General features: G+C 55.0%; 3 protein-coding genes across 6 annotated transcripts; all 3 read right to left on the bottom strand.

The window, feature by feature from the left end:
• Nucleotides 1–4470: 4470 nt before the first annotated feature.
• Nucleotides 4471–8451, bottom strand: LOC119846450 (probable transmembrane reductase CYB561D1). 2 transcript variants are annotated; one of them, XM_038380128.2, is made up of 3 exons: nucleotides 8258–8451; nucleotides 6480–6517; nucleotides 4471–5045 (listed from the first exon to the last, which is right to left on the bottom strand). In XM_038380128.2, exons 1-3 carry the CDS (start codon nucleotides 8379–8381, stop codon nucleotides 4542–4544), a joined length of 666 nt encoding a protein of 221 aa, XP_038236056.1. In that variant the 5' UTR covers nucleotides 8382–8451; the 3' UTR covers nucleotides 4471–4541. The 2 variants fall into 2 exon arrangements, with proteins under 2 accessions (XP_038236056.1, XP_038236057.1); XM_038380129.2 differs by lacking the exon at nucleotides 8258–8451 and adding an exon at nucleotides 7842–7942.
• Nucleotides 8452–11928: 3477 nt separating this feature from the next.
• Nucleotides 11929–30503, bottom strand: ATXN7L2 (ataxin 7 like 2). Of its 2 annotated transcripts, none has more exons than XM_038380374.2 (11): nucleotides 30306–30503; nucleotides 25817–25888; nucleotides 24400–24504; nucleotides 22557–22737; nucleotides 21221–21531; nucleotides 18634–18716; nucleotides 17715–17959; nucleotides 17233–17425; nucleotides 16764–16885; nucleotides 13893–14739; nucleotides 11929–12300 (listed from the first exon to the last, which is right to left on the bottom strand). In XM_038380374.2, exons 1-11 carry the CDS (start codon nucleotides 30436–30438, stop codon nucleotides 12286–12288), a joined length of 2307 nt encoding a protein of 768 aa, XP_038236302.1. In that variant the 5' UTR covers nucleotides 30439–30503; the 3' UTR covers nucleotides 11929–12285. The 2 variants fall into 2 exon arrangements, with proteins under 2 accessions (XP_038236302.1, XP_038236303.1); XM_038380375.2 differs by having other exon boundaries at nucleotides 25817–25885; nucleotides 30306–30482.
• Nucleotides 30504–38691: 8188 nt separating this feature from the next.
• Nucleotides 38692–54389, bottom strand: SYPL2 (synaptophysin like 2). 2 transcript variants are annotated; one of them, XM_038380291.2, is made up of 6 exons: nucleotides 53711–54271; nucleotides 53539–53610; nucleotides 48499–48623; nucleotides 43984–44185; nucleotides 42883–43074; nucleotides 38692–42053 (listed from the first exon to the last, which is right to left on the bottom strand). In XM_038380291.2, exons 1-6 carry the CDS (start codon nucleotides 53756–53758, stop codon nucleotides 41925–41927), a joined length of 768 nt encoding a protein of 255 aa, XP_038236219.1. In that variant the 5' UTR covers nucleotides 53759–54271; the 3' UTR covers nucleotides 38692–41924. The 2 variants fall into 2 exon arrangements, with proteins under 2 accessions (XP_038236219.1, XP_038236218.1); XM_038380290.1 differs by lacking the exons at nucleotides 48499–48623; nucleotides 53711–54271 and adding an exon at nucleotides 54337–54389.
• Nucleotides 54390–60948: the final 6559 nt, after the last annotated feature.

Below are 60948 nucleotides of genomic sequence, written 5' to 3'. Positions count from 1 at the left end.
GGATTTGGGATAGAGGTTGACAGCTCGCGACCTCCCATGTAATAACCTCCCAACCCCCAGTTTCTGCTCTAGATGCTCAGTGCCACCCACGCTGGGCTCTCTCTTCCCTTCCATCTCAGGCCCAGCCCAGTGGTTTGGGCAGCAGGACTGAAGTCAGGCAATCTGGGTTAGCTGTGGGACCTTAGGCAAGTGTTGTTCCCTTTCTGTATCTCAATTTGCCCAGCTGTAAAATGGTAATAAAAATAACCGGGGGGCGGTCATGAGAATTAAGTGATTAGCAGCTGTGACATGCTTGAGAGCCTCTGATGACAGGTGCCATACAAGGCACAGTACTGCTCACTCTTCACTCAGACCCACGGGCTTTGCGGCAGCTGCATGGACACTCCTGCCCCGGAGAAATGAACAATGCCAGACCACTTCCTGACAACACTCTGCCCGTCTCGAGCCCACCCCTGCCAGCGTTCAGATCGCCATGGGCGTTAGCAGTTCAGTTAGCCCCCCACCAGCCTTGCGAGTCAGGGTGGTGTTCCCCACATTTTACAGATGGGAAACTCCAGCACACAAGGGTTTGCCCATGGTCACGTGTCAGCAGCAGAGTGGGGAAAGGAGCCGGATCTGACTTTCAGGCCTTGGCTTAAGACATTATCTTGTCTCATCCTATATGCCCCACCTCACAGGTAACACACAAATGGCTGAGCTTCAAGCTCACAGCACCAGTCATGGCACCCCAGTATCACCTTGCCAGCAATGCCACATGCCATCCATGTGTGCCGCAAACAGAGCACACAGCGGGCACGGCTGGGATTGACTGAGGTTTCATTGTTACACACAATTACATTCCATGACTGGGCCCCAATTACTGCAGGGCTGTGTATTCAACACTCAACACAGGCTAAGAGCACATACAAACGCACCAACCACACAGATGCCAAACACTTCTTACCCATTACAATGCTATTTGAAAGGCAGAGGAGAGACAACGACAGCAATAGCAGGGTGACGAGGCCCCTGCTACAGCATGATCTAAAGGAACCTGGAGACTGAGATGATGGAAAATGAACCATTTGTGCCCTATCTACCTGTGACCCTCTTCCACTGGAGTTATTGCGTTTCAAACACAATCCAAATCCTGCTCACGGTCTCTCCCTCCCACCCCATGCTGCTGATGAATTTCTCTGTGCCTTTTAGACACCTCTAATTAGATGAACTTTTTCTCTTACCCATCCCCAGAGCCACCTCCTTTCTCCCCTCCCCCCCGAAGCTGGCAATCACAAGGGCAGAATGCTGGCTTGCTCAGCAAGCTGGAATCAAAGTTTGAACAGCAAAACCCAGCAGGTGTGGGATGTGATCAGAGACCCAGAGAGCCTTCACTCCATCTGCACCCCTCCCAATCCGTCTGCTCTAGCAACCTTCAGTCCAACACAGCCACTCATCTGTCTGCTCTCCCTTTCCCCCAGCTGCAGCGCTTCTGGTTTATTTCCACTCCTGCTATGATCTATAACAAGATGTGCCACAAGCAGGTCTATGGAGTGAGACATCGTGAGGCTTGCTGCATGCAATGGTGAGCCAGACAATGTGCGACTGTACAAACCCCAACCCTACCTGCCGGTCTCTGCGGACAGCAGCTGCTGATGGAAACTGTCAGAACAAGGTCCTGGACTGCAGCTCTCCCAAGAAGTAATCTCAGAGAAAGCAGCTGCTTTGTATATTGCCTAGAGGCCCTCCCTGAGGTCAGCACCCCATTGTGTGAGGTGCTACAGACATGTAGGGCACAATTCTGGTGCTTGGCTCTGCCCTAAGGAAAAGCTCAGTCTGGATTCTGACCAGTGCTGCAGGGAGACAGCCAGGTGAGGGTCTCCAGCTCCCATGAGGTGGCGAGTTCCCTCCAATGGCTCTCAGCTGGAGTGCAGCTGTACATACATGTTTTGCATCCCCAGCACTCAAAGCCTGAGCTCACGGGGCGGGGTAGGGTGGCCGTGGCTGTCCCACGGCACGCCGGAAAGCACCCAGATGTGGAAGGCTCTGTATAACCAGACAGGAATGTGGCTGTCAGCATTTAGGATTGCACTTCATTAGCTCCCTGAGATGAAAGACATTCCCAAAGCCAATGCCTTTAGCTCGCAGGGCATGGACTTGGCCCGGCTTTTTGGACCCATAACACAACAGAGAGAGGGGATTCAGTTGGGTTAAGTGAGCCGGAGCCACTCAGAATGCAGCTAAAAGAAGGAATGTACTGAGCTTGGGAGATGCAAATATTGCTCCTGCCTGTTGCTGCCCACGCTGGCTTCGCAGGGCTAATCCAGAGTGACCCTGCAGGTGGGGTTTCAGAAAGGGGAGTGAGTCCTTGGGGAGGGGAAGGATAGCTGGCAACCAAACCCTAAGCGCACAAAAGAATTGCACACACTTCCATTTCAGCAGCATGTCCACAGCAAGAGCCATCAAAGGGCATCACAGCCCTTCCATGGGTCTCCGCCCCTGCTAGCACATCTGCCTTGCCCCTGCTGCCACCCCCATCCATGCAGTGACAGTCTGCCCACTGCATGTGTACCCCACTAGCATAGTGGCTGATCCTCAGGAAGGACAGCAGCCTAGCAGAGCTACTCTTTAGCAAGGGCTGCGGTGCCAAGGGTCACAGGTGAAAACCCCACTGGTGACACATACGGGGAGGTGTGGGGGGCATGACATTGGACATTCTGTTGGTGCAGTGCCAGCACCCCAGAAAGGGAAATGCAATGCAAGCCAGTGAAGCACCTTCCCCGAGATATTGGGGACAGATGCCCCCTGCAAGTCCTGCCACTGAAATGGTTAAATATGAGAATAGTGAAAGTCAATCAGCTCCCACCCCAAACATGGCCCTAGGAGCTTTGCTGCTGACTAAGGCTACGTCTGCACTATGGGGACTATAGCGACACAGCTCGATCGACACAGCAATGCCAGCACACACCCGCAGCGTCAACGTAGCCTACAGCTGGAAGGGGTTTTTCCATCAGCGTAGGAACACCACCTACCCGGGTGATGGTAGCTAGACTGATGAAAAACTGTTTCCGTCACCCAAGCTGTGTCAACACCGAGGGTGTGATCAGCATAGCCGTGGCCCTCGCGAGCTCCAGAACTATGCTGACCTACATTTTCAGTGGAGCCCAGGTCCAAAGCCCAAGTCATTGAGAGTTATGAAGCCTGCACAGCTAGTAAACCTGCCCCCGGGCCACACCTGCAAAGCCATCCCCAGCCCATGAAAACCCCAGGGACACTGCAAACTTGGTGCTTTCCCATTACAACCCACTGAGCTAACCCACGGCCTCTGCCCCAAAGCGACACGCAGATATAGACCTGCCACTGCAGTGGAGAACAAACAAGCAGTAGTCAAGTGCCTCAACTGGCCTCTGAAACAGCGGCTTCTCAGGACGTGGAGGGTGCCAAGCAACCACCTCCCCGGGACCCCCCCCCACACGTCCTTAGCTAAAGTGAACTCAGTGCTTGTCAAAGGGGCTGTGCTGATGACCATGCAGAGCCAAGACCTTTGCTTACGCACTGGATGGGTCTAGCTTGGGCAGCAATAGTGCAAGTTTCCACGCCCAATGCCACCTGTCTATGGCGCTAACCTCACCATAGGATCTAGGTGCTTCCCTGTAGGCCTCAGGCACAGCTAGATCACCAACTCGTCTCACACAGGCCCATTTCACACCCCACCCTGGCGAGAATCCAGGCAAAAGGCCCCATATCCTTCCAACTGCTCCCTCAGCCTGCTGGGCCCTTGGGGGGTCCAACTACCACAAAATCCAACCCTCCCGCCTCGGAAAAGCCTGAGGTTCTGCAAGGGCCTGCATGGGTCGGGGCCGGGGGGCGTCACAGGGGGAGAGGGCAATGGGAAGCCCAGAGTAACATTATGAACAATAATTAATCCAGTTTGAAGAGAACCTGGGGCCTATTGGGACACTGCCAGCAGCCAGATGCACCCAGGCGCTCTTCTGCCTCATTTACAATCCCAGCAGCCCCAGGGATTGAATGACAAGCAGCGATGGCAGTGGAGTTCTGCCTGCAAAGATGGGGCCAGGCTTTGCACCCGAAAGCAAAGGGACTCATCCGGGGCAGGACCAGCTAAGCTGCAGTGCTAAGGGGCAGGGACTCCAGTGTGAGCCAGGAGCTCAAAACCGAGCCCCGGGTCCAAAACCTGAACAAAAATACATGAAGTGTCCATCTTAGCTGTGATCTGACAGTTCAGGATCTATGCCCACAGGGCAGGTCTGCTAAACACACAAGGGGAAATGCTCGTTAGTACAGAGAGAGAAGGAATGTTCCCCTAATGAACATGTGCATTGTGGAACGAAGGTAGAAGGGCAGGTGGGAGCTCAGACCCGGTGGGCGGAGGGAGGGAAGAAGAGAGGGGGATGGGCAGGCTGGAGCTCAGAGGGGTGGTGGGGGAGAAGAGAGGGGTATGGGCAGGTCAGAGCTGGGGTGGGGGAGGGAGAAGAGGGGGGATGGGCAGGCCGAAGCTCAGACCTGGGATGGGAAGAGGCGCAAGGAGAAGGGGAGGCCGGAGCTCAGACATGCATCCTTTTCTTTGGTAGGTGAACGTCAGTGATCTGGTTCATGATCACCAGGGCAGGGTAGAAGGGCAATGCCAGGCAGAAATACCAAGCTACCCCTTTGACCTGTGCCTGGAACCAATCAGAGCAAATCCCGAGGACTACAGTGAAGGTGGCCAGCAGACACACAACCAGGCCACACGTGACATGGTACAGCCTTAGCTGTGCCACAGCAGCGATCCTCAGCAGCTGGGGCAAGTGCAGGCTAAGCCCGCACAGAGCCTGCCCACAGGTGGCAGCCAGAGTCAGGATGCCCAGGAGGCTGTGCCAGGAAACCAAGTGCGGGAGCTCACTCCGATTCTTGCTGGAGACGATGAAGCCTAGGCCCAGTGTGGCAGACACGACCACCAGCGTCTGCGCGGTCCAGTGCAGCCCCACTTTCACCTGACGGGAGCAGAAGCAGAACGGGGAGTTCTCGGGCGAGAAGAGCAGGATGGCTTCGGGCAGGCAGAGGCAGAACTGGGGACACAGGAGACCATTAGCAACACGATGCCTGGTTGCCCCCCATCCTGCCTGGCGGGAACATTGGCCAAGGACCCTGCGTGGGGCAGCACATTAGCCCAGAGACAGAAGAGTGCAAGGGGCCTTTAGGGGAAGAAGGAAAAGTTCATGCTTCCAAACCTGAGCTACTCCCGTGGGTAGAGCCATGAGATGGCCACCACCAGTGACAAGAGTGTCCTGCCAGCTGAGGGCACAACGTACATAAAGGGGAACTGGGAAACTCAGCCTTATCCCTGTGAGTTAGTTCAATCCTAGCAAATCATGCACACTCCTGCTCCCATCATTAGCATCAGGGCTTTGCAGGGCAGGTAGACGCTGCCGCAGCATTAGCATGTCACCTGCGGACACTGCACCCACCACCAACCTCTTTCCAGGAGTTGTTTTGAATCTAAAAAGCCCCCTATTGCATGTTCCTGGGGACTTTCAAGACCCTCCTCTCACTCCAGTGGAGCTCAGCTGGGATACGCTCATGCAGCCCCCATGTTTCTATTCTGCGGGGTGGAGAGAGATAATGGTCAGAAGCAGGGCATTCCGGGCTCGAATACATGTCCCACTTTTTATTATTATTTTTAAACCTTCAGGGCATGTTGCAGGATCTAGCTATTCCCTAAGGCCTGTCATGGGAAGAGGGTTTTCTGGGGGGGCAGAATTTGCCATTTCGTTGTTTTCATTGAGCTATGCTTTTAAACTAGTGTAAATGTGTTTGGAAAACGGTAACAGGCAGCCAGTTTATCAATCAAAATAAATAATTCTCATCTATTTCATATGTAGAGGAAACCATCTTTAACTCCTGGCAGTGTAAGAGGGTCTGCCTCCCACTGTCTATTCAGAATTCCCAGATACACATACTTCTCTTACTGATGTTACAGAGTCCCACTCTGATCCAGACGAAAACCCTTCACCCCTGAACCCTCGCTCTCAGCCATTAGCCCAGCAGCTTTCACTCCAAACTGACACTGAACCACATCTGGAATCAGCATCTGCTCAGGGCTAAGAACTACCGTTTGGGGGCATCTTGCCAATCAGGAGAGCACCTACTTTAAAGATGTGGGTAATAAATTCATTGTTGACACTAGATCAGATGCTATCGTCTGCGCTTCCCTCCAACCACCACATCCACCCACTGAAACACTGGAAATCAGACCTCAGGAGTGAACGGAAGCCAGCTAGGACACACAAGTCCTCAGGAAGATAACACTTGCTGCAATGAATCACGGACAAATGAGTGCATGCTGCTAAGGGTGGCTCCATCTGCACCAGTGGGGCCCAGGGGGAGGGAAGCCAGAGCTACATGCTAACATCTCCAAAAGCAAACCAAAGTGGCTATAAACCTGGGGACATTTCTAGTAGATAAACAGGGAAAAAACAAAACAAAACAAAACAAAAACTTACCGCTATAGACATGAAGACTGGGTGCCAAGAAAACAGACCTGGGAAGGAAAGAGTCAACACTTCCAGTTGCGGCAACACTAAACAGGAAATGATGCTTCATTCACCCATTCTGTACCCATTTCTTATCATGATTATAGTTCCTCTCCCCGGCTGTGGAGCCCGATGGGGACAATCAAGTATGGAGGGTTCACGGAACTGTCTGGTGCTCTGGTCTGAATCCTGTTTTCCTGATGGATTTGGGAAGGCGCATGGAATACAGGGTTTCAGTCCCTTTCTCCTCACCGTTGGCAATGTTTATTTCTATCCTTTGGAGATAATATCCCTTCTCAGAGTTAATCAGTGGTTCTTAAAAAGTACTGTGTGTTCAAACTGAGCAGAAACCAAGATGAGTGCAGCCTTTTAAACAATGTTACATTGGCCTGAGTCTGCACTGCAACTCTTCCCAGATGCATCCCATTTCAGGCACAGCTTCTGCCCTCCCCCACCCCCCACATGGACCTTCTCTAACTGCAATAAGCTGACCCAAACACAGGGAATGCTGAAACTGACGTGCTGGGAAACTTCATAGATGCTGAAAAACTAAGTGGTCCATAATTTCACATCCCTCCCTCTCCTCCTGCGGAAGAGAAGAGTGAGGGGGGATTTGATCGCTGCTTTCAACTACCTGACAGGGGGTTCCAAAGAGGATGGATCTAGGCTGTTCTCAGTGGTGGCAGATGACAGAACAAGGAGCAATGGTCTCAAGTTGCAGTGGGGGAGGTTTAGGTTGGATATTAGGAAAAACTTTTTCACTAGGAGGGTGGTGAAGCACTGGAATGGAGGGAGCACCTAGGGAGGTGGTGGAATCTTCTTCCCGTGAAGTTTTTAAGGTCAGGCTTGACAAAGCCCTGGCTGGGATGATTTAGTTGGGGTTGGTCCTGCTTTGAGCAGGGGGTTGGGCTAGATACCTCCTGAGGTCCCTTCCAACCCTGATATTCTATGATTCCTCCCAGTCTCTGCTAGGTCCCCCCACACTTTAAAAGCCAGCGTCACCCATCTTAGGGAGGAGGAGCGACTGACAACCCAGTGGAGAACAAGGAATAAAACTGCTGGCTCCTGCTCTCCAGCCCTTGGCTCCCTCTCCCAGAGGCAAGAGGAGACATACACATGAGTAATGCTGGGACAGACAGGCTCTGGCCAGCCCTGGGGAGAAGACACCCCATTTCAGAGACCCAGGACAGGGAGAATGTGGAAGAGAGGTCCGGAAGGGCGTTGGGAACTGACTCAGTACAGAGCCTAATGCCCCAACACGGGGGCCCTGTGCTATAGGGAGCAGGGTAGAGGCTTAGGAGGGGGAGCTCAGGGGTTCTGCAGGCCACTTACCAGTAATTACTAAGAGGGGTCCCCTGACTCTGGCCCCACGTTCCCGTCCTCAGCCTGCTGCATCCCTACAGCCCCATCACTTCCTCTGCCGCTGCTCCGCCTCTGGGCTCCTGCACCCTCCATTGGCCCCCAGGGGCCAGGCCCCTCATCCAGCTTCACCCCAACCCTCACCTGGACCCACCCAGCCCCCGGCCCAGTCCATGCCTCCCCTACCCTGCCCCCCCCACAAACCCCCAGATCATGCCTCCCCTACCCCAGCCCTCCGCACTGACCACCCTCAGCCCCCGGCCCAGTCCATGCCTCCCTCCCCCGGCCCCCCAGTCTCCACCCCGCCCCTCCCCTACCCCGGCCCCCCATCCTTTCCCGCCCCAGCACCCACTGACCCCTCGGCCCCTCCTGTGGCCTGCCCCACTCACTGGTGCCGGGCCGGGAGAGCAGCAGCAGGCAGAGGGTGAGGCCCAGCGCCGCCAGGTGCGCCAGGAGGCCGGTGCCCCGCCGCAGCCAGCGGGAGACGCGGCACCGCGGGGGCCCGGCCTGCATAGCGGGCCTGGGGGCGCCCCCAGCACCGGCCTGCGGGGCCGAGCGCGTGAGGCGGGGCCGGGGGAAAGCGAGGGGCGGAGGGGAGGGGAGGGGTTCAAGGCGCCAGAGAGGAGGAGGGGAGGGGAAGGGGGTGGAGCCGGAGGGGGAGGGGCCAGAGGGGTGGGGGGGGTTCAAGGGGCCAGAGGGGAGAGGAAGGGGTGGAGCTAGAGGGATCCAGGGGGAGGGGCCAGAGGGGTGGGGGGGGGTTCAAGGGGCCAGAGGGGAGAGGAAGGGGTGGAGCTAGAGGGATCCAGGGGGAGGGGCCAGAGGGGTGGGGGGGGTTCAAGGGGCCAGAGGGGAGAGGAAGGGGTGGAGCTAGAGGGATCCAGGGGGAGGGGCCAGAGGGGTGGGGGGAGGGGTTCAAGGGGCCAGAGGGGAGAGGAAGGGGTGGAGCTAGAGGGATCCAGGGGGAGGGGCCAGAGGGGTGGGGGGAGGGGTTCAAGGGGCCAGAGGGGAGAGGAAGGGGTGGAGCTAGAGGGATCCAGGGGGAGGGGCCAGAGGGGTGGGGGGGGGTTCAAGGGGCCAGAGGGGAGAGGAAGGGGTGGAGCTAGAGGGATCCAGGGGGAGGGGCCAGAGGGGTGGGGGGAGGGGTTCAAGGGGCCAGAGGGGAGAGGAAGGGGTGGAGCTAGAGGGATCCAGGGGGAGGGGCCAGAGGGGTGGGGGGAGGGGTTCAAGGGGCCAGAGGGGAGAGGAAGGGGTGGAGCTAGAGGGATCCAGGGGGAGGGGTTCAAGGGGCCACTGGGGAGAGGGAGGGTCTGGAGGACTGAAGTCCTAGTGGAGGAGCAGGGGTCATGGTACTTTTCCTGCTTTGAGCAGGGGGTTGGACTAGATGACCTTCTGGGGTCCCTTCCAACCCTGATATTCTATGATTCTATGATTCTCTCCCCCCACCCCCAAGCCGCTCTACTTTCTCCCAGGACCCTTGACCACCCCCCTTTGGGTTCACAGGGCACAGCCCCTGTGCAGCTCGTCTTCTAGGAGGGCAATCAGCCTGGGGGGCCAAAGCCCCATCGCCCCTTTCGTCTGGCGTCTCTCTGGGGCCGGTTCCCTGCTGTGCCGGCTGGCAGCCAACATAGGCCAGGACGCCAAAGGGGGCAGCTCTATGGGCGTTTGAGACCCAGGCCCACGCCCCAGCAGCATGAATTCAGCCTTCCCACACGGGGACGTCGCCCAGGGCTCCTGGACCTGCCCCGTGTACACTGGGCGCGCTCTGCAGCCCCATGGCGAGCAGAATGAGGCTGGGGAAACTCCACGAAGAGGGATCTGGTGACAGACACCCCTCCACCTGGAGGAATGGATGTTGAGGGCTTTTTCTAAAACACTGCCCTGCCTGTCCAGTCCTGGGCCAGGATCAGCTGACGGCTCCTAGGGCTCCCTCCAGGCCTGCTCCAGAAGAGCTGCCATTCTCATGTGCAGGGCTGGCAGCGCCGCCTACCATTCAGGTTGTCAGACATTTCCCATTTTAAAAGCCTATTTTCAGTTGCTTATAACTTTGCCAAACTTTCACCAACTGGGCTGAAATTTTCCATGCTCCAAGCTGATTTTCAGGGGGGATTTCACACAAAACAGTTCAACTGCTTCTGAGAAGGCTAGTGAAAAATACCTTGTTTTTCCCCATGTTAAAAAATTCTGGTCCCCTTCTCTTTGGAAAGCTCTAGCGCCTCCCTGCTTTGGGACAGGGACCTGAAGTTTGACAGGGTGTTAGAGATGAGCCTTTTGCCATCCCTGGAGAAATCTGCCCATATTTGGCCAAGTTATGAGCATCTGAAAAATTCGGTTTGCACATGCTCAGCTGAGACTTTGATTTTTGCAGCTCAGTTCTCCAAAGATTCTGTCTGCACTGGGTCCATTCCGGGCTGGGCCTCACAAGCACTTTCCCTGCAAGTGCAGTTCTGGGTTGCTGTGGGTCATGCCGAGGCCCAGCCAGGGTGCCCGAACTGAGAGCAAGGAGCCTGTCTCTCCTTGTGCTGTCAGTGCCCCTCCCCCAGCTGGGGCCAGGCAGCTTGGAGGAGGAAGCTGCCTGATGTGAATGCAGAGGGAACGAGAGCTAGAACTGTGAACTGGGGCTGGGGAGAGCAGATTGAGGGTATGTCTACCCTGCACACCAGTGTTGGCAGCGTGTAGGGGACGTGTAGCAACACTGCAGTGAAAAGTAGGCTGCATCCACACTGCAGTGTGTAGCTAAACATGTCAATGAAAGGCTGGTGGGGCAGGCAGTGGGGGAAGGCTCCAGTAGCTGGGAGACAGCAGGACATGACATGGCTAAAAACAGCAGTACAGACTGGGAGGCACAGCTTGGGCCAAATAGAGAGACATGTATTACCATAGTGCCTAGTAGCCCTTGTTATGGACCATTGTGCTAGGCGCTGTACAAACATTAGCCTGGGGCACCTAAGTCACCACTCCCAGGTACCCAGTCGCAGCCTGTTTAAAGAACAGCTATAAGCCGAAAAGGATCTCTATCCAAACTGCCTGTCTGGGCTCTCCGTGGAAAGCCAGCTGAAAGGAGCCAGCCGTGCAGCCTTTCCCCAGGATCTCACCATCCAGTTACAGATCCGACACTAACAAGCTTTCTTGGAAGAGGGGAAAAAAAGGCAACTGGATTAAGGACCTGGACTGTGGGTCAGGAGCCTTGGGTGTATTCCCAGCTTTGCCACTTGGCTGCTGGATGACCTTGGGCAAGTCACTTTTACCCTCTCTGCACCTGTTTTCCTTCCCACCCTTTGTCTAGTTGAATTGGGGCAGGGACTGTCTCCAATGATGGATTTGTACAATGCCCAGCCCATCGGGGCCTCGAACTGTTAGCCCAATACAACAAATAATTCTTAATAATACACTGTGGGGAGTTGGACCAGCACAGCATTGGCCAAGCAGCAGCTACAATCCTCAGCCACACCATGACTGGCTTAAGCCACCCTTCTGGTCCTAAGGACATACAAGTGCAAGGTACTAATCTTCTCAAACGAAGACATGGGCTGGAGGAGAGTTACACAAGAACATGGGTGCCGGTTCAGAGCTGTCCCGTCGGGGTGAGGTATTCCTGTCTGTCACACAACCACTCCACTGGGTGCCAGTCGCTGCCCAGGGTTAGAACAGGAAGGGGGCACTGAGGCAGAGATTGGGCCAGGCACAATAAGCAGCAGAGGGAATCAGAAAAAACAGAGGCCTCATGAAGTAGCCAAGACATTGCACTAAGGGACTGGTGTGGACCTTGCAAGATCCTGACATAAGCTCCATTCCGGAGGAAAACGCTTGCGCCACCAGACACAGCTTTGGGAGAAGAGAAGTGCCTACACGTCAGGGGACTGCCAGCAGGGGGAGCCACCCATGCGCCAGGCATATGTCAGGCACTAGCAGCAATGGGCGATGACGTGCAACGGAAACGCACATCAGGGCATAGCCTGCAGGGGGATCCACCCCAACTGTAGCTGGCTGGAACATCTGCTTCCCAGCCCTGCCAGGAGGGGGCGCTTGCCCCCCATGCTGAAAGCCACAGGCCAAACCACCCTTTCAATACTGATTTTTCTTTTTTAAAAAAAGAAACGAAAACAGCAATAATAATTCTTATAAATATCCCAGCCCGGCAGTGTGGCTGCCTCCTCGGTCCAGTCCATCCGCTTCCAACCTCCTCCCAGTGTGGATCGGGTTTGCGTCTGGATTTTTTTCCCCCTTGGGATTTTGTTCGTTCGGGTTTTTTTAGCAGCAACAGAACAGGGAAGAGTCTTGAGGTATTTTTATAGAGTTTTTTTTTCTTTTAAAAAAAATAATATAAAGTTATAAAAAGCAGGTGGCCTCTGAATCCGACCCAGGGCCTCCCAGTCCTCACGGCCGATGGCTCCGTCTGCATTGCACAGGCACTTGCTTGTTAATGCGCTTTCGACTGCAAGGAGACAAGAGGACAGGGGGTCAGCACAGAGGAACAAAGGAGCAGAACACATGAGCGCAGAGGGCCAGTGTTTCTCTGCCGCAGGGGCTCAGGGACTAGGGCAACTTGTCAGAAGCCCAAGGGCTGTGTCTAATTGGCGTCTACTTATAATAAAAGCGTACCCTTGTGTTTGCATCTGAATAGCTGAATAAGAGCTCTCAGTGCCAGAGCCCTTCTGAGAAGTGCAGCATGCCCTGTGCTGCTGGAAATGGCATCGCGTGGCCCTTGTTAAGATCTGCGACTTCCCAGCGAATGTGCCCCCTCCCATAAAAAGGTGATTCCCTCCCCCACAAACTTCCCTGGGAGACCTGAGAATCCAGCTGGTCTCTGTCTTTGTTGCACATCGTCAGTAATAAAGGTTCGACAGGCCAAGTTAAGTGACCCCAATGGGTTTCCACAGAGGTCACTGACTGATTCTATTGATGCACAAAAAGGAAGAGACTCTTTCCGGCGGTCAGGCCGGCCTCACAGGGCTTACAGGAATAGACTCTGCCCTGCAGGGCTAATGGGAGTCACAAGCAGTAGAAACGTAATGACACCAAGAAGCCAGCAGCTGTGACAGACACAGCCAGAAAGCAGGTCGGCTGAGTACAGGGGGGATGTTTTTCACCTTTCAGAGCAGAACAGCACATCATAGCTCACAGCCCCTGAGAAGCAGGTCAAGATCATTCTCCCCATTTTACAGATGGGGAAACTGAGGCCCAGAGAGGGGAAGCAATTCACCCGGCGAGTCTGGGGCAGAGGTGGGAACAGGAACTGTTTCTTGGCAGAGTTCAGCAGCTGATCAGCCCTATTCTCACCCCATGGTCCCACAGACCTGGGGGTACCGATCATGTACCCAACGCATACCAGCCGTGACCTGCATGCCTCCTGTTAGGAGAGGCCACAATCCTTCCCAACAGCCAGCCCCAGTCCAGGACCATTCCCTGCAGTGCTGTGAGCTCCCGCAAGGCAAAGCCCCTGCCTCAGTCCCACAGCACCTCCGACTGGGAAAAGCATGTCCTCCTGGCTGTCCTTAGCCTGAGCCCCTGCTGGGAGGGAGCACTGTGGGCACCCCCCAGCCAACTCCCAAAAGCGCCACCCGCTGGGGACGTGACATCTCCGAAGAGTGTTTGGAATACAGACCACTTTACACATAACCACGGTCCTATTAACCCGTCTTATGCTGGGGATCTGTACTGTCTGTGGCCAAGGGATGAGCTGCCAGCCAGCTGGGCTTCAAGGAGCCTGTTTGCCAGGCACTGCCCCAGAGCAGAGGCTCCCATCCTGTGGCAGCCACTCCCTGGGGCTGCTCTGCTCAGACCCCTGCAGCCTGATCCAGCCCCCCAGAGCTCAGAGGGACCCCATGAACCATGAGGTCCATCTGGGAAGGCTCCGCAGGTCCAGGACGCAGCCAAGGAGGACGGGGAGGAGAAGAAGTGCTGTGGGGTGGATGACAGAGCAGCAGGGGGAGATCCAGAGCCCACTGCATTGTTGGTAGACAGGGTAGGAAGATCAGCCTGCTGTGGGGATGCACAGCAGCGGGGGGTTGGGGGGCAGACATGTACCTTCAGTGCGTTCCGCTTCTCCTCGAAGCCCAGCGAGGCAACGGCCTTCTTCCTCCGCACAGCGCAGCCAGAGTCGGAGGTGGCGGCGGGGTGCTTGGCCTTCACCGGCCTGCAGTAGGTGGCCGTGTTCTTGCGCTTCTTGGCCTCCTCGTCCGAGAGGCAGTTGGCCTGCAGCGCTTTCGGCCCATTCAGGGGGGAGCCCCGGTTCTCCAGCTGGGAGGCTTTGACTTGAGGGTGGCCGGGAGCCCTGCAGTCCAGGTGGCCAGCCCGCTTGACTCTGGAGCCTGGCGAGATGGCGCCGTTGAGGGAGGCGGCGGAGGGGGAGCCCAGGGAGGGTTTGGTCTTTGCAGGCGGGTGGGGGACCTGGCAGCCGGCCACCTTGCCCTTGCCCGGGTCCAGGAGGCAGGTCCGTTTGTACGGAGGACCGGTAGCGGCGCCCAGAGGCTGCTTGCGCTTTCGGGCCGAGGCCTCTGGCTCCGCGCTGCCCGTCGGCTCCTTGGCTTTGGAGGACTTGCTGGCCTTGGTAGAAGGCAACTTGCTGAAGGATGGCGAGGGGGTATTGGCCGGGAGTGGGGAGGTGATGGACTGGCTCCCACCCGTGCAGTCCGACTGGCTGCAGGCGGCCGCGGCATGGGGCGAGCCCACCGTGTAGCTCAGGCTGGGGTGGCCGCGGTTCTCCCTGGTGGCCGTCGCTGTGCAGGACAAGGAGGTCCTCCCGGGGGCGCCATGGGGAAGGCTGCACACCAGCAAGGAGCTGCCGGTCTGGGAAGTGCTGGATGTGGAGGAGCCTGGGCTGGCGGGTGACAGGGCTGGGTGCAGCTGGGGGTCGGCGGCTGGAGGGATCTTCCTGGTGAGGCCAGTGAAGCAGAAGCAGAAGCAGAAAGATTGGGGGAGGGGCTGCAGCTTATTTAAACAACACCTCACAAATCTCACCCCATCTGATCCCAGGCTGTGTCCCCCGATCCCATCCACCTGCCCTTCCCCCATCTGATCTCAGGCTGTGTCCCCCGCATCTCACCCACCTACCCTTCCCCCATCTCATCCTGGGCCATGCCCTTGCATCGCCACCCCCCACATTTCCCCCATCTGATCCTGGGTTCTCCCCATCCCATCTCCTTACACCTGTCCTTCCCCCATCCGATCCCGGGCTGTGTCCCCCCATTTTCCACCCCCCACCACTCCCCCATCTGTTCCCAGGCCATGTCCCCAAATCTTCTCCCCCGACCTCTCCCCCATCTGTTCCCAGGCTGTGTCCCCCACATCTCAGCCATCTACCCTTCCCTCATCTCATCCTGGGCCATGTCCCTGCATCCCCACCCCCTGCCCTTCCCCCATCTGATCTCCAGCACCTGCCAGCCCCCTCCCACATCCGATCCCGGGCTGTCTCCCAGTACTCCCCACCCACCCACTTGCCCTGCCCCTATCCAATCTCTGGCCTCTCCCCCATCCAATCCCAGACATTCTCTCCCCACACCCCATCCACTTGCCCTGCCCCTATCCAATCCCTGGCTGTCTCCAACCCCTGCCAACCCCCTCACCCATCTGATCCCAGGCTATGTCCCACCTCTCCACTGGCCCCCTCGCCCTTCCAATCCCAAAATGCCTCCTCCTCTCGTCCCCACCATCTCCTCCCTACTCTGACCCCCATCCTCACTGTTTCCTCCCCCTCTGATCCCCGGCTGTCTCTCCTATGCGCCTGTCTATCAGGGCTGTGCTTCAAGCCCTTGCTCCAGCCCCACCTGCTGGGGGAAGCCGGGACTGAGAGTCACTACAGGTGGTGGGGATTTGGGGGTGTGGGGTAGGAACAGGCCAGGGAGGTGTTAATCAGCCCGATAAAGGTTAATAGGAATTATTTACGTTCCTGACAAAGCACTTTATAAGGTCCCTGCACTTAATACTCCCTGCCACTGAGATCTCAAAACACATTCTGAACGCTAGCCCAGCCTCAGCCCCCCTAACAGACTGGGGACGTTACCCCCGTTATATAGATGGGGAAATTGAGGCACTGGGGCTGGCTCAGGTCACTCAGTAAGTCAGTGACTGAGCTGCAAATAGAACGCAAATGTCCTTGCTCCCCAGTGCCTGCTGTAACCTCTTAACAGGCTACCGCTCTATTCGGGGTTCTGCTCACAATGGCCATCCTCTCTCGCTGCCCTGGATGCCCTGAAGGGCATGGAGAGACCCCACCTGCCACTCCCACTGCAGGCAGTAGGGAAGGGGGGCTGGGGCAGGCATTACCGTACAGACTGAAATAGAAGCCACCCTCTAAATTTAGCAAGGCTGAAAGGAACAAAAGTGATTGACACATCAGCTGACCTCCCTTCCTGAAAACTGCCTCCTCAGCGCTTCCTTGAGTCCCCCAGGACTTCCTCTGCAGCCTGCCACAGCTCCCCTGGCCTGGGTTACAATAATGGGGTCACGACACCCTCTCATGCATGCAGGGTGAGCTTCCCCCATGAATGCTGGAGATCTTACCATGCATTTTCTCTGCCCACATGTGTCTGTGTGGGCTTCCCAACAGACTGAAGGCCAATTGCACCCAATGTGACCAACGCGCTAGGCCAAGGCTGGGGGGCAGAGGTGCTGATGCTCACCTCACCCTCTGGAAGCTGACTGGGGAGGGGAGTGGCTGGACTGGGAACTGCCAACTGTCCAGCCCAGCGCTCGGCTGTCCGCACCACAGGGGAACGCAACCTTCCCAGGAGCTGAGCAGGGGCAGGTGCCACTCGGCCAGTCTCTTATCTCAACATGTGAGCCGGGAACGATTTCCTCGCAAATTTCCAGGCGCCCCACCCCCACTGCCTGGGCCAGGGTGCAGACACACCCACCCCACTCTGGCCCAAGTGCTCCCTCCCCCAGCGGGACACTCACTTCCACATGTGTGAGCTGAGGTGTCTCTCCAGCATGGAGCTGAGGGCCGAGCAGAACCGGTCCAGCCGTCGGTTGAACACGTAACACCCAGGGCTGACCAAGCGGCTTCCGAAGGTGCAGAACTGGTTGGGATTAAGAGCGGGGGGGAGAGAGCCATCAGGGAGGCTGAGACCCCTGTAAGCCACATAGCAGCACCCTCCCGTGGGTCAGGAGCCCAGCCCACAGCATGGCAGAGAGGATGGACTGTTGGCTGCATCCCCAACCTCCTATCTCCTTTCCAGCCCCAAATGTGGCAACTCCGTGTGGGTGCCAGCTGGATTCTGAGATCCAAGCAGCTCTGTGGGAGTAGGATGCTCACGAACAGGCCTGAGAATCACTGGACAGGTCATTGTCCCCAGTGCCACCAGGGGGCACTGGTCTCTGCCCAGAGAGGGGCAGAGACCCACCTCACCTCACGCCAAGCACTCACCGCTTGAGGCCGTGGTGGCCGTGTTGCATAATGACAGTCCAGCCTGTGGGATTCCTCGGCCAAGTCGTCCTCGCTCTCCTCACTCGATCCCCGGATACTGCCCTTGGGCATGGGGAAGGGGTAAAGCCCGGGCTCACTGTCGCCACAGGTCGTGGACGGCTCCGCCGGGTCACTCTCTGAGGAAACCCTGGACCTGAACCCAACGAGAGGCAGAGGAGTGAGAGCTGCCGTCTCTGGGGGCCTGCAGAGGGATGGGGCTAGGCAGGGGGGATCTATGTGCCAGAGGCACTGCGGGAAAGGGCAGACGGTCCCCACTGGGGCCTGGTTCTGCTAGGATCTCTGCACGGGGAAGGTGGGAGAAGCCAGCCCCGGAGAGGTGCCTGCACAGCACCCCTCCGACGCCAGGGCGGGGGAGTCTGCCTGGACTGACACACACAGGTGGTAGCTGGAGGCAAACCCGAGGTTCCTTGCTGCTGAGTTACCTGGGAAGTGCACAGAGGGAGTGGGGCTGCTTTGCTCGGCAAGGGGAAGTGCTGGGTAGAACCAACGAGGTCTGAGCTCCGGAGGAGGCTTCCTGGGAGAGTCGGTCTGGAAGCACTTCCTTCCTCACCGGGCTCTTCTCCTTGGGGGATTCCCCCTTCCTGGAACTGGCCTTCAGCTCCGCCACCAAGACGTCAAAGTCCTTCGCCCGGCCCTGCACCTCGCGGCGCTGGTGCACGGAGTGAATCTGTGATGAGGGCAGGAGGGGAGAGCGTCACAGCCTGGGCTCACCACAGGATGCTATTAGACCCCCAGGGGACCTCCCCTTCTAGTGCCTAGAGGCTCGCAGGAGCTACAGACCCTCTTACTAATTCAGCTAGTGGAGATTCTTCTGAGCTTCCAGGGGGAGAGGCCCGAGGCTCCACATTTCCCTGTCTGCATGCATGTTGCTGAGCCGTGAGATGAAGCGGTGTCTCTAGTCCATGGGGGCCTCCTAAAGCCAGTCAGCACTACATCTCTCGCCCCCTCTCCTCCAACAGGCTAGAGCAGGGGCTCTCAACCTGTGGTCTATGGGGGTCCAGTCAGCACATAGCTGCGGCCCATGTGACATCCTCTGGCCCATACAGCTAGTATTGCGTGGATGTATGTATTGTGTATTGTATGTATTGTGTGGATGTGACCCACATAACACAAAGAGCTGCATGTGCAACCCACAATGCTAAATAGGTTGAGAACCACTGGATTAGACCTTCACAAGGTGGCACTTTATAGCCATGCGACCAAACGCTTCTCTTCCCCAGTGGGCACGTCAGCCTGGGGCCTCTTGCAGAGCCCTTCAACATCCAGCTGGGATGTAGGGGGACAGGAACTCACCCCGCCTCCTATTGTTCTACCAGGAAACAATCTCACACATGACAATACCTTGCAGGTCAGCAGCCGGGTGCAGATCTTTTTGGTGTCAGGATTCACAACTCCACACTGCCTGTTCAAATCACACTCCTTCCCTGCAGGGCAGAAAGACAGAGCTGAGATGAACGAGGGGAAAGCAGTGGCGACAGGGCCTGGCTGGATCCCCTGAGCTTGCCCTGCTCTTTAGAGTCTTCGTCAAACTTCCTAAGATCCCTGCATTTGGCCTGGAGCTTTGGTTGACTGTTGGAACAGGCTTTTGTGCTGGGAGGTTCTCGTCATTTCAAAAGGGAAAATCTTACTTCTTGCCTCTATTTTAAAGGGACACTGTCATCACCAGCTTTCATGCTCTTTGAAGTTGGGTGGAGCTCAGGTACAACTGCAGCAGGTGCTATATAAAACCTTCCCCCCAAGAAATGAGGCCCAGTACTTAGGATCTGTTATTATAAAGCAAGGTGGGGATGGGGGCTTACTAAACGGGGCAGAAATGGAAAGGTTTCCATGGGCTTGCCGGGGTGGATTGAAATGTCCCGAACCCAGACTAAAGCAGCGTTGGGCCAGTGCAAGAGATGCAAAGATATGCAACCCCTTCCATGCAAGGATCTCTGAACACTGCAAACAGCTCCTTCGGCCTCACAATCTCCAGGGTTATTCTCACTGTCCAGATGGGGAAACCAAGGCACTGAGCATTTAAGTAGTATCCATCTTTAAAAAAGGGAAGAAGGAGGATCCTGGAAACTACAGGCCAGTCAGCCTCACCTCAGCCCCTGGAAAAATCATAGACCTGGTCCTCAAGGAATCAATTCTGAAGCACTTAGAGGAGAGGAAAGTGATCAGGAACAGTCAGCATGGATTCACCAAGGGCAAGTCATGCCTGACTAATCTAATTGCCTTCTATGACGGGATAACTGGCTCTACGGATGAGAGGAAAGCAGTGGACATGTTGTTCCTTGACTTTAGCAAAGCTTTTGACACGGTCTCCCACAGTATTCTTGCCAGCAAGTTAAAGAAGTATGGGTTGGATGAATGGACTATAAGGTGGAAAGAAAGTTGGCTAGATTGTCGGGCTCAACGGGTAGCGATCAATGGCTCCATGTCTAGTTGGCAGCCGGTATCAAGTGGAGTGCCCCAAGGGTCGGTCCTGGGGCCGGTTTTGTTCAATATCTTCATAAATGACCTGGAGGATGGTGTGGATTGCACCCCCAGCAAGTTTGCAGGTGACACTAAACTGGGAGGAGAGGTGGATACGCTGGAGGGTAGGGATAGGATACAGAGGGCCCTAGACAAATTAGAGGATTGGGCCAAAAGAAATCTGATGAGGTTGAACAAGGACAAGTGCAGAGTCCTGCACTTAGGACGGAAGAATCCCATGTACCACTACAGACTAGGGACCGAATGGCTCAGCAGCAGTTCTGCAAAAAATGACCTAGGGGTTACAGTGGACGAGAAGCTGAATATGAGTCAACAGTGTGCCCTTGTTGCCAAGAAGGCCAATGGCATTTTGGGCTGTATAAGTAGGGGCATTGCCAGCAGATCGAGGGACGTGATCGTTCCCCTCTATTCGACATTGGTGAGGCCCCATCTGGAGTACTGTGTCCAGTTTTGGGCTCCACACTACAAGAAGCATGTGGAAAAATTGGAAAGCGTCCGGCGGAGGGCAAGAAAAATGATTAGGGGACTGGAACACATGATTTATGAGGAGAGGCTGAGGGAACTGGGATTGTTTAGTCTGCGGAAGAGAAAAATGAGGGGGGATTTGATAGCTGCTTTCAACTACCTGAAAGGGAGTTCCAAAGAGGATGGATCTAGACTGTTCTCAGTGGTGGCAGATGACAGAATAAGGAGTAATGGTCTCAAGTTGCAGTGGGGGAGGTTTAGGTTGGATATTAGGAAAAACTTTCACTAGGAGGGTAGTGAAGCGCTGGAATGCGTTACCTAGGGAGGTGGTGGAATCTCCTTCCTTAGAGGTTTTTAAGGTCAGGCTTGACAAAGCCCTGGCTGGGATGATTTAGTTGAGGATTGGTCCTGCTTTGAGCAGGGGGTTGGACTAGAACCTCCTGAGGTCCCTTCCAAACCTGATATTCTAGGATTCTAAGTCCGCCCAGCGGGTCAGTGGCAGGGGACTAGGTCACAGCTGGCCTGACTCCCAGTTCTAGGGTTGAGGCACTGGCCCAGGCTCTCTCTCAGGGTACTCAGAGGACAGCCCCTAGCTGCATGCAGCTCTTTAGGGCTATACAGGCACCAGATGAGTCCTAGGATCTGGTTAGTGGCCTTCTCACTCTTCTGGGCTCCAATCAGGGGAGCACTCCTTGGGCTGGGAAGGGAGTGGCTCAGCAGGTGCATGTGTGGCAGGAGAGAAAAGGAAATGCCAGGATCCCTGCTCCCGCCATGGGGCAGAGAGGAACCCGGCCCACCCGCCCAAGGAGAGAGGCTGAATTGAGCTGCTAAGCAATCACGGCTGGCAACCAGTGCTGAGCCACGCGGCTGCGTCCTCGCACAGGGCTGCTGAGTCGCCACCACCCAAATGCCCTGTCGAGCTGTCACCTTGGCCTGATTCAGCATCACCCCCACTGGGCAGTAAAGGAAGAATAGCAGGACTCACGCGCCATCTTCTTGTGGGATTTGGGAGGTGGTTTGGTGGCGCCCGGCTCCTTCTCCCCCGAGGCAGAGGTGCTCTCTGGTTTCCTGTCCAGGCCATCGGCGGGCACAAAGGAGTCGACTCCTGCCTTGGCTGGCACAAGCGGCTCTTTGGGCGACACTGCCAGGGACAGCTTCCCCATGGGCTCTTTGGAGCTGGCGGGCAGCTGCCCGGGGGCAGAAGCAGCAGCAGCCTTCGGGGGCACCTTGATGCCATGTCCATCCGGTTTGGGAAGGCTGGAAATCTTCTCCAGGTTCACCACTGGCATGAACAAACTGGAAGGAGAAGGGACAGGCTCCGAGAGCTCAGCCAGGGAATGCACTAGCGGCAGCTGCAAACCTCCCCAGCAGCAGAGGGTGACTGAGGCCCGTCTGCGCCAAGTCCCAGCCCCCGAGCCACATCCTGGGGCAGGTGCTTTGGGCTTCTGAAACCTGGACTCTGGGCTCCCCTTCTGAGTCCCTGGACTGGGCCTTCTGCCCATCAGCCTTGCGGTCACGTGTGCTCCGGCCTGCCACGTACCTTGGGCTGCCCCTGCGTCGCACACAGACACCAGTCTGACCAGCCATGGTGGCTGCGCTAAACGGGAGGTGGCAGGCACTGGCAGGGCCGGGGCTGGCTGAGATAGCGCAGGGCCCTCATTCCCTCATGCCTGTCCTCAGAGGGGCCCATCAGGCTGGGACTGCCATCCCTCCTGAGCACAGTGTGGATGAGCAGGCCCCAGCACATGCAGATGGAGACGACACCCTGCTCTGGAAACGCTGTCCATTGAGGCCCAGGTAGCCAGGGACGAAGGCGCAGTCTCCATCGAGACCCCGCCGCACAGCCAGAACAGCGCATCTCTCAAGCCCCACAAAGTGGGGTGGGGCCCCCCTTTCCCAGCATATCAGGGAGGTCAGGTTCCCTCCACTGTCCCCCTTCATCTCCCTCCCCATGTCAGAGCCGGCTGGGGTTTCCCTGCAGCCCCTCCTCCCATGTCAGAGTGCAGTGGGGCTCCCCGTGACCTCCTCCACCCATATCTGAGTGGGGATCCCCCATTCCTCCAGGTATGAGCCAGGTGCAGCTTCCCCTACTGCCCCTTCCCCCATGCCTCTCTCCATCGCCCCCCTTCCTCCTCCCCACACAGTAGAGGTGGTCCACTCTCCCTGGAGTGGGGCTGCCCCCCAATCCTTCTCACATCAGAGGAGCACAGAGTCCCCCATACCCACATGAAAGTGGAGCCAGGCTCCCCTCAACCCCTCTGTGTTGAGCCCACCCTGCACCCTACGTGAGAGCAGGCTCCCCCTTCCCCCACCCCACTCACCAGAGGTTATCTTTCTGCGCCTTGTCCGGCCTCTCGGGCGGGTGCTGGGCCCGGCTGCGGGAGCTCTGTGACTTCTCCCGCGAGGTCTTGGCACTGCTGTGGCCCCCACAGGCAGGGGGCTGCCCATTGACCGCATGGCACTTCTGGGCATAGAGTTTGCTGAGAGGTCCGTGCCGTCTTTCTGCGGGGAGGTGGAGGCTCTGTCACTGACGCGCGCACATGACGCCCTGCCCATCAGAGGAGCGGGGCAACCCTCACTGCTCTCCAACACCCCGAGGGAGTGGGATTGCAAAGGCTTCCTCAGTCTGAAGCCAGACTGGTCCCATAGGAAAGGCCCCGTTCATCTCGGCGTGTTGTTTACTCTGAAGGCTAATGACGACAACTGAAACAGCAACAGTCATCTCACTGGTGATCATTTTAACAGAACCATGAAGCTGGCCTGGGGTGGAGCCTGGGCACCGCCACTTTTCCCATCTCCAGTCTGCTTGTCTGAATTTAGCAGCAGTGCTGGCTAAGAACCCAGGAGTCCTGGCTCCCAGACCTGTGCTCAGCCCAACAGGCATCCCCCTCACTCTAGCAGCCTGAACTGCCCTGTACGTCACCTCTGCATGCAAAACCATGTGTTTGGAAGCCAGTGCAACAGACCCCAGTGGGTCCAACACATGCTGACAGCTATCAGACCTTTCAACGCCCCAGTGTCCCGAACAGGCTGCTCCACTCCACCTTCCTGCAGGCCCCCAGAGAACCATGCCCAGCACCAGAACCAGGCCAGGCAGAGCAGCCAGGCACCCCTTGCTCTGCCCACCCCAGGAACATGGCTCCCTGTGCTGCTCTTCTCCCCGCTGTCCTTTCCAGGATGCCAGAGGTAGCTCCTCCGCTCTCTCACTCTGCCGCTGATTGCCGGGGGCCTCCCAGCAGCAGGCAGCTTCTGCTGCGAAGGAGCAGGTGGGATTGTGTCGGCTGCGAGAGTGAAGAGGACGACGGTTGGGATGGGAAACAAGTTGCCAGCTAATTACTCAGGGATGCTTTTCTAAGGTCCCCTGAAAGAGTATTTCCCAAATGGCGGGTCCTGACCCAAGGGAGAGTCATGGGAAGGATCTAAGTGGGTTGCCAGGGCCTAGGCAAGCATACACTTCTCCCAGCCCAGAGAGCAAGCCCTCCCCACACTCTCCCCATAGCAGCAGCTCCTGTCCCATGGGGCCAGGCCTGGCTTGCCACAGGTGTTGCAGCCTGGCACGGGGGGGTCACAGTGTCACTCAAGTTTGGCCCAGCTGCTCCTCTCTCACGGACATGAGCAGGTTCGCAATGCCACTCACTCAAAGGTGGCGGTGTGGCCGGGCCAAACCTGAGTGGTGTTGCGACCCCCTACACCCGGTCACGATGCCCAGAGCAGGAGCCGCGGCTGCACGGTGAGTGCGGGGGGGCTCCTCTCCTAGACCTTCGCCCCCCAGGGCTGCCCCTCCGCCCCAGGCCACATTAAGGCTGCAGGGCCAGGGCGAAGGGTACCTACATGTCGCAAAACAAGACCAAGTACAGCCAATGGGTGGCCTCGGTGGTCTGCAGCTTCCTGCACAGCCGCACGCTGCTGCCTCTGTGGCATTTCTCTCCCCACGGCAGACGGGGGAGGCAGAGCCTTCCCTCCGGACCCACACGACCCAGGCTCAATCTAGAACACAGCAGCTGTGGCCACGACACCAGCCGAACTGTCATTCCAGAGCCGCTTTGGGTCGGCACCTGAGGGCCCAGAGAACGCAGGGGAGGAGAATAGAACCAGGTCCCCACTGCCGGCCGGCGCGGAAGGGGCCCGGCTGCTGGCCTCACCCCGGACATTCAATTGGCTTACCGCAGTGCTTCTGAAAGGCTTGAGGCTTGACCACTTGGCTACAGTGGTTACACACCACCAGGTAGAACTCGTCGTGGGCGGGGCAGTGCCCAAAGATAGACATGTCTGCCAGGGCAAGAGACAGAGCGGTAAGGGAGAGGCCACAAAGGGCCCCCTGCGGCCTTGTGGGGCTGTGGCTGCCCAGGCCAAAAGACACGCCTAAGGAAACCCAACTTTGAACCCAATGCAAATGGACAGTCACGTCCCCCCTCCCCAAAGGGAGGCTATAGGGGCTCCAGCTCAAACCCAGCCCAGCTCAGCACTGCTGCCAGTCAATGGCTGTTCATGGCCTGTGTGAAATGAGCGTGGTGGGTCTCAGATCTCCTTGGACAAAGCAGCTGCCGCCACCATGAGTGGGGCCCCCTCTGGGCAGTTTCAGCAGAGGCCAAAGGTCAAATGGGTCATGGAGCCTAACCTCCCCACTCAGTCCTGGAGAAGGCCCCTCAGGGCAAGGCTGGCACAGAGGAGGGGCAGCTGCCACTTGTGCGGATGCTGGGGCTAAGGGCACCTTGGTGTCCAGTTTATGGGTGAGCTGCACAGTCAATCCAGAGAGAAGGATCTTGCCAGGGGCTCCGAAATCTCTGCATCTCAAGCCTTAAACTTGGGAACAACCTGTGGCCCGCACACTGCCCCGCCCTGAGAGCAACTGGGCCAAAGCGACTGACTTAGGGCTACGCTGGGTTTCTGGGGCTCATCCACTTGGATCACAGGGCTGCCTGGTGTGATGCTGGGGGAATTACAAAGCACTGGGCCAGCTTTCTATGTCTGCGGGAGCCTCCCTTGCAGCAAGCAAGATCGAGGCCCCGGGCTGCCAGGTGAAGCTGGGGAACAGTCAGGCCAGGCGTACTGGAGCTACATCAAACTTGCAAGGGATGTGGGGGTCCCAGAAGAGCACAGCCCCCAACAGCCACGTTCTGTGCTTGGGCTCCAGGCCAGCTCTGCAGAGCTCCACAGCGAGCGAGGCCAGAGGCGCAGCCTGCCCCGCGTTTGCTCTGTGCACTGAAGCCCATTTCTTCCTGACCAGCTCCACCCAAAGCGGACGTGGTTTGCACAGCCAAGAGGAGCTGCCACGACGAGGGCCAGGACTATTTAGCAGCTCTTTCCTCCAAGAGGGCCAGACAGCATTGGACAGGTCTGAATGGCCCAGGCGACGGGAAGTGATGCTGACAGCCTCAACCCATGAGCAGAGCCACAAAGTTATCTGCTGATGCCAAATTCACAACAGCTCCTGTGCTAACCACCCCCCACCCCTGGCACTCACAGATAACAAGAGCCTTGGCTGGAGCTGGGCACCTTCCCCTCACGCCAAAGGAACAGATCATGCCCACTATAGAATCGGGCAGCTCCCTGAGCTGGAAGGAGCCAGACGAGCTCTTACCTTCCTTAATGAGTGTCATCGCATCCACTTTCTTGCTGCCGTTCTTGCTGCTCTCCTCCACCTCAGACCCTGCTAGAGACAATCAGCCCCATCAGTAACAGTCAGGACCTTTCCCCGAACCCCAGAGCCCCCTAACCCAGAAGCTGAGAGAGCCCGCTCCCTACAGGCTGACAGGGGGGTTAATTGCTTGCAAAGTGGGAGCATGGCAGGTCGCCAAGCTGCCAACAGACTGAGGAGCCCTAAGAATCAGCCAGTTAACAAGGTGCAGGGCCTTGGTCCCAGGGACTCTCCCGCTTGGCCTCCCTGAATCAAGCAGGAGATGCAAACAGCACCATCAATGGGCTGTTTGCCACATGACAGGTGGGGGTGGAACCAGGGTGCGGCCCTGTGGCAGAGAAGGGTCTTTATCTGGGTCTGTGAAGGGCCTTTAGCGCACCTCCTTTCCCTGCAAAGCACGACAACCTCTCTGCTTGCCCTAGCGGATCCTGCAGGACTCAAGGATTGTCTGCATGGGGAAGTTATTCCAGATTAATGTAAATTCCAAGGGCAGTACTATTCTGGAAGAGCTCCCTTTGGGGACACTCTTATTCCGTCTTTTTCCAGGTCCATTTCCGAAGGGCTCGCTCTTTCCCTGCTGACCATGTCGGCAGCCAATGTGCTCAGCCAGGGTGGCTGGAGATCGGAATCACTTCGAGGGCTTAGCCCAGACCTGCTTGAAGAGACCCGAGCTCTGGAACTGCCCCCATCACCCTAGGACATGATCCCCCAGCCAAGTGGATCTGCAGAGGATGAGGGAGATCCAGCAGATTCCACATGTTGGGAGATTTTCCTTTCATAAATTCCAAGGCCAGAAGGGAGCATGTGACCGTCCAGCCTGACCTCCAGAGACCTGCCCCCAAACCATCCCTACAGCAGAGCTCTTAGAGAGCCATCCCCTCTTGATTTATAAATTGCGAGTGGTGGAGAACCTACCCTGACCCTTGGTATCACTCCCAGTTCTACCCCTATGCACCAAGGGACGGGGGAATGGGACAGCAACCACAAAGGAAAGGTAAATGGATGGGGGCCAGCAGCTGGGAAGAAAGGTGGAGAGGATCAGAGGGATCAGAGAGATCATGTGGGCATGAGTAGCGTCCCACCACTCCCTCCTCCTGTTCCCATGAACACCTTGGAGTTGTGCCACAGGCCAGCCGATCAAGCAGCGCCCTGCAAACACAATGGGGTGCAAGGTGCAAACACCCCAGCTCCAGGATTCCAAGTATCCCTTCGAATCAGCCCCATGGTGCTGTCCGAATGCAAGCAGGGCTGGCTGGGAATGTCTGGCGGGGAAGGGAGCTGGGACTAATTTAAATTCTTTAGGGGCAGAAAGAGAATCCACTGCGGTCGCACAGGTTGGAGTTGATGCACCTGGTTATTGCAGCTCCAAAACTGGTGGTCGTGTGGCTAAAGCACGAGACTGAGACTCAGGAGATCTGGGTCACTCCCCTGCTCCCCAAAGGCTCCCTGTGTGATTCTGAGCAAGTCACTTAATCTCTCCATGCCTCAGTTCCCCCCGTGAGATGGGGCAGACAGTTCTTCCATTCGCCCACCCTTTGTCTAGCTAGGCTAGGTCGACTGTACGTGCTTCAGGGCAAGAACTGCCTCTTAGTGTATGTCCAGGCAGCCCTCAGTACACAGGGTCCTGACAATGCTACTGTACTACACACAAACAACAGGATTCACAATCCTCTCCCCCACACTGCACCCTTCTCTTGCAAGTTTCACCCAGGCATCCCCACACAACAAAACCTCAACAAGCCCCATGGGAAACTGGGTCTGAAGAGGCGAATCTGACCACGATCACACAACGGCAGAGCCAGGTTCAGAAGTCCTGACATCCAGGGCCTTGCTTTCTTCACTCAGCCATGCTCCCTCTGCATCCGATAGCTGGACACCACAGCCTGCACTCGCTGTAGACAGAGCTCAAAACACGGACCAACTCTCACGAACCAGCGGTTCGCAGAATGGGGCTGTGTTTTGATGCAGGCATCAATGAGACAGTAAAACATTCACCCTTCTCCCGGTGCTGCCATTTCTCTCTAGCACTAAACCCAGCCAATTCTTTTTAAAAAGTAGATTTGAAAATGATCCTAGAAATTAAAGCCAATCGGGCAAATCCATGGCCCAATCTCAGGGGGAAAATGCCAACAGGCTCCCAGAAATGAACAGCCTTTAGAAGGGAAACTGCATATTTTTATAAAGCAACAACTTGCAAAAAGTTGCATGGATATTAAATGCCACAGTGTGAGTTAGTTCAGACCAGCCAGGACAAACCCTGACAAACACACTGTAGGGAGAGTCCTGCCCTGCACCCTACCGGGAGGAGAGATTAGATACAAACTAACAAGGCTTTCTCCAGCTCTTATTGCTGTACCATTTTCAATCTACAAGGAAAGAACTTAGTCGACAGTGTGAACTTGTCTGCAAAGGAAATTTGCTTCACAGCCCAGCTATAAATCCCTGAAAACACAGGAGTCATTATGCAAACTCTGCCGGAGCTCTAACTACATCTAGTGCAAGGGAAAGATAATGGAGGGGGAAGGGACACCGCTCCACAGTGTAAGAAGCATCACCAGGGACAGCTCCACTGCCCTCCACTCCCCCACTTCCAGGGCCTTTCCAGAGTCCAGCGTCAGACTGTGCTGGAGAAATCAAATTATCCGTCCCCCAAATGGTGATAAGAAAAGGAGGACTTGTGGCACCTTAGAGACTAACAAATTTATTTGAGCATAAGCTTTTGTGAGCTACAGCTCACTTCATCGGATGCATTCAGTGGAACATACTCCTTTTCTTTTTGTGAATACAGACTAACACGGCTGCTACTCTGAAACCTGCCAAATGGTGATGCTTCTGAATGACTCCTGGAATTTCAAGGGCAAAAGTCTCAAGAGACAGCTATCAGCTCCATCCCCCTGAGGAAAGAGGAAAGAGGGGCGCAAGCAACATGGGAGTGAAGAGCAGCATAGGACGAAAGAGGGCTCAGGGGGATGGTGAAGTGGCTGGAGCAAGCGAAACAGAGGCAGGATGCAGGAATTGAGGGTGCAGAGGTGCAGGCTGGCTGCAGCAGGGGTGGGAGCAGGATGGGAGCGTGGCAGGAGGAGATCAGGCTTGGTAAGGGTTAGGAACCAGGTTCAGGGAGGAAAAGGTCAGGATCCTGGTGCAAGGGGAACATGATCAAGTTCAGGTCTGGTGGGGAATCCAGTGGAGGAGAAGAACCAGGGAGAATCAAATCAGAGGACCATGAGAGACTCTGGGGTGGGGTCGAGAGATCAGTTTCAGGGCATACCATGCTGGGGGTTCAAAGGTCAGGGATAATGTGGGGGGTCAGGGAAAAATCAAGGGGCATGGAGATGGAGGCAGACAGATTGAGGGAGTGAAGTGAAAAGTTCAGGGGGTGACAGGGCAGCGAGAGGAGACACCAGGAGCAAGGAGCCTTGAGGGCATGGGTTTGTGAGGAATCAAGGCTGGTGTTGGGGCACAAGTGACGGGTGAAAGGGACAGCCAGACAATCAGACAAACATCACAGAGCGCAGAGGATCAGGGTGGCTAGGGAGCTGAGGACAAGTGTCTTGGTGGGATCTGCTGGGCAGCAACGGGTGAGAAGGCTCTCCATGCATCTGAAGAAGTGGGATTTTTACCCACGAAAGTTTGTGCCCCAATAAATCTGTTAGTCTTTAAAGGTGCCACCGGACTCCTCGTTGTTTTTAAGGATCACAGGGTGAATCTCAAAAAGAAAAGGAGTACTTGTGGCTCCTTTTCTTTTTGCGAATACAGACTAACACGGCTGCTAGGGTGAATCTGTTTTCAGGGGCCACAGAGAAGGTCAGGCAAGTAGGGGTCACAGAGAGCATCCAGTGGGATCAGGAATCCAGAGAAAGGATCAGGGCTCTCAAGGATCACAGCAGGATTTAGCGGCTCAAGATTCAGAGACCCTGCGGGATGTTGCGAGGTCAGGGATCAGGGGGCGCCCTGGATGCACAGAAGGGATCAAAGGGGATCGGGCAGCGCTAGGGGTCACAGCATGCACAGAACAGATCTCACAAAAGAGATCAGTGATCGCAGGGGATCCAGTGGGTCAGGAAATGATCCGTGCTCAGAACCCACATCATGGATCACGGGTGATCGTGGGGTCAGGGATCACGGGGTGCTTGGGGGGCACCCACGGGATCGCAGGGGATCCGGAGGCGTTGGGGCTGTAGCTGGTCCGCAGGGGATCCAGTGGGTCCGGGGATTGCGGGGTGCTCAGAAAGGATCCGGGGACCCCGCGGCGCTAGGACCCGGCGGCGCGGGCGGCGCGGGCGGCGCTAGGACCCCGCGGCTCCTTTGTTCGGGGCGGGCGGCCGGGCGGGGGAGAAGAGCCGGACGGCGGCGGCAGCTGCCCGCTGCCCGCCCCGGCCCCGGCCCCCCCCGCCCCGCCAGCCCCGCCCCGGCGGCGCGCGCGGCCCCTCACCTGGCTCGGCGGGCGGCCCCGCCCTCTCCACCCAGGCGCTCCAGCTCTGCCCCGCGAAGTCATCGAGGCTCGGCAGCCGCCGATCCACAGCGGCCATTGCTGCCGCCGCCGCCGCGCGTCCACGCACCGCCATCACCGCCGCGGGAGCGCGCGCCCCCCGCCGCCCGCCGGGGCGGCCCACGCGCAGGCGCGCCGCGCATCCTGGGAAGTGTAGTCCGCTGCGCCCGCGGCACGGCGGCTCTGCGCAGGCGCGTCGCGGCGGGCGCCACACAGCCGCCCCCCCGCGGAGATTGCGGGTGTGTAGGCGGGGCCGGACGCCTGGGTTCTCTCCCTGCCCTCGGGGGCGGGGCGGATACTGGGAGCCCGGACGCCTGGGTTCTCTCCCTGCCCTCGGGGGCGGGGCGGATACTGGGAGCCCGGACGCCTGGGTTCTCTCCCTGCCCTCGGTGGGGGGGGCGGATACTGGGAGCCCGGACGCCTGGGTTCTCTCCCTGCCCTCGGGGGGGGGGGGCGGATACTGGGAGCCCGGACGCCTGGGTTCTCTCCCTGCCCTCGGGGGCGGGGCGGATACTGGGAGCCCGGACGCCTGGGTTCTCTCCCTGCCCTCGGTGGGGGGGCGGATACTGGGAGCCGGGACGCCTGGGTTCTCTCCCTGCCCTCGGTGGGGGGGCGGATACTGGGAGCCCGGACGCCTGGGTTCTCTCCCTGCCCTCGGGGGCGGGGCGGATACTGGGAGCCCGGACGCCTGGGTTCTCTCCCTGCCCTCGGTGGGGGGGGCGGATACTGGGAGCCCGGACGCCTGGGTTCTCTCCCTGCCCTCGCGGGCGGGGCGGATACTGGGAGCCCGGACGCCTGGGTTCTCTCCCTGCCCTCGGGGGCGGGGCGGATACTGGGAGCCCGGACGCCTGGGTTCTCTCCCTGCCCTCGGGGGCGGGGCGGATACTGGGAGCCCGGACGCCTGGGTTCTCTCCCTGCCCTCGGTGGGGGGGGCGGATACTGGGAGCCCGGACGCCTGGGTTCTCTCCCTGCCCTCGGTGGGGGGGGCGGATACTGGGAGCCCGGACGCCTGGGTTCTCTCCCTGCCCTCGGGGGCGGGGCGGATACTGGGAGCCCGGACGCCTGGGTTCTCTCCCTGCCCTCGGTGGGGGGGCGGATACTGGGAGCCCGGACACCTGGGTTCTCTCCCTGCCCTCGCGGGCGGGGCGGATACTGGGAGCCCGGACGCCTGGGTTCTCTCCCTGCCCTCGGGGGCGGGGCGGATACTGGGAGCCCGGACGCCTGGGTTCTCTCCCTGCCCTCGCGGGCGGGGCGGATACTGGGAGCCCGGACGCCTGGGTTCTCTCCCTGCCCTCGGTGGGGGGGGGCGGATACTGGGAGCCCGGACGCCTGGGTTCTCTCCCTGCCCTCGGTGGGGGGGCGGATACTGGGAGCCCGGACGCCTGGGTTCTCTCCCTGCCCTCGGGGGGCGGGGCGGATACTGGGAGCCCGGACGCCTGGGTTCTCTCCCTGCCCTCGGTGGGGGGGCGGATACTGGGAGCCCGGACGCCTGGGTTCTCTCCCTGCCCTCGGTGGGGGGGGCGGATACTGGGAGCCCGGACGCCTGGGTTCTCTCCCTGCCCTCGGTGGGGGGGGCGGATACTGGGAGCCCCGGACGCCTGGGTTCTCTCCCTGCCCTCGGGGGGGGGGCGGATACTGGGAGCCCGGACGCCTGGGTTCTCTCCCTGCCCTCGGTGGGGGGGCGGATACTGGGAGCCCGGACGCCTGGGTTCTCTCCCTGCCCTCGGGGGCGGGGCGGATACTGGGAGCCCGGACGCCTGGGTTCTCTCCCTGCCCTCGGGGGCGGGGCGGATACTGGGAGCCCGGACGCCTGGGTTCTCTCCCTGCCCTCGGGGGCGGGGCGGATACTGGGCGCCCGGACGCCTGGGTTCTCTCCCTGCCCTCGGTGGGGGGGGCGGATACTGGGAGCCCGGACGCCTGGGTTCTCTCCCTGCCCTCGGGGGCGGGGCGGATACTGGGAGCCCGGACGCCTGGGTTCTCTCCCTGCCCTCGGTGGGGGGGCGGATACTGGGAGCCCGGACGCCTGGGTTCTCTCCCTGCCCTCGGGGGCGGGGCGGATACTGGGAGCCCGGACGCCGGGGGTCTCTCCCTGCCCTCGTGGGCGGGGCGGATACTGGGAGCCCGGACGCCTGGGTTCTCTCCCTGCCCTCGGGGGCGGGGCGGATACTGGGAGCCCGGACGCCTGGGTTCTCTCCCTGCCCTCGGTGGGGGGGCGGATACTGGGAGCCCGGACGCCTGGGTTCTCTCCCTGCCCTCGGTGGGGGGGCGGATACTGGGAGCCCGGACGCCTGGGTTCTCTCCCTGCCCTCGTGGGGGGGGCGGATACTGGGAGCCCGGACGCCTGGGTTCTCTCCCTGCCCTCGGTGGGGGGGCGGATACTGGGAGCCCGGACGCCTGGGTTCTCTCCCTGCCCTCGGGGGCGGGGCGGATACTGGGAGCCCGGACGCCTGGGTTCTCTCCCTGCCCTCGGTGGGGGGGGCGGATACTGGGAGCCCGGACGCCTGGGTTCTCTCCCTGCCCTCGGTGGGGGGGGCGGATACTGGGAGCCCGGACGCCTGGGTTCTCTCCCTGCCCTCGGTGGGGGGGGCGGATACTGGGAGCCCGGACGCCTGGGTTCTCTCCCTGCCCTCGGGGGCGGGGCGGATACTGGGAGCCCGGACGCCTGGGTTCTCTCCCTGCCCTCGGGGGCGGGGCGGATACTGGGAGCCCGGACGCCTGGGTTCTCTCCCTGCCCTCGCGGGCGGGGCGGATACTGGGAGCCCGGACGCCTGGGTTCTCTCCCTGCCCTCGCGGGCGGGGCGGATACTGGGAGCCCGGACGCCTGGGTTCTCTCCCTGCCCTCGCGGGCGGGGCGGATACTGGGAGCCCGGACGCCTGGGTTCTCTCCCTGCCCTCGGTGGGGGGGCGGATACTGGGAGCCCGGACGCCTGGGTTCTCTCCCTGCCCTCGGTGGGGGGACGGATACTGGGAGCCCGGACGCCTGGGTTCTCTCCCTGCCCTCGGTGGGGGGGCGGATACTGGGAGCCCGGACGCCTGGGTTCTCTCCCTGCCCTCGGGGGCGGGGCGGATACTGGGAGCCCGGACGCCTGGGTTCTCTCCCTGCCCTCGGGGGCGGGGCAGATACTGGGAGCCCGGACGCCTGGGTTCTCTCCCTGCCCTCGGTGGGGGGGGCGGATACTGGGAGCCCGGACGCCTGGGTTCTCTCCCTGCCCTCGGTGGGGGGGGCGGATACTGGGAGCCCGGACGCCTGGGTTCTCTCCCTGCCCTCGGGGGCGGGGCGGATACTGGGAGCCCGGACGCCTGGGTTCTCTCCCTGCCCTCGGTGGGGGGGCGGATACTGGGAGCCGGGACGCCTGGGTTCTCTCCCTGCCCTCGGGGGGGAGGGGTAACAGGGGCCTATATAAGGAAAAGTCTGGAATATCAGGACTGTCCCTATAAAATCGGGACAGCTGGTCACCCTATTCTGTGTCCAGCTCTGCCTGTGCTCCCTGCACTGGAGGGAGTTTCAGCCTCAATATTCTACCGCACAAAAGGTATTCGAGAGTTATAATAGCCTCTGGGGTTTCCATAGGGTCCTACACAGCACAAGGATCACACATGCTCTACAGACTGGTTTCAGAGTAGCAGCCGTGTTAGTCTGTATTCGCAAAAAAAAAAGGACTTGTGGCACCTTAGAGACTAATAAATTTATTTGAGCATAAGCTTTCGTGAGCTACAGCTCACTTCATCAGATGGATGCATCCGATGTAGTGAGCTGTAGCTCACGAAAGCTTATGCTCAAATAAATTTGTTAGTCTCTAAGGTGCCACAAGTACTCCTTTTCTTTTTTGCTCTACAGCCTGTTTCTGCTGGGGGGAGGGAGCGATTCCTCACCTACCTCTGAAGTGCAGCGGGTTATGGCCCAGAGCCCAGCAGCTGTCTAACACTGCACAGCAACACAGAATGGCCAGAGTGGGCCAGACCAGTGGCCAGGTGCCCAGCTCTGAAGGCGGCGGCCCCCCAGCAGCAGCGCAAAAGTAGGGGTGGCGATACCAGACCGTGCCATTCCTATTTCTGCGCTGCTGCTGGCAGCGGCGCTGCCTGCAGAGCTGGGCTCCTGGCCAACGGCTGCCGCTCTCCAGCTGCCCAGCTCTGAACGCAGCGCTGCTGCCAGCAGCAGTGCAGTAAGGGCAGCAGTATCCCAATCCCCCGACAATAACCTTGTGACCCACTCCCACACACACAACTCCTTTTGGGTCAGGACCCTTACAATTACCACCCCATGAAATTTCAGATTTAAATAGCTGAAATCATGAAATTTGCAATTTTTAAAATCGTATGACCGTGAAATTGACCAGAATGGACCATGAATTTGGTAGGGTCCTACTTATTATCTGTCCCTTTCCTAATTCTGTTTGCTTTTTTGACTACCGCTGCACATTGAGTGGATGTTTTCAGCGAACTATCCATGATGACGCTAAGATCTCTTTCTTGAGTGGTAACAGCTAATTTAGACCCCCTCATTTTATATGTATAGTTGGGATTATGGTTTCTAATGTGCATTACTTTGCATTTATCAACATTGAATTTCATCTGCCATTTTCTTGCCCAGTTTTGTGAAACCCCTTTCTAGCTCTTTGCAGTCTGCTTTGGACTTAACGGTCTCAAGTAATTTTGTACCATCTGCAAACTTTGCCACCTCACTGTTTACACTTTTTCTAGATCATTTATGAATATGTAAACAGCACTGGTTCCAGTACAGATCCCTGGGGAACACTACTATTTACCTCTCCACTGTAAAAATTGACTGTTTTCTGTTCCTGTGTTCCTGTTATTCCTACTCTTTGTTTCCTGGTATTTTTGTTACCACTTACCGGTCCAGGAGAGGATCTTCCCTCTTATCCCATGACTGCTTACTTTGCTTATGAACTTTTGGTGAGGGACCTTGTCAAGGCTGGATCTCCTTCGTCCACCGGCTTGTTGACCCCCTCAAAGAATTCTAATGATTGGTGAGGCATGATTTCCCTTTACAAAAGCTGTGTTGACTCTTCCCCAACAATCACGTTCATTTACGTGTCTGATAATTCTGTTCTTTAGTAAAGTTTCAACCAATTTCCCTGGTACTGAAATTAGGCTTATCAGCCTCTGATTCCCGGGATCACCTCTGGAGCCTTTTTTAAAAATCGGCATCACATTAGCTCTCCTCCAGTCAGGTGGTGCAGCGGCTGATTTAAGCAATAGGTTATATACCACAGTAGTTCTGCAATTTCATATTTTAGTTCCTTCTGGGCCTGGAGACTTACTGTTGAATTTATTAATTTGTTCCAAAACCACGTGTATTAACACCTCAATCTAGAACAGTTCCTCAGATTTGTCACCTAAAAAGAACGGCTCAGGTTTGGGAACCTCCCTCACATTTTCTGCAGTGAAAACCGATTCAAAGAATTCATTTAGTTTCCTTGCAGTGGCCTTATCATCCTTGAGTGCTCCTTTAGCACCTCAATCGTCCAGTGCCAGTGATCCCACTCATTGATTGGCAGGCTTCCCACTTCTGATGTACTTAAACATTTTTTTGCTGTTAGTTTTTGAGTCTTTTGCTAGTTGCTCTTCAAATTCTTTTTGCCCTGCCTAATTATATTTCTACACTTGGTTGGCCAAAGTTTATGTTCCTTTCTGTTTTCCTCAATAGAAAACACCACCCAACAGGTTCGGACAGGAAGTGAAGAAGTATCTTGTATCACTGGAAACTGCCAGGGGGAATTGAGGGAGGCAGAAGACACTGACCCGAGATACAGGGTCTAGCAGAAACCATCCATCAGGATACTGGGGTGATAGAACCCCTGCAGCCTCACCCCACCACCTAGGATGAGGCCGAAAGAAGCCTGCACCAATATGCCTGAGAGACTCCGGCAGAGCTGGCCTGGCTCTCCTGTCCTGGTGACAGAGGACTCCCTGGGGTCAGCGAGGACTGGAGCCAAGGGGGCCACTGGGGCCATGAAAGCTTTTGTCTGTTTCAGTGCCTGTGCTGATCCATTTCTCTCCCTTCCACATGGAAATCAATACAGCCAGCCAGCATCCGCCAGCCCAGCTTGCAGAATGAGTTCATCCATCACTTTTGCTCCTTTTCTAATGAATATTTTCTCTCCTATAAGGGCTGTTGCTAAAGTCTCCAAACAGCAATATTTCTCCAGGAATCTGTCACTCCTCTTAGCAGGCTGCGATGGGGCTGTAATCACAGTGTCCAGATCCTCCTTCCCCCATAACCCTGCCCCTTCCCATCAGATTACTCAGATAAGTCAGGTTTCAGAGTAGTAGCCGTGTCAGTCTGTAACACCCATTGTTTCATGTTCTCTATGTATATAAATCTCCACGCTGTATTTTCCATTGAATGCATCCGATGAAGTGAGCTATAGCTCACGAAAGCTTATGCTCAAATAAATGTTAGTCTCTAAGGTGCCACAAGTACTCCTTTTCTTTTTACAGATAAGTCAGTCTCACTAGGGTTCTGCCCACCTGCTTTAATTTCACATTTGGTCTGAAGGCCTGGAGAGGATTCAAGCTCTGGGAATACACCTAGGGGTTGGAAATCTCAGGGCTGGGGGGAGAAAGGCCCTCAGTGCTGCACTGCAGGCACCAGGGTTAAACTAAGGGTGTGTCTACACGAACAGCGTGCACGGCCCAGCTCTACCAATGCAGCTGCGCCACTGCAGTGCATCCGGTTAAGACGCTCTGTGCCGATGGGGGAGAACTTTCCCTTTGGCATAATAAAACCACCTCCACGAACGGCGGAAACAGCTCTCCTGCTGGCATAGCACTGTGCACACGAGCGCTTGTCGGTGTAACGTAGATCGCTCGGGGGTGGTTTATTTACCCTCCTGGGTGACATAAGTTCTGCTGACATAGGCTGTAGTGCAGACATAGCCTAAGTCAGTGGGAGCTGTGCAGAGACCAGATTCTCCTAGCAGTAATCACAGCCTCTTGCATCATTAGCACTTTGCATAGTTTGTTATCCTGCACAGCTCAGTTTCACCTGTCAGTCTGGGCAGGTCACTACAAAGGCTCTCTTTCCTCTGTGTGCAAAGGTGAGGCCTGCCCAGAGGCACATGCAGCAGAGCCTGTTAAGCACTGGTAATTGAGGGAGATTTGGGGTTTTGCACTAGAACATATGTAGTTCTGGCAGAGAGTGATGGCCATTGCAAATGCCCTTAAAATGAATCCACATGGCAGTCACTGACTGCAGAGTCCCTACTGCATCTGGAGCCAAGGCTGTAAGGCCCATCTCTCACTGGCTGCAGGGCAGCTACCTACACCAGCACTGAATATGATTCAGAGGGAAGAATTTGGGTGTGAGCCATGAGCCTTGTTTGGAAGGATGATCCACAAGAAAGCCACCGTGCTTTTAGCATTTAGTCTCCACAGGAAACTGCATCCCCTTCTTTAGCACTGCCATGTCCATCCCCTCTGTGTCTAGCACCCTTTTATCCTGGCTTCAGCCTAACACTAGACCAAAAGATCCTGGCAACAAAGAGCTTGGGCCAGCTTCTGTTCTAAGTTATGCTTGTGTAAATCCAAAGTGACTCCGTCCAAGTCGGTCAAGTTCCTGTGGATTTTTTCCAGTATAACCTAGATCACAATCCAGCCCCTCCTTTTTCTAGGTGCCATGTACACTGATGAGATGTACACAGTAACATGAAACAATGGCCACCCCACCCTTGCAGCCTTTTCCCTTGGTGCTCACGCTAAGCCATGGGGCATGGAGCTGTGGTGGGTGAGATGGCAGTGTATTCCCAGGCCAGGTCAGTGGGGATGGTGCGACTCTGGCATACGGGTGGCTATGGCTGCATACGATATGCCCTCCCTGCCTGGATGCTGTGGGCCATAGAACAGGTGGTGGAGTCGGCAGGGAGATGCTGGTCAGAGATGACACAAATAGCAAAGCTGTCTTAGGTCACCTAATCACCTGCCCTGGAGGTAAGTGCAGGCTTGTTCCCTTGGGGCAGGGGAGGCAGCCAGCCAGGCAGCATACCCACCCCTTCCCTGGAGTAGTGCAGGGCCCATCAGACGTATGGCCACTGCGCTCCACCCCACTCTGGGAGACACGGGGGCCACAGGCTAACATCCAGGACCCTCAGATCCAACAGCACAGGCCTGCACCTCTCCAGCGAGGGGAGCATCTGCTGGCAGTAACAGTAGGCTGTTATCTAGCTAGACAAGCCCCTTGAGGAGGAGGCCCACCACAGGTTGCACACGTGACAGCTGTAGGAGCCCCGCAGACCGGGAGGAAGCAGGGTAGAGAGTGACTGTTGGAGAAGGGTGGGGAATGCAAAGGAAACCGGCCCGGAGCAGCACCTTGTGGTAACAAACCCTCGCAGCACTTTTTATTCAGTCATAACAACAAGCACCAGAAAACCATGCAATGTAATCCAGGGCTGGGGAGGCCGAAGCAGCCAGGCAGCGCCAAGCGCACACAGCAGAGCACGGGATTGGGCCACTGTCCCCTTCTCAACTCCTGCTGCAATCGGTTGCTTTAACAGTGGCCAAAAGGGCTAAAGAGCAATTGCTTCCCCCCCGCTCCCTGCAGAGTCACACACACTCAGGGCCCTTTGCTGGCACCAGGCCTGCCTCCACCCACAGCCAAGAGATTCTCCAGGAAAACACAAAGTCAGCACCAGCTAAGGTTGGTCCTTCCCCCTCCACCTAGCCCCAGGAGCCACCTCCTCTAGGATCTCTGTCACGGGGCAGGGCCCAATGAGGAGAAGTCCCTGGCATAGGAGCTGCTCCCAGTACTGGGCAAAGGGGCAGGTGCCAACCTTAGCACCAAAGCAAAAGAAAAAAGGTATTATTTTCTCTCTCCCCTTTCAAATAAATAAATACAGACAGAACACAACATGCCTCACAGTAGAAATGGTTCCCAGCCCCCGCTTCCCCATGAGGGCTGAGGTTACAAAATGCAAAGAAGTGCTCTCTCTTTCCCCGCAGGTTCTGGAGCCATTATTACTAATCACTGATAAGCAAAATAAAGACCCGGCCATTCCACCCTCCCGCTGCGGCAGGGATGGGTGCCAGCTCAGTTGGCCGCTAGACTCTTGGAAGATCTGAGGAGCACAGATCCCTGCGGTGGCTTATCCCCAAAGAGGCCAGACCCTCAGCTAGCATAAAACAGCATCACTTCCCGACTGTAACGGAGCCTGGCAGCTGAGGATCGGCTTCGACTAGCCCCCCAAATTAGCAAACAGGGACACAGGCAAAGAAGAAGGAACCAAATGCGGCGGTGGCACTTCGGTGGGTTGGTTGTCCTGATACCCTCAGAGCCACCATGGGAGCATAGGAATTGCCGTTCCATATCAGACCAGTGGTCCGCCTAGTCTGGGATCTGGTCTTCAGCATCCGTTGCTTAAGAGGAAGGTGCAAGAAAACCCATACTGGACAATTATGGAATAGCCTGGCCACAGGGGAAGCTTCTTCCTGACCCTTGGCAGCTAGTGGTGGCTTATGCCAAGAAACATGAGGGTTTATACCTCTAGGAACGCAAGGATAAGAGAAGTTGGCCCAGAGCCGGCTGGACTGGAAGCCTGGGTGGGGAGGGGGAAGCCCTCCAGGAACAGATTGGTTGATTCTTTTGTCCTGCAGGGCATCCCAGGGCCACCGTAAGAGGACCACAGCATGTGGCACTGGGGCTGTGTTGCAGGGAACGGGGCATCACAGCCCTGTGGGACTCAGTCCCCTGTGGTTCTGGGGCAGAGACACCACAGGGCTCCCTACAACTGGCCAGTGGCTGGCTGCCGTGGAGGGGAAATGTACAAATATGCAGCAATTGGGTCTTTGCTGAACAGACGGGCCCCAGCTAACAAAGCACCATTAATATCAATCTCTCCTTCAGCAGAAAGGAGGCACCCCCATCGTGCGGGCAGGGGGAGGAAAGGGAGAGAGTAAGACCAGAAGAGTCAGCGTGGAGCCTAGATTCCCCGGACCCTTGAACCAAAACTCTCGCCTGTTTCTAGGGAAGGCAACAACCCCTTCACAGCAGAGCAATGCCCTGAAGCTCAGAGGGGTTTACAGAGTTCAGGGCACTAAAGCAGCTGCTGAACAAGTCCCTTCTCTGAGAACAAAGCAGGGCTGTCTTAGGGACCTGGGATGCTAAGCTACCATTCTGTCCAGCGGCTCCAGGAGCACAGAGCACCTTGCGGGGGCAGCTGTTACAATGCCAACAGGCTTGGGGCCAGCTGCCTAGTGCCCCAGTGGCCGGGGGGATGACAGTACTGTTTGGGGGTTCCATGACCAATCAGTGTTGCTGGGCTCCAGGGACAGGACTAGTAGGAGCAGCTAGTGTAGTGCCAGTGGGGTAAGGGGACGGTATTACTACTGCAAAGAAGGACACTGACCATGACTAAACACTCTGTTTGGACAAAGCTTCCCTTCTGCTTGTGCCCATGTCAGCACATCTCAGCTCTGGGTCCTTCCGCCTGGGGTCTAGGGTCATGAACTAGGCCAGTGGATCCTCCGGCTACAAGAAAAGTCTCCTAGAAGCCAAGCAAAGCTCTCTGGCTCAGGGCACCGGAGAGGGTCAGTCATCTGCTGCTGCCCCTCAGGAAGCCATTGGAGCAGATACTCACACACACTCGGAAGTTTTATAAGAAGGTTTCAGAGGAATCTGGGGCTGCTCCTCAGCTGTAGGACAGGGAGGGGACAAACACCAAGAGCTGCTAAAAGGGCTGCCTTGGGAAGTGGAACGAGCTGGAGATCTGAGTAAGGAACTCCCTATCCCCCGGGCTGCCCGTGTGTGAGATCTGGGAAAGCCCTCCTAGAGCACTGTCCAGCAAGGGCAGGATCACACCCCCTCTATCAAACTGCTGCTACACTAGATTATCTGGCCTAACGCATGGTCTCCCTCTGAGCCAAATTGGAGTTCAAGAGCAGCTGAAAACCCACCATCAGCTTCCTCCAGGAGACACACAATGCTGCAGGCAGAAGGGAAGAGGAGAAATATACCAGCCTTCTCCTCCCAGGAGCAAGAAACAGCATATTCTCCACCTTCCCTTTCTGCCTCGTCTGTCTCCCTTGTTCCTAGTCAAGTAGGGGGTAGGTATGAGACAGCCTCTGCGTTTCCATGCTTGGGCAGTAGTGAGTGTTCTGTGGTCCTGTAGTGCCCCAGTCTTAGGTCTCTCCCGTGCATCCACTCTCACCCGCAAGTGACTCCACACCCCATCCTCTGGCATCTAAACTCCTGATTGGTTTAGGCTCATCACAGTAGCTGTGAAGAGCAATTCCACACAGCCGTAGGCTGGGGGGCCAGGAACACAGAAACAAATAAATTACACATATTAACAAAAATAATAAACCCTGCTACCAGAACCACGAGTTGTATAATAGCCCCTTGGAGTCTGCAACAAGTTACGTATACCTGGGACCGAGCCAGGACTCCCGCCTGCCAGTCACTCAAAGATGGGCATCCCAGAATGCTCAGGAGGGTTGCCAACATGACGATGGACACGGTCCCACAGCATGGGGATGAAGGTATGTATGTGACCAGGTACCGGCTGTCCAGGGTGGGAGGAGGTCTTGGGGGGGGGGCAGAGAGGATCTTTATTGCTTGTCGATGGCTCCCTGTTCAGCAGAGTTCTCCTTGTTAGTGGCCTGCGCGTGCCACGAGGTCTCTTTAAACACAAACCAGCAGTTTCCAGCCCACAGGATAAAATTGATGAAGCCAAAGAGCTAGGGGAGAGTCAGAGAGAGCAAAGGGCACAATCACCATCAGTGAACTCACAGCGTCAGGCACGTGCGTGCGTCCAGCTGTGCATACCCCGCTCCCGGGTGGAATCAGGACGGCTCGGCGCTCTGCTGCATGGCCCCCCAGTGGCTGGGGGCTCAAAGGATACAAGGCTGCCTACTGCTAGAGGCAACGGAGAACTGCCCTTAGCTCCCCAGGCCTAGAGGCCAAGCAGACTTGGCAAAATCCCCTCAACCCTTCAACTGCTGCCTGGACCCCGTTCCGGTCCTGAAGAAGTAGCTAAGTCACTCCGAGCGCGCACATCCACTGCCAGTGACTGCCTCTCGGGGCAATGCACTTAGTACAGAGACAGCTCCCAACGCGCCATTTACACTAGGGTGTCTGAGCAGTTCCTGGAGCTTGACTGCTCTTGGCGCACTGGTTAAACTACAGCACCACATGGCCATCTCCCCTAGGCACAGACAGTCCATGTACAGAGGTCGATGGGCCTGATCCATCTCTGGCTAACAAAGCCGGGTGCTGGAGCAAAGTCAGTAGCAGCTCATGGTCCCTGAATGAAACCCCAGTGCTGATAACTCCCCTACCCCTACCCAGGGCATGGCACAGCCCAAGAGGCGTCTCCACCAGCGCTCTACTCCAGTTTTGTGGTCACAGACATTGCAGCTTGTGAGCCAGATCCTGAGCTGGTGTAAATGGGCCGTTCATTTCAATGGAGCATGGCGCATTTACACCAGGTGTAAATCTGGCTGAAGGGGTCCCCTGCCTCCTTTGCTTGTGCGCAGCTGTGGCGCTGGCTTGACCATGGGTTCTTACCACGGAGATGTTGGCCAGCCCCATGGCTGGCGTGGCCCCAGCATTGCACACGGCCTGTTTGAGATGGCACACGGACATGGCGGCGATGAGACTGGATGGCCGCGTGGCCCCCTTCACGTCTGACAGGCCTTTGCCCCAGGCTGCAGCCGCCACCAGCCAGAAGAAGGTGAAGGAGACGCTCACACAGAAATCCTGGGGGGCGGGAAGGAAACATCATGCTGGCTCCGGTGTGGTGTACAGCAGGGCTCCTCTCACTCTCCCCAGCCCCAGGCATGGAGATGGGAACGCTTGTGTAGCTCCAGGACCGCCAGCCCACCTGGCCTATGCCGCCCCCCAACTCCACCTGCCAGGGACCAGCCCCCCCAGCCCCGCCCCAGCCCCACCGGCAGGTGGACTAGGGCAAACTCCAAAAGATCTAGGCCCAATGCTCCAGAAAGGCCCCTAAATTCCCTGGAGGGTCCCACTAGTGTTCCAACCCCTCCCCCCAATGTATGCGACTCCCCTGTTCTTTCATAAGCAAAGGGGTTTAGGACCACCTGGCTTGCACTGCACAGATTCAGTCTGCCCTTGCTGCCTGCATCTAACGCCTCCCTTTCTTGACCTGAAGCCCCAGGCACCAAACAGACATCCTGCTACATCCCAGTGCGGGGCCTTCAGCTTTCATCTGTGAGCCCAGGCTCTGAAACAGCCTTCAGCCTTCACACCGAGCACTCAGAGCTGAAGGCTTAATCACTTGGCTGCTGACCCTGGCCGGGATTAGGGGGATTGCCTGCTATGGGTCAGCTCTGTCTCTCCTCACATTGCCAGCATGACAGCACCACAGGGAAAGAACTCCCAGGCTGGAAAGGGGTGCAGGGACAGAATGATGGCTCAATGGTGGGGGAAGCCCTCAGATGCTCAGCTCTGCCTCCTCTGACTTCCCCTCCTGAGAAATGGGAAGTAACTTGCCCAAGGTCCCATACCGAATGAGTGGCGGAGCCAGAAATCAGATCCAGGAGACCTAACTCCCAGCCCTGTGCCACAGATTCTTTAGTGCAAGCCCCACAGCTGTAAGAGCCACCAAACAAACCCTAGCCCAGGGGGCTAAGGCAGGGATCTCACCGCAAAGGGAAGCCTCTTGTTCTCTGTGTAAAGGGAGTGAAATCGCAGGTAGATCACCAGGGCTGCCATGCTGTAGAGGAAGGAGAAGACTCCCAGGGTCACGAAGAACTCGGAGGGGGCCGAGAAGTCCCCCATGAGATGCAAAGTCCTTTTAGTGGCATTGCCCTCGCAGACAGGCATCTCAAAGGGAATCCTGGATAACCTGCCCACAGAGAAAGGGGTGGGGAGAAAGACGCATTTAGCAGGGAAGAAGGCGCAGTGCAGGAGAGAGAATGGGGTGAGACCTACATCCATCCTCTCGGGTAAAAAGAGCCAGCCTGTCTGAAGGCTGGGATTGGTGGGCGAAGCCTTGGAAGGCCCACCCCCTCAGATATGGGGAGGGCCATGGAACCCAGATATGGTGGACTGAGTATGGGGGACAAGAGAACAGGATTGGGGGTGCAGGTCATGGGATAAAACCAGTGATGCAGAGGGGGACACTGAGCAGAGAACCCCGCAGAGCAGCTGCTGCCCAGAGGAGTCCAAGGAGCTAGAGGATGGCACCCATAGGAACCCTGCCTGGCTGTGTGAACTGACAAGGGCCTGGAAAAAGGCCCCACAGTCACAGAGAAGGGAAATGCATCTGACTGTTTCCTCCTCCTGGACAGATGGACGGCTGTCTTGGCCTGCCTCTGCAGGAGGTTGACAGTGTGGTCTTGGGGCTGTGGGGTCATGGGTGGGAGTTATCCACAGAGCAAGGACAGCACGGGCAGTGGCAGGGTAAGGTCCCTACACTGCAGCCTGCCAACGGGCCTCATCCCTTCTACAGCTTGATCTACACCAGTAGCCCTGCCCCGGCTGTATAAATGCTGGTGTCTGGTCTACACTTGCTCTTACACTGGAACAGCACTACCCCTTGATTTGCTAGTGTAGACACTCTCTAGGAGTGTGAGTTCAGATTCCACAGCAGTTAATCCTTGGCCACTCTGCCTATCTGGGTTTCCACAAGGTTGACCGTCACCATGGTATTCAACCACCTCTCTGCTAAGGCTGCCAGCAGTGGAGCCGATTCATGCCAGTAACAGAAAGGATTTTAGAGTAGCAGCCGTGTTAGTCTGTATCCGCAAAAAGAAAAGGAGGACTTGTGGCACCTTAGAGACTAACACATTTATTTGAGCATAAGCTTTTATGAGCTACAGCTCACTTCATCGGATGCATGCAGATGAAGTGAGCTGTAGCTCACGAAAGCTTATGCTCAAATAAATTCGTTAATCTCTCAGGTGCCACAAGTACTCCTTTTCTTTTTTAGAAAGGATTTTGTGACTTGTCACTTCAGTTCTGGTATGACACCCACCCACTCATTTCACAGAGGCTGCTAAGAGCCATCAGATGGCACCAGCATTCCAATTCTGTATGCTCTGATTAGCCTGCACCGTGCCCGGGGCAGTGAGCTCTCCTTTGTCCCTGGCAGTCAAGCTTTCCATCACCACCTTCCGATGCTGAATATGACACAGCCACCGAGGGTGAAAAAACTTTCTGGCCCAATCACCCCTCCCACTGAATTTGACTTTAAAGGAAAAGAGGGATTTTCTCTTTGACCTGACTCTCCCCCTGCACTCTCATGCAGCTGAATACAACAGCACCAGGCTAGTACCCCAGAACTACAGCTGGAAACTGAGCAGAAAGTAAGGGTCAGGTCAGAGCAGGTCTAAATGGAAAATGCTCCACTGAGCTCGTCCCATGTACATCAGCATGCAGGATGAGGACCTGACCTACACAGTGAAACAGAGCAGCCTGCTTTCCATTTGGTGAAATGTATCAAGCAAACAGGGACCATCAAATGGGGGACAAGTTCACTAGATGCTTAAAACTCTCCCTGTGTTCATCATCTCAGGGTGTGAGTTTGGTGACGCGCCCTTAGCAGACTGGGATGAGAGCTATACTGTTCCATCTTGTGTAGGGAACTCGGCAGGAGTCTTGCATAGGTTGGAGGTCCCTAAAGGAGCTCTGATGGTGAGAGCACTTGTTAAGAAGGAACTGAGGTATGGCCCAAGGCCTTCTTGCCAACTGTCCCTATTGAGCTGGGACAGTCCCTGTTATTTCAGTAGCACAGTTCTCCATTTCTCCCCTCTCTGAGCCTCCTAGCAGTGCTCCTAGCAGATGCATTTCAGTGGAGATCAGAGGTGTGCCTCTATTTATAGATATCAGATGTTGGCAGGCAGGCCAAGATGTGTGGATAGATATAGCCATGTTCACACTTTTCATAAGTTTAGCTTCACAGGCTGGATTTCAATCTAATTCTGGCCTCTTTTCTGCTCGCCCAAGAGGCCTTTTTGCTGATCTGTAACAAACGGGGCTATTCCGTGCTCACTTTGACTTCCTTACTGCTTGACAAACCTTTCTGGCTTTGGGGTGGCTGAGGATTAACGAATGCCGGCCATAATGGAACAGACCATTGGCTCATCAATGCCAGTACCCTGCTTCCAGCAAAGGCCTATACCTGAAACATGAGCTGAAGTCTGCAGTAACCTGCCTCCTGACCTCAGCAGCGGTCAGGAATGGGGGTGACGGATCCTGCAGTATATTCCCTCTCCCTACCGCACCTCCAAACAGGTGACAGGTATATTTTCCAAGGCTAGCTGCCCCTTTTGCAAGTTTGCAGCCAAGGGAGTAAAGGAACAGCTGTGCAGGATGGGGGGAGGAGCGGGTGATGATTTATGAACACTGTATTTGACCTGGTTTTTGTCTATGGTGGGTTGTTGTCTCTGTACGAATTGGTTTAGTTTAATAGTAGGACTGACTAGGAAAAGGTAGGAAGGCAACACAATAGCTACAGATAAGCAACCAGCCAGTCATTAAAAGAGGATGCCTGAGCTATTCACTGTGAAGTTGCTATTTCCAGGCTCCAGACAAGTTACAAGACTTGTTCTGCCAGTACTGGGAGCCAACCAATGAAACAGAAACCAAAACAGTTAAAAGAAAAGGAGTACTTGTGGCACCTTAGAGACTATGCTCAAATAAATTTGTTAGTCTCTAAGGTGCCACAAGTACTCCTTTTCTTTTTGCGAATACAGACTAACATGGCTGCTTCTCTCAAACAGTTAAAAAGTCTCTCTCCGCCTTGTCAGGGAGGGGCAGATAGACACAGACACCCATTTGGGGGAACTGAAGAAATCAGGCCTTCTAGGCTTCCTAGGGGGTGTGCCCACACATGAGCCCACAGCAGGTGCTGATGCAAAGTATGATGGGAGTATAACAGATCCATTGCAGCTGAGTGCAGACGGTTTCTTGTTTAATCCCTCTCTCATGTTATGCCTGGCGCCTACTGAACAATGGCTGAACAATGCTTTGGAGTAAGAAGGCTCTCTGGTTATTTGTACTAACCACTGCTCACAAGTTCCCGAAGGGTGGTGCTGAACCCACTCGGACCTGTCGGGGTAAGTACAGTAGATACACAAGGTGCTGAAGCACAGGGTCCAGTCTAAGAGTGAGAGAATCATGTGATTCCACCCCCAGGGACGTAAAGGCATGAGGCCTGACTCCTGAAGGGGCTCATTCAGAGACACCAGAGAGAGGGTCAGGCATGCAGCCAGCCCATAGCATAGCACTCAGAATTCACAGCTGTGACATTGATACCTGTGAGCCACAAGGAGTTAAAGTAGTCACCTCTGAATTATGATGGTTTTCTCCATACACCCACATTAGCTGATTAAAAGGATCACTGAGCCCTCCAACCTACAGAGAATTGAGCAGAGAAACTGCTTGACTGAACAGATCAATGGTTTATCTATCTAGACCAGCATCTCATCTCTTAACAGTGACCAGCGCAAGATGCTTTAAGAAAAATACCTGGCTTTAAATGCCGTACTGGGGGGCAGGGCAGGGGGAAGATGAATTTCTTCCTGACCCAGCTGGTGATCAGCATGTGCCCTGAACCATGAGGACTAAAAGCCCTTCCAGTATTATCAGAGCTAAATTTGTTAGTCTCTAAGGTGCCACAAGTACTCCTTTTCTTTTTGCGAATACAGACTAACACGGCTGCTACTCTGAAACCTACAACTGAAGGTGCTGCTCTTATTCATACAAATACCTAGTCATTCTTTGAAGCTTTGCTACGCTATTTGTCTCAGATAATAGTGGCACAAATTCTTCTCTTGTGGGAACTGACACCGGGTCTATTCATGCATTCACCCATATAATGCAACCTGAAGATGTCCAAAAGGTTTCACCTCAGCCATACAGCCTCCCTAGCTTGTCTTGGGCAAAGGGCTTCCTATGCTCTGGGGTCTGTGTTTGAAATGCTCTCTTGGACGGAGAGCTAAAGGGATCAGAACAGATCTGTTCATAATGGACTGGCTCTCCCTTGGGTATTCCATCTCCAGGGTTCTGGTCCCTTCACAGACATCTCTCCATTGAGTCAAGCATTGGTGTCAGGCCAGTCTGTCTATTCTGATGGATTAATTACCATCTCCAGTGGCATGTAACTCTGGAGAGGAAGCATCCTCTGGGTAAGTGCCCAGCAAGGTCCCATGTTACCTGAAAGGGTATCCGAACTGGACAGAGATGGCGGTCATCTCTTTCAGGTCATCATTGCATTTTACGGTAGCCCCTGTCTCCCCACTGAAAGAGCCACAGGAGCCGAAGGCAAAAATGGCAAAGAGCTGGAAGAGAAAAGCAAAAGGTTTTGAAGTCAGGGGGACTCCAGCTGGTGACAGTGAACTAGCAACAGGCGCTAGCAGGTAGCTCTTCTGGGTTCACCGCGCCTCCTGAAATTTACAAGATAGCCCCGGTGATCATAGGTAAATAGTCCTGAGTTTAGTTGGGGAAATCACAATATAACAATGGCGCATCCATACATCATAATCAAGGCAACATCCTCAGCAGTTGCAATGTAGTGCCATGGTCATATGACATCCCTGTCACCCGGTGCAAGGACCCAGCAGAAAACCCAGTCAGCAAGGTCTTTTCCTTGAGTGATAACATTTGTACCAAGAAATCAGAAGAGGCCGACACAAGCAGAACATGGAGAAACAGAACCCAGGGCTCCAGATCACCCCTGTCTCCCAAGCAACCGCTCTTAGAGCACTCCCCTGAGCAGCAAGCCAAGGGGAGGAAGAAGCGGAGCTGGAGTCAATCTCTTCCTCACAGAAGACCCGTTAGTGCTATGACCCAGAGAGAGATGGAAGCAGTCTCCGTAGTCCATTTTGGCTACAGCCAAGTAAGGGGGCCAGTCAGTGCCAACGGGGATAGAGATTTTGTGATATGGAACTGGACTGAGACCACCAGTGGAGAGTCATCACCAGAGCTCTCAGTCGCTGCTCTCCTGACCGGGAGCTGGCCAAGCTGGCAGCCTAGCAGTGAAAGTTCTCTAGATCCCAGCAATCCTCTTAGCCAGCCTCTCTTCCCAGTTCAGTTGGTTGGGATTTTACTTGCTATGTTGCATACAAACTAAGCACATACCTTCCTCAGAGAGAGCCAGACACTTTTGCAGGGACCAATGTGCTGGGACAAAGAGGTGCGATCAGAGACTACAACCTCTCTCAGGATGCACGTTCCCGTCACTAGTATGTGCCCCCAGACTGGTGCTCTGACTTCAGCAGAGCTACATCAGTTTACAGCAACTGCGGAGCTGGCCCATTGATTCCTACTGAAGGCAGAGATAAGGTCCAGAGCAGGGAAGTGACTTGCCCAGGGGCACAAAGGCAGTAATAACAGTGCTGGGAATAGAACCCCAGTGTCTTAACTCACTGACCCTGCTCTAACAGACACCACCACCTCCCATCTGCACCAGCCAGGGAAGGGAACAACAGCACTGCTGTTATGATTCCCATAACTCTCCTTTCAAACAAGGCCTTTTGCAGGTTCTGGCGCTGAGGGGGGTCAGCACAGGAAGATATCCTAATGGACAACATGCCAGGTTGGCAGAGGTATTTACACAGCATTCATGTCTGCTTTGCACCACACCCACCTCCAACTACTAGCAGCTAAGAAACCAGTAGGTAAGGGCAGAGCATAGCTGCAGGGACTGACACAGGCATCATGGCTTAAAGACAGCAAGAGCTGTCCCAGTGCTGGAGACAATGGGGCTGATGCCTCTCTCTGGGGCACACCATGGCACCCGGGACTCTGCTCACAAAGGATACACTGAGCCACACGGGCAGACAGCCCCCACTGACTGCAGCACGGCACCAGGACACCTGAGCACACAAGGCAGTGAGTACGTCGCTGGCTCATTAAGCTTCCCCATTCCAGAGACCTGTCACCCCAGCGCTTCCTGTCAGGGCTCCATGGGGCCTAATCCCCACCACCGAACAGCTGACAGCACTAGTAACCGTCCAGCGCAGCTGATAGACAGCCCACGCTCTCAGGGATTCTTCCTCCCCGCTGAGCTCCTCTCTGCCATCCCTGCCCATCTGTGCCAGCAACACAGGCTGGCCAGGCGCCATACCAGAGATCTCTTCTTACTGGCTCCCTTCCCCACATTGCTCACTAACCCCTGGTGAGCTGGCTAGCTTGTATGCACTCTGGAGGCTCTCTGCCCTCACTTGGCAGAGGGAGGTGCACAATGGATGGGGGTGTGTGGAAGGGAACTGCCAGAGGCAGATAAGGGACCTGGATGGTGTCCCACGAGACCTAGAGCTGCACACGCTTCTTCCCCGCCCCTGCCTCAGTGGGGATTACCTGCCCATGTGGATGGGTGAGCAGGCTCCTTGGTATCTTTGGAAGAATTTTGCCGCAGGGCCACCTGTCCCCCTAAAGCCCAGAATCAGCAGTTCAGAAACCTCCCAAAGAAGCTGGTGTTTCCAGAACGGCTGATGCGGAGACATTTGGGCAGGTGGCGTGGGCAGAAGCAGAGATTTCATTAAAAGAAAAATCTGTGTTTTCACAAGAACCTCAAACTTCCTGCCTCATTGCAAAATGCAGCCCAATATGTCTCTCTCACAACCGTGAAGCTGAGGGCCTGAGCCCCCGGTAGGATCTTTTTCCTTTGAATCAACTTTTAATTCACTTTCTGGGACTGATGATGCTCAAGGGCCTTTATGCCTCTAAACCAAAATCAGTTTTCAATTACAGGACCAATAAACTGATGTCTTGTTTTCTTTGCCTCCCCCACCTGTAATGAGAGTGTAATTCATCCATGCAGGAAATGGTTATGAGTCTCAAATGACATTTCCTGTTCTTGGTTCTGAGTTGAATTTCTCTCTCTCTTCCACTGGCAGAGGGAGATGAATGTGGCTTCTGAATAGTTTTCTGGTAACTCATGCAGAAACACTCAGCTCTGGTTAAGTTCATGCACCCTGAACTCTGGCTCCCACAAGTGACAGGAAGAAAAAACAACTCTCTGTTTGCGTGTGTACAAGAGAGAGAATGAACATGTAGGCTGAATAGACTGAGGGGTTCGCACTTCATCGATAAAGGACAGATCTATGTAACCAAATCCTGAACAGAACAGGCAGAGAATCACAGCAGTCGGGGCAGAGGTCGTCTTATGTCGCCTTGTCCATTCTCAGCCAGCGCGGGACTGTTCTGTATTGTATATTCCCAAGTACTTTGCCCAGCCTAATTTTAAATGATTAAAGCAATGCGTCTCCCACCATTTTACTTGAGACTCTATACCATAAAGAACTCTGACCCAGATGCTCAAAGGTATTTAGGCTCCTAACTTCCACTGACAGTGTAAATACCTTTGAGGATCTTTGCCTTTGTTACCCCTTGTTTTCCTGCATTCAGCTCAAGTTTCTTTGTTCAGTGTCCCTCCTAGTTATGTCCCTTCGAACTGCCCTGTATCATTTCTTTCCCTCCCCAGGATTTATACCCTTTTGCTACTACTGGTTGGAGGGCCTGATCCTGCAGCATGCTGAAGCACTTTCCATTCCAATGTGTACTCAGCACCTCTCAGGTCTGACTAAGCGAGAAGCGAGGCTGTTTGTGAGACCGGCCACTGATTTTGGATGCCTCTATTTTGGGGTGTTTGACTTGGGATACGTTGAATTTTCAGAGGTGCTGTGCACCAGCAGCTCCCATTGACTTTAGTCAGGACTGCAGACACTCAGCATCTCTGAAAATCCGACTCCCGGTATCTCAGGTTAGACTCCCAAAAACAGAGGGATGTCGGCCTAGAGGTGTGCACCCAAAGCCAGCTTCTCAGGCTGTGTGGGTGAGGGGCTGGGATGTGAGGTGGGACAAGCAATGTGTGTCTATTCCTGCCAGTGACCTTGTGCAAATCACCTCCCCTGTCTGCTTCACTCTCCAGCTGTAAAACAGGGGCCATGACACTCCTCTACCTTTGTGACGTGATTTCCGGATAAAGAGTGCTATAGAGGAGCTGAATGCTGCATACATGGCACACCATATACTAAGTACAGGCTCCCTGGATCCTGGCAGATCAAGAGTGTGACCTGCACAGCACGAACACATGCTGAACAGTTCCGTCACCACATGGAGGCATGAAACAAATGCAGCACCCTTGATGTGCCATGAGATATGCTAGCTAGTGCTGCGGTTCCTTATTCAGACAGAAGGCCTTTTAAAGTTACCTTTGCCAACATAAGAAATGATAATTGGTGTTATTCAGAACACCAACGCTACATTCTTCTATGGCCTGTTTCACAATGGCCTTGGTGAAACACTGCTGAGAAGGGGGGTGCGTATCTTCGTTTTATGGATGGGTATGCTGAGGCTCAGGAGGGTGAAATGACTTGCCCAGGGTTCCATGAGAGTCAGTAGGAATAGAACCTAGGAGTCCTGGCTCCCAGCAGCCCGCCCTAGACAGGCAGGGTCAGTACATGTAAAGCTCTTTGGACAATGCACACAGGCAGAGTGGAGACTGACTCCAACTATCAAACAATGGTAACTTTGCCCTGGGAACACACTTCCAACCCTGCGGTAGCAGACAACTCCAGCTATTACCACCTGATTCAGTGATCAGAAGAGGGCAGAAGGCTGTTCTACAACAGATCTTTTCTGAGAGAGGAAGGTTTCCCACACACTCAGCCCCAAGTACTGGGGTCCAAATAAGTGCAGGACTCCAAACTCTCCCGCGGGAGGCGGAAGAGGAGAGTTCAGTGAGCTCAGGGACCCACCGAGGCCTGGTATGTGCAGCATCAGAGCTCTGGAAAGGTTAAACCACTGCAGCCAGCTTTCCCCCCAGTGAAACCTGAGCAGGGCTAAGGCCAGTTCCCGTACCCCGCCCCATAAACGGAGGCCTTCCTTGCACACAGAGGGGCTGCCTGGGAGGGGCACCGCATCCCCAGCTCATAGATTCATAGATACTAAGGTCAGAAGGGACCATTCTGATCATCTAGTCCGACCTCCTGCACAGCGCAGGCCACAGAATCTCACCCACCCACTCCTGTGAAAAACCTCACCCATGTCTGAGCTATTGAAGTCCTTAAATCATGGTTCAAAGACTTCAAGGAGCAGACCCTTTCCTCCTCTAACCCTACCCCTACCCCACTCACCAAGAACTCGCCCCCCAGAAAGAGCCGCCCCCCCGCAGCCAGCCGGCGCTGCGTTGCTTTGCAGGAACGTCACTTACTGGTACCAAAATAGAAAGAGCCTCCGTAGCAAACTCACCCACTGCAGCACCTTAACGAAGCCCAGGGGCTCCTCCAGGCGGCCCCAGCGCAGCCCGAAGAGCCGCCGGCCCTGCAGGGGAGAGAAGGGCGGGGAGCCACGGTCAGCCAAGCCCCGGAGCAGCGGGGGAGCGCAGAGAAGGGGCAGGAGAGGGAGAGGGCGGGGGCGGTACCTGCTGCCCGGGCTCCTTGCGGCCGGCCGCGGCGGTGGGCTCGGACATGTCCGGGCGGCGGCTGCGGCTGCGGGGAGCCGGGCTGGGGGCAGCCCAGGCGCGGAGGGGGCTGGCCGGGGGGGCGCTGCTGCTGCTGCCGCCGCCGCCTCCCGCGCTTCGCCCTGGCGGCTGCACAAACCCGCGATTCAAAACTTCTGTCAAACTCGCAGCGAAACTTCGCGCAGTCACGTGGAGACCGAAACCCAGCCCCCGCCTGCCCCTCCGCCCCCTGCCCGAGGGGCTGGGCCAGCGCCGGGCTGGGGCTGCCTCTCCCGCACGCCGGGGGGGGACCCTCGCCCTAAATTCCCCCCCCCGATGAAAACCCGGGACAGGCACGAACCCATGCGCTAGGATGAACCATTTTCTCTACTGCACAATTAATTGATTAGGGAATTTAGCGGAGACTAGATCCCAGCAGCGCCGCGGTTCTAGCCCTACCCACCTCTGCGGGGGGCTGGCCACTAAAGCAAACACAGAGTCAAGTTTCCCCACCGCCCCCAGGCGCTATGCAGGAGCATTCGTCGCCTCCAAGCCCCTTGTGCACCCCCCCCCGTGCTGGGGAACACTCATTCTCAGTTAACACATACCAGCTAGCAGCACTTCCCCCCTTTCCTGTGTCTCTCATCTATCTGCCCGCTCCATGCCCGCCATTGCGGTCGGAGCCCTTCGAAGTTCCGGGGGAGGGTCGCCAGCGCTCCCCCACTGTTCACGGTCAAAAAGAAAAGGAGGACTTGTGGCACCTTGGAGACTAACAAATTTATTTCAGCATAAGCTTTCGTGAGCTACAGCTCACTTCATCGGACGCACTTGGTGGAAAATACAGAGGAGAGATTGATATACACACACAGAGAACATGAAACAATGGGTTTATCATACACACTGTAAGGAGAGTGATCACTTAAGATGAGCCATCACCAGCAGCGGGGGGGGGGGGGGGGAGAAGAGGAAAACCTTTCATGGTGACAAGCAAGGTGGGCTATTTCCAGCAGTTAACAAGAACATCTGAGGAACAGTGGGGGGTGGGGTGGGGGAGAGAAATAACATGGGGAAATAGTTTTACTTTGTGTAATGACTCATCCATTCCCAGTCTCTATTCAAGCCTAAGTTAATTGTATCCAGTTTGCAAATTAATTCCAATTCAGCAGTCTCTCGTTGGAGTCTGTTTTTGAAGTTTTTTTGTTGAAGGATAGCCACCCCTCAGGTCTGTGTGACCGGAGAGATTGAAGTGTTCTCCGACTGGTTTTTGAATGTTATAATTCTTGACGTCTGATTTGTGTCCATTTATTCTTTTACGTAGAGACTGTCCAGTTTGACCAATGTACAAGGCAGAGGGGCATTGCTGGCACATGATGGCATATATCACATTGGTAGATGCGCAGGTGAACAAGCCTCTGATAGTGTGGCTGATGTGATTAGGCCCTATGATGGTGTCCCCTGAATAAATATGTGGACAGAGTTGGCAACGGGCTTTGTTGCAAGGATAAGTTCCTGGGTTAGTGGTTCTGTTGTGTGGCGTGTGGTTGCTGGTGAGTATTTGCTTCAGATTGGGGGGGCTGTCTATAAGCAAGGACTAGCCTGTCTCCCAAGATCTGTGAGAGTGATGGGTCGTCCTTCAGGATAGGTTGTAGATCCTTGATGATGCGTTGGAGAGGTTTTAGTTGGGGGCTGAAGGTGATGGCTAGTGGCGTTCTGTTATTTTCTTTGTTGGGCCTGTCCTGTAGTAGGTGACTTCTGGGTACTCTTCTGGCTCTGTCAATCTGTTTCTTCACTTCAGCAGGTGGGTATTGTAGTTGTAAGAATGCATGATAGAGATCTTGTAGGTGTTTGCCTCTGTCTGAGGGGTTGGAGCAAATGCGGTTATATTGTAGAGCTTGGCTGTAGACAATGGATCGTGTGGTATGATCTGGATGAAAGCTAGAGGCATGTAGGTAGGAATAGCGGTCAGTAGGTTTCCGATATAGGGTGGTGTTTATGTGACCATCGCGTATTAGCACCGTAGTGTCCAGGAAGTGGATCTCTTGTGTGGACTGGTCCAGGCTGAGGTTGATGATGGGATGGAAATTGTTGAAATCATGGTGGAATTCCTCAAGGGCTTCTTTTCCATGGGTCCAGATGATGAAGATGTCATTAATGTAACGCAAGTAGAGTAGGGGCATTAGGAGACGAGAGCTGAGGAAGGGTTGTTCTAAGTCAGCCATAAAAATGTTGGCATACTGTGGGGCCATGCGGGTACCCATCGCAGTGCCGCTGATTTGAAGGTATATATTGTCCCCAATGTGAAACAGTTATGGGTGAGGACAAAGTCACAAAATTCAGCCACCAGGTTAGCCGTGACAGTATCGGGGATACTGTTCCTGACGGCTTGTAGTCCATCTTTGTGTGGAATGTCGGTGTAGAGGCTTCTACATCCATAGTGGCTAGGATGGTGTTTTTAGGAAGATTACCAATGGATTGTAGTTTCCTCAGGAAGTCAGTGGTGTCTCAAAGATAGCTGGGAGTGCTGGTAACGTAGGGCCTGAGGAGGGAGTCTACATAGCCAGACAATCCTGCTGTCAGGGTGCCAATGCCTGAGATGATGGGGCGTCCAGGATTTCCAGGTTTATGGATCTTGGGTAGCAGATAGAATACCCCAAGTCACGGTTCTAGGGGTGTGTCTGTGCGGATTTGTTCTTGTGCTTTTTCAGGGAATTTCTTGAGCAGCCTTTACTGTTTAAAGGACAATTCTTCCAAATGCTCTAAAATCTGCATGCTTACTCGCATTGCCTTGTAACTTGGTGTGCTTCAAGGGACCGCAGGGTAGAATCACTGTGCCAAAACTGTGGTCTTGAGAAATGGGTTCCCAAGATACAGCACCCCCCTACACAAAAGTATTTCTTAAGGTTGACAAATTCTGCCATTTTTTGGTTTTTTGCTCAGACCTGGGGCTCAAAACATGTTTCTGATCATGCCCCAAAATGATCTCAGGATCAACATTCATCCCAGCTAGTGCATGGCATTCACAGCCCCTTTGGGGAAGCAATATTGAAAACAATATTCAAAAAAGGAGTTAAACTCACCAGATAGGCATGAGCCTAACACTCACATGCTGAACAGATTACAATGCACACATGAAGAAAGACTAGCCAAGAGAGCTGCTAGCCTTCATATAGCCTCAAGGAGTGTGGCCACTGAAAACTGACCAACATGCAGGCACTTTAAGTTTGAAATCTACTCTTATCAGAAATCTGAGAATGAGGTATAAACATTTTGCTAAAATTGACATTTCTCCAGGCTTGTTACTTTGTTTTTTAATCATTATTATTGTTTTGGGGAAATGTAATCTGAGCAGATCAGATAATTCAGAAGGCACTCAAACTATGTTTGAAAAGGAAATGTATTCTATATGTGAATGGCTGGTGGAGGGAAGCGGGAACTAGAGGCAGAAGAGTGGCTGGGAAAAGGGGTTGGGGGCTGCAGGAAGAGAGAGGGATAAATGGGAATGGGCAGGAGGAGCGGAGAATGGGGGAAGGAATGAGGAAGGGATAGTAAAGAAGAAACACACCACTTTCCTCTCACGGGCTTAAAATTACTGTAACCACCACATAATAAAACTCTCAAGAATTTAGGTTTCAGAGTAGCAGCCGTGTTAGTCTGTATTCGCAAAAAGAAAAGGAGTACTTGTGGCACCTTAGAGACTAACAAATTTATTAGAGCATAAGCTTTCATGAGCTACAGCTCACTTCATTGGATGCATCCGATGAAGTGAGCTGTAGCTCACGAAAGCTTATGCTCTAATAAATTTGTTAGCCTCTAAGGTGCCACAAGTACTCCTTTTCTTTCCAAGAATTTAGGATATAGACCACATCTGTGATTTCCCTCAGCAACTATACACTGCAAACATTTAAAAGGATGATCATTATCCTCAGTGCACTATAACAGTATACACATATGGGGGTGGGGAGGAGCACTTAGGACTCACATGGCAACTATGGCCTACTGGAGAGACCACTGGACTGGGATTATTCCTGTCACTTCACCACTCTGTTCCTCAGTTTCCCCATCTGTAAAATAGGGATAATGATGTAAAATACTTTCAGATCTACTGATGAAAAGTGCTATATAAGAGCTAGGTATAATTATTACCTAGCCACAGAAGCATACCAACTACAAATCTACCTGATAACTACGACTACCTAAATGACCAACAACTCCTACAACAAACACTTCTCTTTCTATTAAAAAAAACAAAACTAGGAAATTCACTGACAAACATAATTAATACAGAGTTCAGATTGCTCTGTAGGCCTTCCAGAACATACAGTTCAGCAAAACTCAAACCTCTCAAAACCAGTAACTCAAGAATTAAGGTATTTGAAGCATAAACTTCTGAAAACCAGGAAATACAGGCTTTGAGGCATGTGTCCACACAACCTTAATGCTACCCTCCTTGAGAGATGCCCAGTATGTCCATAACAGCCATATTTGTACTCTGCCTTTGCAGATGGTACATATCATTCAGGGAATAAGGGCACATGACAGCTGTAGCACAGAGTCAAGCACCTTCTCTTTGCTAAGGCAAAACTTGAATTTATGTGAGCAGTGCTGATCAGGAGCTACCTACACCTGTTCTATATTCAAACGCCAAGCCTACTCCCCAGAAACAACCCCATACTTGTTAAGTTTTACAGCCCCTTCACTTCCTTTTGCAATCCATTCACCTGTACTCCCAGGAGTCCATCTAACATTGTATTTTGAGTTATCCATCATTAAACTCACAGACCACTCTCATATTCCTCCTCTCTGCTGACAATCCCATGGCAAGGAGACGCTTGTGCGCTGCTACTGACAAAACCTACAGAATTGTATGCTGACATGAGGCATACTGGATCCCTTAAGGCAGTGGTTCTCAACCCGGGGTATGCGGCTCCCTGGGGGGCTATGAGCAGGTTTCAGGGGACCTGCTAAGCAGGGCCAGCATTAGATTTGCTGGGGACCAGGACAGAAAGCTGAAGGCCCATCACATGGCCCTGAAGCCCGGGGCCCTGAGCCCTGCCCCCCAGGGTTGAATCTGAAGCCTGATCAATGTAGCTTCACGGGGCCCCATGTGGCATAGGCAGTTGCCCTGCTTGCTACCCCCTAATGCTGGCACTGGCTTTTATATGCAGAAAACCAGTTGTTCTGGCAGAGGTGTGCCGTGGAGTTTTTATAGTTTGTTGGCGGAGCCTCAGAGAGAAAAAAGGTTGAGAACCTCTGCCTTAAGGTACACATGCACCTCTTTCCTTTTGTCACACACATGAGGGTGGGAGGAGCTTAGCCCCAAATAGAGGCCTCCCTGATCTTCTCATATCACAATCAGAGCTCAGTCAAGTTCCTCCAACTAATGCTTCCACCATTCAGTACAGCTACACTTCAAAGAGGGAATGCAGCTGTAGGGCAAACAGGTAATTCCCAGCAGCTTTTGCCAGTTCCAAGGGAGCAGAGTTAAGGTTATGTTGGTGTGTACCTCAACTCTTCATTTCCTGGGTTTCTGAGGGTTGAGTGTCACTGAACTTGACATTCTGAAACTCAGCAACCTGAATGTGATGCTCTGTACCTCGGGGGGAACACCCTGCACCCCCATGTTCATCCTTATAATATGATTATGAGGTATCCAATGCAAAGTTTGTCATGTCAGGTGTCTTTAGAAGGCTCATGATGCACTGAGCATTGTTGTAGTAGTAATGTTATAGGTTGTAATTTCATTTATATAGTTATGAGGCTGAAAATGTGTCCTCATGGCTTAAAACAAGCCCAGGCAAAACTCTCAAGGAGCAGAGGGGCAGTTCACACCTCATCAGGGCATGTATGGGACAAACCCTGCCCAGCCTCACAGGAACAAAGGACACTGGCCTAGGCAGCAACAAAGGATCTGTTGGGCTCTTGAGTGAGCCACCCTTCCCTTGGTCAGTTTAGGACTATGATGTGGTAATACTCACCTGACCCCCGGGGGGGGGAGAGAAGCCAAGAGGGAAGAAAGAACACGATAAAAGGGAGAGATGTTTGCCATGCTCTCTCTCTTTCTCTCTCTCCCACCTACATCTACAGATATCACCACCAAGCGAATGAAGTGCTGAGAGAAAGGGGAGGGCCTGGCTGAAGGGCAACCAACCAGCCGGTGGTGAGAAGCATCTAAGTTTGTAAGGGCATTGAAAGTATTAAGATTAGCTTAGAATACGTTTTTGCTTTTATTTCATTTGAGCAAATCCAACTTCTTGTGCTTTGACTTATAATCACTTAAAATCTATCTTTTGTAGTTAATAAATGTGTTTGTTTGTTCTACCTGAAGCAGTGCATTTGGTCTAAAGCATGTCAGAGACTCCCCTTGGGATAACAAGTCTGGTATGTATCAGTTTCTTTGTTATATTGACTAACTCATATAAGCTTGCAGCGTCCAGCAGGCATAACTGGACACTGCAAGACGGAGGTTCCTAGGGTTGTGTCTGGGACGGGAGCTAATGGCTAATGTCATTTGGTTGCACAATCCAAGCAGTGCCTGGCCAAAACTGTTCACTCACATAGCTGGGAGCAGCTTACATGCTAGCGGCTGTGTATGAACTGCCCGGGAGTGGGGGTTCTCACAGCAGAGCAGGGTAAGGCTGGCTCCCAAAGTCGAGGATTGGAGTGACCTAGCAGATCACTGGTCCAGATAACACCAGGAGAACTGAACTCACTGAACTCTGTGTTAAAGTTTTTTTGTCAGTGAATTAACAAATGAACCCTCTTGTCTATATATTCTTGCCTCCCTGAGTGGGGTCAGGACCATTATTATCCCTGTTTTTACACATGAGGAAACTGAGACAGGAAGGGAGGAAATGACGTGCCCAACATCACTCAGCAAATCTGTACAGCCAAGAACAGTCAGGTGCCCAGCCTCTTCCATACTAGGACCCATTTTACCACAGAAAATATTTTCAAGGTGCTCATCTCATTTATCCGTAAAGAAAGCATGGATGGGTGTGACCCCATCAAACCTGTTTGTGAGCTCCTGGGTAATAACCCATTCAGCACCCCTAGCTCTGCTGTTTGCCAGTTCCCTGATTTAAACACTATACCTTGCTTTCTTTATCCCTAATTTCCCAGTTCCCTGATTTACGCTGGCAATCCGACTGTCCTCTACATATGAATATGCTGCACAGGGGATTAGAATCTCATGGAGTTTTGAACTGGCCATTCTTCTCCCC

This window comes from Dermochelys coriacea, chromosome 21 (genome assembly GCF_009764565.3).
Source record: "Dermochelys coriacea isolate rDerCor1 chromosome 21, rDerCor1.pri.v4, whole genome shotgun sequence".
NCBI classification, from domain to species: Eukaryota; Metazoa; Chordata; order Testudines; family Dermochelyidae; genus Dermochelys; species Dermochelys coriacea.
Note: the sequence above shows the minus strand (reverse complement) of the source record. Positions and strands in the feature narration are given on the sequence as shown.

Excerpts from the sequence above, each read along its gene's own strand:
- LOC119846450 (XM_038380128.2), bottom strand. The coding sequence starts at position 8,381 with ATGCAGGCCGGGCCCCCGCGGTGCCGCGTCTCCCGCTGGCTGCGGCGG. Across the intron at positions 6,518-8,257 it reads GCTCTCCCGGCCCGGCACCA|GTCTGTTTTCTTGGCACCCA; the intron begins GTGAGTGGGGCA and ends TTTCCTTCCCAG. Across the intron at positions 5,046-6,479 it reads CAGTCTTCATGTCTATAGCG|TTCTGCCTCTGCCTGCCCGA; the intron begins GTAAGTTTTTGT and ends CTGTGTCCCCAG.
- ATXN7L2 (XM_038380374.2), bottom strand. The coding sequence starts at position 30,438 with ATGGCGGTGCGTGGACGCGCGGCGGCGGCGGCAGCAATGGCCGCTGTG. Across the intron at positions 18,717-21,220 it reads ATCCCACAAGAAGATGGCGC|GGAAGGAGTGTGATTTGAAC; the intron begins GTGAGTCCTGCT and ends TCTGCCCTGCAG. Across the intron at positions 17,960-18,633 it reads CCCGGCTGCTGACCTGCAAG|ATTCACTCCGTGCACCAGCG; the intron begins GTATTGTCATGT and ends CCCTCATCACAG.
- SYPL2 (XM_038380291.2), bottom strand. The coding sequence starts at position 53,758 with ATGTCCGAGCCCACCGCCGCGGCCGGCCGCAAGGAGCCCGGGCAGCAG. Across the intron at positions 43,075-43,983 it reads ACAAGAGGCTTCCCTTTGCG|GATTTCTGTGTGAGCGTCTC; the intron begins GTGAGATCCCTG and ends CCCGCCCCCCAG. Across the intron at positions 42,054-42,882 it reads GGCTGGCCAACATCTCCGTG|CTCTTTGGCTTCATCAATTT; the intron begins GTAAGAACCCAT and ends ACTCTCCCCTAG.